We start from the raw sequence: 72,089 nt of genomic DNA on the forward strand, positions 1-72,089 counted from the left end.
TACCTAGCACCCGCAGGGAATTGAAGCCAAGTATTCCTCGGCAACCAAGTAACTATAAGACGGGTGCGGGTACAGTGTAAAGGCAAAATCCTTCACATACCTAGCACCCGCAGGGAATTAACGCCAGGAATACCTTGGAAGTAAAGTAACCGTAAGACGAGCGCAGGTACAGTGTTAAGGCAAAACCCTTCACATACCTAGCGCTCCGCTGGGAATTGAAACCAAGAAGGATCTTCTGGGCAATGCTTGCGGAAACGGAAATAACATCCCCGCATAGCGGGAGCGTCGAGAACTACGTTGTTTGAAGCTCCAAGATGGAATTGGTGGTCTTAACATAATTGATCACTATGTTCGAAACTACCAAAACCTCATGGAAAATACATACAACTGGGACTCAATGCTCCTGACTTGCGAGGAGGTTACAGACCTACCCGCATCATACCCAAAGACCAAGCAGGAAACTCGGGCATTTCTGCAAGTGACAAGGACTTCCCATGGAAAACCTTACAAAACCCTTTTCAAAACCCTTTGCTTAAGTCCAAAAGTTCACCTCACTTTATTAAACACGCATGAGAAGAACATTGGACTGGGGGGACTTGAAGAGGTAGGTCCCAGCAGAGACCAGTTGGTCCCGCAAGACTCACCTTCAACAGGGTTGTCTGCGCAAAGGCCATCTGCTCCCGCAGGACCCACCATGCTCATAGAATCTTACGCGCAGTACGCAAGCTGTACACGCAGGGAAAGCCTCCCAATGGTGAAGTACCCCGCCTGTTCCCGCAGTTGCGGATACAAGCCATCAGGGAAGGCTACCCGCAGACAGCAGGGCTACACGTACAAGACTAGCTACTTCAGCAGTCACATGAAGGCATGAGCAAGGCGGGAACAATCCCGCCCAAATGAGCCAGTCTGATTCTGAAAGATCTTTTGTACCATACCTACCAAGGTATGGATAGGACAGACGATCTGACCAGAACAGCCCATGAGCCAATCACAGGGTGACAGCTCACCGACAACAGTGCGAGGAGGAGCACCCTCTAGTACTGTTTGTCACTATTAGCCGCTGCCTACTCACCAACCCTCACTGTGGAGCAGGCGCAGCCTACAGTTGGTGGAATAGTATTACTGTTGGCCGTAACCTATTCACCAACCAGCATGGCCTGCGTACAATCCACAGTCAGTGGGACGTGCATGGTCTACAGTTGGTGGAATAGTGCAGCCGACTTTATTACTGTTGGCTGTAACCTACCCACCAACCAGTATGGCCTGTGCGTAATCCACTGTTGGTTGAACAGGAATACTATTCAGCCGGCTGTACCTTCTAGAAAACCTACCTTCGGCTATAAATACTCCAATATCTTGGAATGGTAAGATCATCTACTATCTCGTATAACTTACTTGATAATTGCTCTAATAGTATTCATATACTTTTATATTCAAAGAGCAATATAGACTGATTCTCACGCCGGAGGGTGGTCACAAGGAGGAACCCCCCCCTTCTCAGTGACGAGCTTACGGTGTCTGTTTTGCAGGTTCCCTAAAGTACAACTTACTCTGCTGGACCTAACCTTCGTGGGAAACATTATCTAGCCCCCAGATTATCCATAATCTGCCCGGGGTCACTTAGTGTTTCTTCACTAGGTAGGGCATGCAGTTAATAAAAAAATGCTGTTATTATTAGATACACGAGATTGTAGAGAGAAACAAAGATCTATATTGATCATGATATTGTTTATACTATATAGTTACAAGAATATGAAGCTTCAAATCTTATCATCAATGGTAGTTAACATATCGTCAAAGCAATTGATTAGGGATTTGATGAGTTCTTTCATTACACTCTCCCTCAATTGTATTACTATTCATCATACATTTTAACAACATACTTCAATATAATATTAATCACATTTTCTTTACTAGGTTAAATTTTTAATTGTTAAAAACAATGGTTAAATGGTGTTTGGGTTTAATTGTTTAAAATAGTCATGAGAGATTATATATATAACAATTAGCAACTATCTTATGCAATAGGGTTGTGTACATTATACTTTATTGATGTTTTGTCCATTAGGGTCTTGTACATTGTATGAATATGTACAACTATTTACGTTTTTTATCTTTCTAATAATCCTTTGTGTGTTTGTTTTTGTTTTTTAAACATTTTGATTTATTTTATTTATTTTTTAACTAATTTATTAATTAATCTACTCAATTAACCGAACATGTTATATCATTTGGATTTTATCTTTTATTTGATAGCCGTCACAACATGCGTTTTAGTAGTGCAAGTTTGGATGGTAATAAACCATGTAAACGAACGTGTTCTTATACCATATTGGTTATAGTATGACTATATATTTGGATTTCCCCTTGGTTAACTTGAGTTGTCAAAACAGAAAAGTTTTACGCCCGCCGCAACATGCGGGTTCTATATTGCTAGTTTAAACTAAATGGTTAATGAAAATGGGCTATTTGTTTGATTATGTAAAACAAGCTTATGTTTTATATTTTTTAATTAGTTTATATAATATATTTGCATAACTTTAAAACTAAGTATTTTTTTTTCTTTAGAGTTGGTGTCCATATTTTATAGGTCAATTTCAAAATTTATTATAAGTCGGTGTCCAAATTTATTAGAGGTCGCCCAAGATTCAATCGCTTATATACCGAAACAAAAACTTTAAGACACGGTCCCCATCATTAAAACCTGGATATGTCCCGGTACAACTAATAATTATAAAAAAGAAACGGTTTACACCACCCGTAATGGGCGTTTGGATGAGTTTTTGCCCAAAAAGCCGGGGAGCACCGCCCCGATTGTGTTTTGGGGCGTTTTCTGCTTCAGATCATCTCCAAGCGTTGTGTTCAAAACGCTATATGAAAAGGAAAGTAGGGTCAAAGAGGGAAATCAACCAATGGAAAAGGGAGGTGGAGACGTTTTGGCAATTTTCCACTATGCATGGTCTGATGAAGTATACAAGCATTCTCATCCAATGCCCTATATTATGAGAGATGTGTTTTTTATAATTTATAGAGTGATTTAAGGTGTTGTGAGTGAAGAGTTTTTATATTTTAGAAAACATAGTGAGTTTTCTGTTTATTTGAAAAACTATTGTTCACCCATATAATTTTTTAATATATTTTGAACGTGGTTGCGAGTGAAGGAGAGGAAAATGGTAATGATATACTCCGTGTAAAGATACTAAAAAAGTATTAAATTAACTTAAAAAGAAAAAAAAATGTTTTGTGTTTTAGTGTAATTTTGAATTTAGGGATAGAAGGTTGGATGAGAATTCTCTAAGTAAGATTATATTTCATTAAAAGTTAAAATTATTTTTAAAATTTTGTTTTTCTTTCCTTAGTATGTTAAATATTTAATTAACAAAACCATTAAATTTTACTTACTAATAACATATGAATTAATAGTTTAGAAAAATATCATGTTGTGTATCGGCCTCCCTTACATAATATAATATTGATGCAAAATATATTAAGTAAAAAAGAAAACTTTTGGTTGGATAAATACAAATTACAAGTCACGTACAAGACGAGAAGAAATTTGGAAATTAACAAGTCTTCGCACATGTTAACACTTTATTCAACATTCTAAATAGTTGTTTGTGAAAATGACTTCGTCAATATCTAGAAGTCTAGAACCTTCAGGACGCATGCATTCTAGACAATAAGATAGTTATGCATGAAGTTATATTAAACACAGAAAATATACACATTACAAAAATATACACGTTACAAAGAGTAATAAAAGGTTTATTTGATAGGAGTAACATTTATCGTTTAAAAAAAAATAAAAACGAGTTTGCATGTGTAGCTGTATACCCTAAAGGTCCATCCATCTCACGATCCAAAGTATTTGAGAATACACAGTACGTTTCCGTCTTTCCTTAATAAGGATGATATTCTATTTCATCTCTCCTCCGCATTATAACTCACCTGAAATACATCTTCAATAAACTTTTGAAGTGACACAATTTATTAATTGTTTTTGTTATATATAAAAGAGTGATTTTACTAAAAAAATGGAAGATATATATTTGAAATTATGGATAAAGGGGAAGTTTAATATTTATGAAAATAATAAAAAATTGAGCTTGGTAGTGTTTTATACTTTTATATGTAACTGTTTTTATATTTATTAAAGGATAAGAAATAACCATTTTGTGTACTTAAAATTAAAATGTGCTTTCTCTTACACACCATTTCATAGCGGTTAGTATGCATTTTGATATGCGTTTTTGGTAACATGGTTCTTTATTGATAAAAACAAAACCATTAAAACAACAAGGACACAGAAGGTCTAAGGTTTAAGTCCACAAATGTACTCAACCCTACTTATTATATGTCAAAATAAGTTGATTTGAATTGTACGTCTTGATTTAAATCCCTATGAGATGATGAGAATTTTGGGTTATCACAACAACCAAAACATGAAACAAAGACAAAATATAACTTGAATGATATTGTCAACCATGTAGTCACATTCAAGAAAAATGGCAAGGAATATTATTTTGATTTGATTATTGTTTAGATACTGTGTGAAAACAGAAAATGGTATTTTGCAAAAAAGATTAGACCACGTACGGTTAATGTGTTATGGAGGGTTTCAATGCTTCAACACTCAACACCCTTCATTTGGAGGATTTTCACTGGCCTCCATGCTGACACAATCATATGCACTCCCGCGCCCGCCAACACACTCACGGATCCGCCCTTGGTGCCCCCTTGTAACGGTGTTTAGCCTCCTTTGGCGCTCTCATCTGCTTGCGTGGCTGTGGGTGGCGCTGCACTTGGGCAACCATAACATAGCCTTATGATGGGAACCAAATTGTGTGGGAGTGACGGATTTGTGACACTAGTTGCAGTGGCGAAGCTTAAACAAATACACAATGATGGCCGTACTCAATATATATAGAATTTTTCATAAACCTGTAGGGTGACCGGGCTCAAAATTTTGGGGACGAAAACGAGTAAATTTACCTCACATACAAAAGTTTTGGACGAAAACACATAAATTTGCACTGCTGAAAAAAAAAAACGGGGGTGGCCAGATTCACCCCGAGCCACAATACAAGCTTCCCCCTTTGCTGGCATAGACGCCATCTCTGACTAGTTGGAATATACAAGGATGAAGGATACTCTAGTTATATTGATGAATTTAATAGTTTTTATAATAAAACACCTACAAATATAACGAAGAAAGAAAATAAATTTAATTAATTGTTGTAATGATTTGTGGATACTTTACCATAAAATCCGAAAAGACTATGATAAAATGGCAGGCAAACGTTGTAATGTAACTTTTGTTTATATACATTACAACTGTGCGGTAACGATGAGAAATAAACACCTCTTTCCAAAGAATATATATTGAATTTGGGTTTAGTCATTAGTTAAAAGAGGATGCATGTTAATGTACTAAAAATGTGAAATGAATTACATTACTGATTGCTACTTGCTTTGAAGAAATTTATTTATTTAAGAAATCGATATTGACATATTGGATTGTTAGTATGGAAGTGTACTTTGATATACAAAACTACCCTTGTGTGCAAGACACGTTGATTTTGACATATTTCATTGTTAGTATACAAGTGGACTTAATTAACGAAAAAATCCTTTTCCTGTGCGAAGACACATGATCACACTTAATAGAAGAAACTGACGTTAGCATAAATGATGAAACATACAATCTTTTTAAAACATAAAAGACATCCTTTGTAAATACATTAGTTAAAGTCAAGGTTGCAAAAGTCGCTAGACGGACCCTAGGCGGCCGACTAGAGAGTTGGGTGTACTCGGAGTACTCGGGGAGTACTTGGACATGGTAAATATAATAAAAATTAATATTTGAATATTATATATATGTCAAATATCACTAATATTTATAACAATACAGGTGAATATCAATATAAATAAAAGAAAACATTTTTAAATATAAAATATTCTAAAAATTACTAATCATTAATTAAAAAAATGATATTTGTTCTTTAATATTATTAAAATAACAATTATGTTTTTATTTTTTTGAGTCAAAATGGGCCCAAGATCACCAATAAGATGTGATCCTAGCTGATGTTGACCACATTTGACCGATTTATAGTAACTAGGCGGATTTACAGAAACTCGCCTCGACGACATACCTTGTAGCGAGTACTCGAAGAGTACTCGGCCTTGTAATCCTACTTTTACAACATTGGTTAAAGTAAATCATCTTAAATTTGATCAAACGAAGAAATCACATTTATCTAAAAGAGCAAATCATTATCCTTTTCTTTTCTTTTCTTTTTTTTTTCTTTTTTTTTCTTTGTGATATGTTGATATACATAATCAAGGGCGAAGCTTATATATGGCTCAGGCCCCCCACTTCCGGCTTTTTTTCTTAGTAGTGTAAATTTATCTGTTTTTCTTCGGAAATTTGAGCCCCCCGGGCTTTTTTCTTAGTAGTATTTCATTCGAAAATTTGAGTCCCCTCACACAAAATTTTTATACGTATTGAGTCTGTTCATGCTTCACAATTATTATATATAATAAAAGAGAAGTTTGGCGCCGTTGGACTTAGATTGGTCAATTTGACAATGCCTGATTGCACCATGTATTATATATTTTTTTTGTTTTATGTTTTATGTTTGATGATTAAATGGTTATTCGTGTCGACTCACCGCTACGACGCCCATAACAGACAACGTGCGGATTAACCAACGACTGGATTACACAGACATTTTTCTTTTAGTTCCGGAACTGTAAAGAACGTAACCGAAATCAACCTAATTGATGTCGACTAACCACCGTAATGTCGTGACCAACAACGCTTGAGATTTTACTTACGTCCGGGTTTTGTCGACCGAATGAACGCCATTTTAGATATTTTATTTTTTCATATGTTAATTTGACAAATTTTTTCTTTAGGTTTTACAAACATTGTTTGTAATGTACCATAACAAACGTAACAACAATTGACCAAATTCGTGTCAACTCACCGCCACAACGTCGGGTACCGACAATGCTTTGGTTTACCAACGTTCGGTTTTAACGGCCAAATAAACATCGTTTTATATATTTTATTTGTTTTAACGCTTGCGTCTTGGATTTAGAGTAACTTGACGAGTATATAAGTATATCTTGACTAGTCCCGGCGTAACGCGCCGGGTAATTTACTAGTTATACATAATAATAAAGGATTTGTCATATATAATAAACTTGAACTAAAGAAAGTCAAGTTATAATGTTTAATGGCTTAAAAACTTTTGTAAAAAAGATAATTTAAAATATTATGTACTTTTTACATTGTCTTACCCGTTTTAGTATTTAATCGTAAAATGAGAGAGAAAAATTGATCGTTATAAAGGTTTTTTTAGACAAAATGGCAAAACACGTCCTTTATGTTTGAACGATTTTTCAATGGTAGTCCTTTAGCAAACTTAATGTCAGAGAACATACTTGATGTTTCAAATCCCTATCAGGTTACGTCCTTTGGCACTAACCCCGTTAACTTTTTTCGTTAAATCTGGTAATATGCATTAAGAACAAGGCTAATTTTGTAAATTCACACATACATTTAATAAATGAATAAAACAATTAATATATCTCCTTTCTCTCTCTATCTCACAATCTCCTTTTTCTTTATTGAAGTTCACCCACCACCATCACCGTCCCTTTCTTTCTAATGGCAACACCAAAACCTTGTTTCAGATCTGAATTTTGAATCGGGTCTAAACCATCACCGCGTTGTTTGAGATCCGGGCAAAGAGTTTGACAAGCAGAACTAAACCCTGCTTGAGATCTTGTTTCAGATCTGGTAATGGAGGCATCTGAGTTCGACTTCAATCAAATCGAGGTAAAGCCATTTCTGAGTTGAATATTTGCTTGTGGGTTTTGACTATACCACCGAAAAACGGCTGATCTGGTTTTAGGGCAGGTGTATCCGACTCATTTTTCAGTTTTTCGGACCTAATCTGGCGGCAGCCTTGAAAATCAGTTCATTACCCTTGAACTGAAAAACGATGTACTCCTCTCCTCAACTCGATGATGAATTGGGTTATTGGCCGGGTAAGAGAGAGAGAGAGGACTTCTGGGCCAAACAGTTCGTTTCATTAGCCGAAATTGGAAGTTGCAGGCTAGGTTTTGAAGGCAATGAGAGGGTTACGTGGTGGCTGGGGGTTTCAAAGTTAGGACACCCCTCACCGGAAAACCGTTTGTGGTGGTGATGGATAGAAGTTGACGGTGGATGATGGCAAAGAGTAAGAGAGATAGAGAGAGAAAGGAGAGAGAGAGAGATATTATTTATTTATAAATATATTAACTGTTTTATTCAATTATTAAATAAATATGTAAATTTACAAAATTAGCCTCATCCTTAATGCATATTACCAGATTTAACGAGAAAAGTTAACGGGGTTAGTGTCAAAGGACGTAACCTGATAGGGATTTGAAACATCAAGTATGTTCTCTGACATTAAGTTTGCTAAAGGACTACTATTGAAAAAATGTTCAAACATAAAGGACGTGCTTTGCCATTTTGTCTCTTTTACTTTTTTTTTTCTCTTTATCGTTTCTATAGGTTTTCCTTTTGTATATAGATTTAATATGATTAATAAAGGATCCTATTAAAAAAAGAAAGGTATGTAAGCGGACAACAAGTTGCGTCGCAACCCTCTTTTGAATCATTAAACCGATCCCACTGAATACTGAATATAAAGTTATGGTTCTTCGGCATTGATGAGTTACTGTGCATGGCCCGCAGAGCTCTTTTCATAAACACAACAGCTCTGGGTACACGGAACAACTTAATAAAAGTCGGTTAAGAGAAGGGCATCCATAGTGTTTAATGTTTTTGTGGGTTGTTTGTTGAAGAACACATGCACAACAAGTAACACCAAGCCCTTTCTAAAATGTTGTGTTGTTTGATATATACATAGACCATAAGGAGTGCTTGCTCCGCATCCCCTCACATGCGGAGTGCTTGCTTCGCATCCCGTTACATGGCAAGTACTTGCTCCACGACTATAGACCATGCGGGGTGCTTGCTCGATCCGCATCTATCGAAACATTCTGTTACAACCACAATATGTAATGTAAGGTTATGATGGAATAGTTTTAAGGGTTCACAGTTTTTTTTCTTGTGTTTCTAATTTTGTGTAGGGATGAAGAAAGACTAAGGTTAACTTTTGTGATTTTGTGCGACAACTTTTGAAATCATGAAATTGCTATTTAATTTTTTTAAGGTTATTAAAATTCACATAATAGTAAAATAGATGGCTTTGAAATGTTACAATTTAAACCGGATTATTAATTCACAAATAATAAATATTTATTTTTTAAAGTTGAAGTAGTTTATTCAAGAATCAAGATTTAAAACTAATCAATTTTATTTAATTTATATTAAAATCAGGCTAAAAGATGAAAAATAATTGATTGATGGTCTTACACTTTTATATAATTAAGATTATTTATACTTATTTTTAATCGAAATAATTTTATACTTAGATACTTTTTAAACTTTGTATTTTTTAAGATAAAAAGATAAATTTAAATTTAAAAATATATATTATACAAAGTCAGGTTAAAAAAGTAATCGAAACTTATACATAAGCAATGAAAAGAACATTACTGATAACGGGGGTAGCCCAAGTCTGGTAAAATGCCTCTCACACATTAACGTTAAAAATGTTAAAAGGTTCTTTTTCCCGCCCAAATAAGGAGAACAAGTACGTGAACAGTAAAAGCACATAGCAGTAACGTGTCACATCATTGTTTACATTGTCCCTCAGCCGTAAAAGAGGGGATATGCTCAGAAAATATATTATTATATATTGTTAACCACAACTCAATAACCTTCCGCGCATAAAAGGGTCAGCCCTCTACCAAACAAGAGGTTAACTAGTTTACTCATCGGACAAAAGGCTTACATTCCTTTCCCTATCAAAGGAATACAACTCAGTCAGGCAAGACACACCAGATTTGGGAGTTAACACATACTCTCTGATCTTCTCTTCTTCCTTGAGAAGTTTGCACTTTGCATGCTTCTTTCTTACTCCAAAAACTACATAGCTTCACTAAGAACTCGCATCCAAAAACCGGTTCCAACATCTCGGTCTTGGATTCTTAGTGAATCATAACAAATAACAACTAAACTAGTGAACCTCTCTCTACGTTTTGCAAACGTAGAGGGACCCGACGACCTGCGTTAGGTTAACTGGAACCCTTGAAGCCTGTTAGCCTAACCAGTCTATTCACTATCATTGGTCTTATAATTGTTGTAGCAACAAGTTGGTGCCCACCGTGGGGCTACGCCACTTACTTTATCTTAAAGACCAGTAGCGTAGCTCCATTTTCATCAAAATCGTCATGTCGGAAAGTGAGTTTTCCGAAGAAGTTGATCAAGTGTCAAGAACACCGACACCAAATGCTAGCCCACAAATTCCGGCTGCGACCACGCATTTTTCCACTTCGGGAGGTACTTCGACGGGACTTTTGCTCCCCGAGTTTTCACCTTTACGAACTCCAATCCCTTCACGATCTGGAGTTCCTTCTCCTCATATAGGAGTCACAAACATCCCGGAACGTGTCGACTTGATACCGGAAGGGGTAGCACGACATTTCTTACAACTAAAATCTCTTCTTAACCAACACGTGAGCCAAGAAAGAGAAAAAGGGATAAGAATAAGGCTGGATTATGATGACCCGAAACCCTCACTGTCACTCGGACCTCCACCTCCCCTCTTTACCAGCTCACAACCAGCTGCTTCTCATTTGGAAGCTGGTCCAAGCGTGACCTGTCAACCTTTTAACCCAACTCCTTATGCCTACGGGAGGCCAAGCCCAACAACCTTCCCTTTGTTCACTTCATAACCCCTCAGGCATGAAACCACTCTCGAACAAATATGGCAGTCACCAGCTTCAAGTGTTCCTCCTCCTACAACCACCACATGGGAACAGGCCATGGCGGCCTTGCCCTTGGCTCGGAGTGCAGCAATGAGCACCCCAATGGGAACAAACCAAATAGCAGCAACTACTGAAAGCCTTCAAGGCTTTAACCTCATGCCTCAGATGATGGCTCAAATGATGGAACCTTCCCTTGGACCCAGCTCATCAACCAAGCGCTGAGTACTCACCATGGAGCAACAAGTCATAATCTTGCTACAAGGGTAGAAGAAGACCTTGCAAAGCCCTATAAGCCCGATAACCTATCTTGTTTCTCTCAATAAATCGCCGATTATGACTCTCAAACGAAAATCAAAATGCCATCCCATATAAAGACATATGATGGGACCGAGGATCCCGAAGACCACCTCCAGATCTTTATCGGTGCTGCCAGAATCGAAAAGTGGTCCCACGCTGAATATTGTTTAATGTTCATGCAAACACTTGTCAGATCAGCCAGGATATGGTTCAACGACCTTCCTGCCCAAAGTGTTCGAAGCTTCGATGATCTGAGCAAAGGATTCTTGGCCAACTTTTCACAACAAAGGAGGCACGTCAAGGATGCCACAGTAATTTTCCAGATAAAACAAAAAGATGATGAAAACCTTCGAGAATTCATCGAAAGATATAAGAAGGAAGGGTTGTCATATGTAGGGGCCGACGAGAAAATGAGGGTGGAAAGCTTCATGAACGCCATCACCTCCAAATACCTCACAAGGGACTTTAACAAGTGCCTACCTAAAACCCTTGAAGAAGCTCTCGAACGAGCTGAGGCTCATATCCGAGGAGAAGAGGCCGTTGATTTCAAAGAACAAAGAAAAAGAGCTCCTAGTTGGCGAGACAACATCCCCAACCGAAAGAGAGGAAATTTCAGTCCCAATGATAGACATCCACGGAGCTCAGATCAACGAAGGCCTGAAATTCGGAACCTTCCAAGCAGGGAAAAGACTGTGAACTTCACAGCTCTAACCAAAACCCCTCAGGAAATCCTTGTCACTGAAGAAGTGAAACACAACTTCCGACCTCCTCGACCCTTGCCCAAAAGCAAGAAAAACGAAAACTCCACCCAGTTCTGTGAGTTCCACGAAGAAAAAGGTCACCACACCAACGATTGCTTTCAACTCAAGAGAAGAATTGAGGAAGCTGTCAAGTCCGGAGAATTGGCCCATTTGGTAAAGGGGTCAAGGACAAGATGGCCGAAAGAAAAAGCAAAGAAGTGAATATGGTGAATATAAACCAAGGTATTCCCCAAAAACGACAACGCTTGGAGGCTTGGGAGCTTCAATGCGTCTGCTTCCCACCGTCTCAAGGTGACTTACTCTCAAACCCTTTGGTGGTAGAAGCTAACGTGGGAACACTCAAAACAAGCAAAGCCTACATTGACACAGAGGCGGCCACAAAGATCATGTATGAAAGGTTCTTCAACTGTCTAAGTAAAGGAAGAACGTTCAAGGCTTCAACCTTCCGGGTCATCTATAAAAGGTATCGCCGATATACCCTTGAAGCCTCTGGGCCAACTAACCCTTTATGTCTGTTTTAGTAAAGGCTAGATGAAGAAAACGAAACCACTCACTTTTGTGGTTATCAACATACCTTCCAACTATGATGTAATCATAGGAAGGCCAGGACAATGTGCGTTCAACATGGCTGTCTCGGTTGGTCAAGGTGCCGTAAAGTTTCCCACTGATAAGGGAATTGCAACCCTTCAACCCACCCAAGAGGTTTACACGGTCGAAGGGGAAAGTTCAAGAAACGAAGACGACGAACAAGGCTTGATCATAAACCTAAAGTATCCTGAACAAAAGGACGGGTAAACACAAGCCTTTCCAAAGAAACTCTCTCACACATTGAGAAACTGTTGATACACTATAACGATGTCTTTGCTTGGTGCCCAGAAGACATGACGGGCATCCCTCGGAGCATTGCAGAGCATGAGCTAAAAATACCCCCCGATTCAAGCCTGTTATCCAAAAGAAGCGGAGCCTAGCTCCTGAACGAAGCTTGGCAGCATGCCAAGAGGTTGAAAAGCTTGTCCTAGCTGGAATCTTACGTGAGGTCAAATATCAGTCTTCGGTTGCTAATCCAGTTATGGTTCGAAATCCCGGAAAGTCTTGGAGAATATGCATCGACTTCAAAGACTTGAACAAAGCATGCCCGAAAGATTGCTATCCCTTACCCGAGATAGACCTCAAGGTTGACTCTTTAACCAGCCATCCCTTCAAGTTTTTTCTTGACGCTTACAGGGGTTATCATCAAATTCTCATGAAAGTGGAAGACGAAAAAAAAACCGCATTCCACACGGACAAGGGTTTTTTTTGTTATCAAAAGATGCTTTTTGCCCTATGAAATGTCGGAGCAACCTATCAACGTTTGATTGACAAAGCATTTTCCAGCCAAATTAGCAAAAACCTGGATGTAAAAGCATAAAATCCAATCCCAACGAAGTCAGGGCTGTTCTTGAAACTAAATCTCCACAAAGTAAAAAAGAAGTGGAAAGTCTGAATGGAAGGCTTGCAGCCTTGAAACGTTTCACCTCCAAGCTCGCTGAGAAATCCCTACCTTTCTTCAAAACACTAAAGGGTTGCACCAATAAAAAAGACTTAAGGTGGACGGAAGAAGCGGAAGAAGCCTTCAATCAAATGAAGCAACACCTGGCTTCACATCCAGCTATTGCATCCCCAGAAACAGGAGAATTAATCTCTGTCTATCTCTCAGTAGCTGAAGAAGCATTAAGCGCGGTCCTAACCATCGAACGAAACAAAGTTCAGGTACCCGTTTATTTCTTTAGTAAAACGTTAAAACTGGCAGATATCAAATATCCTCCTTTGGAAAAACTTGCTATGGCTTTGATTCTAACTGCCAGAAGGCTTCGAAGGTACTTTCAAGCACACCCTATACACGTGGTCACTGACCAAACCATCAAGAGTGTGCTTGAAAAACCAGAAAATTCAGGCCGATTGGCCAAATGGGCTGTGGAGCTAGGTGAACATAACATCACCTATGTCCCAAGAAAAGCTGTCAAAGCCCAAGTCTTGGCAGATTTCATAGTAGAAATCCCGAAGCAAGTCATTCCTGAAATACATACAACTGCCACTGAACCTTCTGACCTTGAAGAATGGAAGATTTTTACCGATGGAGATTCCAGCATTGAAGGGTCAAGGGCTGGGCTCATTTTAATCAACCCCGAAGGGTTAGAATTCACATATGCTCTCTGACTTGAATTTCAGACCACCACCAACGAATCTGAATATGAAGCATTGATCGATGGTCTAAAAATTGCCAAAGAGATGAAGATCCAAAAACTACAAGTCTTCACAGACTCGTTGCTTGTTTCAAGTCAAGTCAATGATAACTATGTAGCAAAAGAGCCCAACATGAAGAAGTACCGTGAAAAGGCAAAAGAATTGATGAACACGTTTCAATATTGCACTATCAAGCAAGTCCCAAGATCACAAAACAAAAGAGCCAATGCCCTGAGCAAACTTTCATCCCTCACATTTGCACACCTCACCAAGAAAGTATTGGTAGAAGTGTTAAAAACTCCCTCAATTCAAGAATTGGAGGTTCAAAATGTAATCAATGAAGAAGGTCCCAATTGGATGACTCCCGTAGAAAAGTTCCTCAAAAATGGTGAGTTACCTCTAGACCAGACAGAGGCTGAAAGGGTTCGAATCAAGTCCCGACAGTATGTGTTGCAAGGAGAAACCCTTTATAAAAAAGCTTACCTTGCACCACTACTAAGATGTGTGAGCCCTAAACAAAGTCAATATCTGATCAAAGAGGTTCACGAGGGGATATGTGGAGCTCATTTTGGGCCAATAATGGTGGTTGCAAAACTGATGAACCTCGGATACTTCTAACCCACAATGCACTGAGATGCAACAGAACAACTTAAGAAATGTGAAACTTGTCAAATTCATGCACCGGTTCCCAAAATCCCTAAACACGATCTAGTTCCCATCTCCTTGGCTTGGCCATTCCACAAGTGGGGAATGGATATCGTTGGTCCATTCCCACCAGCCAAGGGTGGGGTAAAATTTTTGTTAGTAGCCGTTGACTACTTCACCAAGTGGCCTGAAGTCAAACCACTTGAAAAAATAACGGGCAAACAAGTCATCGACTTTGTATGGGAAAGCATCATTTGTCGCTATGGGCTGCCAGGAGTGTTGGTCACGGATAATGGGAAGCAATTTGCCGAGAAGCCTTTTAGCACATGGTGCAAGGAATTCAGAATCACCCAAGTGTTCAGCTCAGTTGCATACCCACAATCCAATGGCCAAGTTGAAAGAATAAACAGAACCATTGTGGAAGGAATCAAAGCAAGGCTGAGAAAAAATAACAACAACCGGCTTGAAGAACTCCCAAATGTTCTATGGGCAATAAGAATGGCCGAAAAAACAAGTCACAAACGAACACCTTACAGCTTAGTGTTCGGGTCGGAAGCTGTAATCCCAGCAGAAGTCGGAGTTGTGACTCAAAGAACACTCAAAAGTCAGAGTTGTGACCATGTTGAATTTGCAACTCCTTGAAGAAATTCGAGACCAAGCGGCAGTACAAGAGGCTAAGTACAAGCAAAAAATGGAAGCTTATTACAATGCAAGAGTGAAACATGAACGTTTCAGGCCAGGAGATCTTGTACTCCAAAACAATGAGGCCAGGAAAAAAGAAAACCAAGGAAAACTCGGCCCAAAGTGGGAAGGACCATATACAATCCTTAAAGTTCACAAAGGTGGATCCTACAAACTGGCCGACGCAGAAGGCAAAAAGCTTCCCAGACACTGGAACGGCAAAACCCTTAAAAGGTCCCATGCCTAGTCAAGAACTTAAAATGTATTTTAAGAGATGTATAACTCTCCTTTTTGTAAACAAAAAGCTCTTGAATGAATTATGAAGTTTTTATCATAACTTGTCTTTACTATCATATAATCAGGTTGAGAACCTAGCAAGAAACTCCATGGCAAGGGCCATGTAAGGGGATGAGCTCCCAGGACACATCGCTCAATAGGTTCAAGGGTTTAATGAACCTATATAAGGGGTGATTTCCTATATCAATCCAACTCTATGAAACTTAGAATTTTTTTTTTCAAACAAAACTTGTCTCATAGACGGGTTTGAACAGCCTACATCAATTCGTTCCTTAAACTTTGAAAAAGTTTATGAAACAAATACACTAAGTTATGATATAAAGGATAGACAACATGTTCTTTTTACCTAATGAAGCCTTGAAGCCAAAGTGACTGCAGCACTAAAGCTTCTTAAGGAAAATTAGCTAAAAAACACAACAAACAAACAAGACAAGCAATAAAAATACAAAACATCAAACACTAGGATTCATAAAGAAGCCTCTAACGGCCATAACTAGCATCATCTATAATAGCCATCTAAGCTAAACAAGGAAATCACAAGGATTCCCATAAAAGTGTTCAAACGGCCAAACAAGGCCAACAACAACTATAAAGCAGAAACCTTAAGGGTTACATGCAAATCCTAAATTATTTAAAGTACATGTGACATTCGTCAATTTCGGGTCTCGGTTATATTCATTTGGTAATCATTTTGTAACATGTCGATTTCTTTTGAGTTTTATTTTAATAAGTTATACTTCGTAATGGTGGTTAAGCTTGTAAATCCGAACCGTCAAATTATCAAACCATTGTTAATATAACTCTAGCGTGTGCGAGGTTTGTCAAATACAGTTATTTATAATTTATAAGCTCGGTTAAGTAAACGTTAGGGACTAAAGTGGATTTCTTTAAAGTTATACAAGTTTTAAACAAATTATAACTAAATACCAAACTTGAGGGGCCAAAAACATAACATTTATAACCTACCTATAAAAGAAACAAACCCTAACTCATAATATAAACTCTTCCAGCCGCCACCCCCCCCATGGCCGATTTCCAGCGACCCTTTTTTTCGGCTACGGCGACTTCGACCTCCGGCTACTCACCAAACCCTAGCCTTAACATCATCTCCATCCTCACCCAGCCGCACCCCTATCTTCTTCTCCAAATTCCGGCCAACACCACCACACCCGCACCACCACCTCCGGCCGTCCCTTCCTTCCCGGTCCGCAAACCACCACCCGCAGCCACCACCACCACTCCCTTCCCCTCCACGATTTTCCGGTGACTGGAAAACCGGCCACCGGTGTACCACCACGCACTGCCTCAGCTCTCTCCGTCTCTACTCTCTCTCTCGGCTCAGTCTAACTCTCTTCTCTCTTTCTCTATCTCGCTATCTCTCTTCGGCTCTCTCTCTCTCTCCCAGCCGCCTCTCTCCCTCTCTCCGGCAGTTTCGACTCGTGAACATATAATAGGTAAATTTAATTCGAGTTTTGGTATTGTTATTTTTGTATAGAGATTGTCAGATTTAAACCGTTAAAAATCGGTTATATTGTGGGTTATATTATTTGAAACAGGTTGATTTGGGTATTGAGTTGTTTTGAATCGGGTAAAAGATGAATGATCGGGTAATAGATATATCAAGTTTTCTTATGGGTTTTATTAACAATTGTTTACCTTGGTTTCGGTTGAGTTTGTACATAAATTGTTAAACTAGAGGTCTAGGGTTCGGGTCTCATCTTAGACCGGTTTTAATGTTATTTTTACACTTATCAAATCTCGGTTATTATTAGTATTATTATGTTAAACTTACTAATATATGTATCCATCATTAATGTTATTATTATTATCATTATTATAAATATTAAAGTGGTTATTAATATTATTAAAAGTCATATTATTATTAACTATTTAAATATCATATTTTATCATTTACTACTAGCAATAATATTAATATAGTTATTTTGAGAACTCGTTTAAAAATCGAACCAACATCGGGTATGGTATCATTATTTACTATAAAGATTACTTATTATTATTACTATTTTTATCAACAACACCTTAAAATTTAATACCAAGATTTTATTCTATAACTATTAATATTAGTATTATTAATAATAATTATTGTTATAATTATTATACTATATTAGTATTATTAAAAATAATTATTGTTATTATTATTAACATCATTATCTTATATATATATATATATATATATATATATATATATATATATATATATATATCCAACATATCTTTTAGCATTATTATTATCATTACTATCTTATCATTAATGATATTATTATAAACGTATTATCAATTCATTTTATGAAAACCGAACTCTTGATTTAAAACCCGTCTTGTTTCTATTTTGATATTGGTTTAGTTATTTAAAGGGCCAATAAAATAATAGTATTTTATTTTAAATTATCAATTAAGTACGAGTCCCTAATCATTAACAAATTAACCGGTAATCCGATTTACAACCGAACCCCATCGTTCATTGTTTCCAATATAATTTCTTTATGGTTTCAAGTTCATTAATATATATTACATTATTTATTTTAGCTAAGGTGTTTATCGTTTCAAGTCGGATCTGTTCGTTTACCGTTCGAGCTTCATTTATTTATCTATTTATTTATCGATTCATCAATCGAGGTGAGTACTTTCATACCCCTTTTTTCATCTTCCGTTTTGGGGTGACATTTCATACTTATCAAACTAAATGCTTTATTTACTTGAATCTTAAACCCAAAAACGTGATTGTATACATTACTTAAATACTTGCTTGATTTGGTGTTCTATGTTATATGTCTATGTGTTTATCGTTTTCAGTCATGGGGGAAGTCTATAAATCCGTGATCTATCTGGTATTCTCTTATAGCACAGTGTCGTTAACGTAATGCAATTAACGATATTCTATTAAATCATAGACTACTTGGTAACTCCTTGTAGCTAGGTGGCGCTAACGTACTTCTATTAGCGATTGTCAATTTATCCAAATTGTTGCTTTTATTTATTGTTTTTGTATATAAGTTTTGTGGCTTTTATTACTATATATTTATATGCTCAAACTTATGAATTGCTCACCAACCTTTGTGTTGACAAACTTTATTTTATGAAATGTTACAGGTTTGACTATTGTTGACTCGAGTGCTTGACGGAAAACGTTACCAAGACTATTAGGGTATTAGTAAAACGAACAATATGATTGCTATTTGTTTTATATGAACGAGATGTGTTGTTATTGATTTGTTGGAATAAAATGAGTTTAATAAATATTGTCACTTTAATTAGTGTCTTGTGTATTTGTCCAATCACGTTGCACCCCGGCATGTTCCGCCTTTGGTCTGGGTGTGACAGATTGGTATCAAAGTCACAAGACTATAAGATATGTGGTTAGACGTAACGACCTAGTATAGTCTTTACTTTAGGGTCCTTATACGTGTTGCCTATATGTGTTTACCCTACTTGATTGTTCAATGCACTTGTTTATTTATATACTTATTTATTTTATCAAATCATAAATATACATATACACACACTTTCATAGTATTCCAAGGTATCCTTACCTTAAGACGCAAAAACATTAGTTTTTATTGTGTTTTATGGATCACGAGCTTAACTTGGATCCCGTTGTTTCAAATCTCCTTAAAGATTGTCTTATATGAGATAACCACTTTAAGTATTCGAATGCGAGCGTTCCGCCAACCATCCTAATTTTCGGTGTTAAAACAATAGAACTACGGTGATTTCGTGGACTAGTGTTTTGACATGACGTTGTATTCTGATTTATTATTTTTGCTACAATCGTTATTTGAGTCGAAGACATGAAAAAGACGCGGTTGTACGTGCACACGTTTAGATTCCAATATGGTATTTTTTGTAATAAAGGTTTTTAGTGTCGGAATATCAGGTCATGGTGGTTCATGCACGATTTTTCCACCTTTAAATCTTGAAACATTATTATTACATTTCGAGAATTTAAACCATTTTCCCTTTATTTTGTTATAAATCCTTATCACAAGCCTTCATTTATAAATGTTATAATTTTTTTATTTATTGTTAATAATTCTTTTATATCTCGATTTTATATGGTAAAGTTTTACACCAATTTTCTCATTTTGATTTCACAATGATTTTATTATAAGTTTCGTTCATTATGATCTCTTTGATATAAGTTAAAAATATATGTATCTATATATATAGCTGGTTCGATCTGTTCGTAATGATTTTAATATGCCATTTATTTTTATTAAGTCTATTTACATACAAAGATCTTATTATATAAATTTTATCATATTGAGAAGGTTTTATGATAAATTCTACATCAACTTTTCAAGTAAATTTTCCTATTGTATAAACTATAAATTGTCTTTAAAGTCCTCGTACAAAATTTTATAAAAATTTTATTTTTATAACTGTTCCGTTTATTTTGGACGATCACTTCAAAAATTTTAATTATTTAAACATTGCACGACATTTTTTTAATTATACTATATTATATAATACACATGGTAAAATTTTCACTACCCAATTTTATTTTCATAACAACTTTCATCAGGCTATCTTTAGTTAATTATAAAATTTCGCAAATAAAAAAATTTAAATCATACGATTTTCCGCGTTTTAAAATTCTTATGATAGTTTTGCCATGATCTTCCAAGAAAGTCACAAACTTATAGCTTGTAATTTTCTTGAAACTCTCATGCAAAACTTCATAGAAATTTTACTTTATAGACCAAAAATCGTTTACTCGTGATTTCTCGATTTACAATGCCGGTCATTTTAACTTACCATGATATTCTTCATCACACGATATTAAATAACGAACTTGGTAAAAAAAATCATTACGCAACTTTGTATTCCCAAAAACGAAATGCAACATTTAATATTGAGACCTCATAACAAATTTTAACATTCAATTTACGTATTTTAAAGTTCCTAATAAGCAAAATAATAAAAATAATAATAATAATAATAATAAATGTTATTTTAATCTTTTAAAAAAAAAAATTTGTGTGATTCACACGCTCGGATCTCAAAAATTCTGGTTATATAATATATATATTAACTTGTAATTTTAAATTATCAAGATTTTCATGAAAGTTTCAAACATTAATTAAAAATTATGATATTTTCAAAATTAATACTTATTACTCGTAAAAAAAATCTCCCTATACGCAACCACGAGCTTCCAAACACCCGTATCCCATCTCATACTACCATATTAAATCAAACCACCCTCCCACTTCAAAAGTTTCTTGAGCACTCAAATCTTTCCTCAATATGAACGAAATCCTAAACATCCAAAAGTATACCCTCACCAACTCAAACCCCATTCAAAATCCAAGATGTACAACATTAACCCAACAAAAAGCCTTAAATACCGACACTCCCACGCCACAAAAACCTATCAAACTTACTATCCTAATACTTTAAATACACCGACAAACACTCCCACAAAATGCCTTTAACATATAATAACCAAAGCTTACCCAACTATGACTCAAATCCTTCGACCCATGCTAGGTAAATTCACCAAACCTTATCACCACACCGTTCCCATCCAACCATGGAGTTTGATATCAAAAGTAACAACCCCAAACACTCCTTACAAAATACATGAATAAACCGAATCTCAACCCAAGCTAGCCAAGATCGAATTATCCAACCCATCAACTTAACCCTAGCTCAAATAAGCAAAACCTCACCTAAATAGCCCAACCATTACTCATACAAATCATCCAAGCCTAAACCACTCAAACGACCTAAACTCAACAAACCTCATAAATCCAACTTAAGAAAAGCCCAACTACGCAAGCCAACCGAAACACACTCACTCTTCACCAAATTCCCAAACCATTCACTATTCAAAGCCTAAAACTTATCTATACACACGCAAGCTTCGTTTTACCCTTAAATTTATATATATATATATATATATATATATATATATATATATATATATATGTATACCTACATACAACTAGTGTACTTATAACAACCTTAGGTGTTCAAATAATCACTTTTAAATTATAAACTCTAAATATATATATGTATATATATATATGGTATTGTCATGACAACAAATTTTATAATGAGGATTTGTATTCAAAGGTTATTAAACAAATATAGAGATGTTTTCAAGGGTATAAATGTCGTCACCTAAGGTGATAAACCCCATAAAGACCTTATAAATTCGAGGTCTCATTTTGAATATTGAATGCGGGATTTATTTAGTAACAAATTTTAACTTTCACCATCTTGCATAAACTCAATGACCATGGCTTTACAAATCTTCTGAGATGCGTTTATAAATACTTTATGCTTCATATTATGACCTGAATTTTGTTCAATAATGATTTACGCAAACTATTACCTCTTATTATCGCAAGCATCATCACTTTATATAATTTATTTTTATCACAATAACTTTATGTAAACAAACTCCTTTAACAAATTTGGTTACAAGATTTACATTCAATAATGATTTAAATATTTTCCCTAGCAATGCGTTACCGCGGTGCTTGTTATTATGTACATTTCTTGGAAACAATAAAACGACTTTACTTGAGATTTCACCGTCGATGTTATTTTTATATTTTCGATGACCATATAACACGCGATTTACATATTATGTCATTTATTAGAGTCTCACAATTATTGCGGTTTTATTTTCATTTGATAAGATGTTTCGATGGTAACTTTATGCACATGAGATTTCATTTTGATGTTATGATTATTCAAGAACGAATTCAAACTATTCAATAACAATTTGTGTAATATTTTCATAACCTCAATTTCGCTACAAATTTTGTTTATCTTTTAAACGATATTTCCATGACTATGTTATTCATATTTGAGCTTTATGGAAACACAATTCTATACATTATTCTATATCATTTTATCTAATCTATTAACGGCCTATGTGTGGCTGTCTACAAGTTTTGGCGCTATTAGAACCCGTTATTATAATGACGATTATATAAATGGTTTTACAATAGTGGCCGTATTCACGTTTTATCACATTTCATCGATTGTTTTGGTTAACTAAATACTATTTTATTTATATTGATGCACGTATGCGTCACCCCAAAGAAAACTCACCTCATTTCTCATGTTGTTACATTTCAAGTAATCATATCTTCAAATACTTATAACCTCAAGTTTGTTCACGTATGAAACTCATTGTACGGCATTATTGTTAATTGTAACGTTGTTTATCCCTACCTCATGTACTCACCATCGGGTTTCTCATTTTCACTCGTTGGATTCTCGTTTCACTTATCGGATTTCATTTAGCGGTATTATTTAATGCCTCGATTTATAGACTTGACAATTATCTTGATGACTTTTGACTTCAAAAACTCATTTCACATTGTTACCCTTAAATAATTTTTTTTAGTTATTTAATCGATCGTCTGTACTTATTTCAACTGAACTGTTGTTATCACCTCGATTTATACCGTCGAATTTTGTTGCTTCGATTATGTACCCCATTTTCCTACTTATTAAAAAGTCAATCCCGAAATTTTCAACCGCTAGTACTGTTTTGCCAATATTGGTAAAATTCAACAAATTTACTTACACATCTATGTTAAATATTTCAAAATAGATATGTTTCCTTAAACCACACAATGGACGAACCGTGTGGACCATACGACGATCTAAATAATTTTGGGTGCACACTTAGTTATCGAAATCCCCGTATGGAAGTCATAGTAAGTACATTTGTGTGTGATAACTCAGTTCCGAGGATGATAGCGGAAAGACGATAGAAACACGAGTTATGATAAGGGAATGGTGGATACGACGCTGGTACTTCCTATATATAAGTGCCTTTATCATGTTTCTCATTTGTAGCGTTTTTCGAGTCATGCTAAGATTTGACATTATTCTTTTGCTTAAAATTTTGGTTATGCAAGTATCTTACTAAAGACAATATTCATTAATAATTACTTTTTCTTTGAGTTTATTTTAATTTCGGGACGAAATTTCCAAAAAAGTTGGGGATACTGTGACATTCGTCAATTTCGGGTCTCGGTTATATTCATTTGGTAATCATTTTGTAACATGTCGATTTCTTTAGAGTTTTATTTTAATAAGTTATACTTCGTAATGGTGGTTAAGCTTGTAAATCCGAACCGTCAAATTATCAAACCATTGTTAATATAACTCTAGCGTGTGCGAGGTTTGTCAAATACAGTTATTTATAATTTATAAGCTCGGTTAAGTAAACGTTAGGGACTAAAGTGGATTTCTTTAAAGTTATACAAGTTTTAAACAAATTATAACTAAATACCAAACTTGAGGGGCCAAAAACATAACATTTATAACCTACCTATAAAAGAAACAAACCCTAACTCATAATATAAACTCTTCCAGCCGCCACCCCCCCATGGCCGATTTCCAGCGACCCTTTTTTTCGGCTACGGCGACTTCGACCTCCGGCTACTCACCAAACCCTAGCCTTAACATCATCTCCATCCTCACCCAGCCGCACCCCTATCTTCTTCTCCAAATTCCGGCCAACACCACCACACCCGCACCACCACCTCCGGCCGTCCCTTCCTTCCCGGTCCGCAAACCACCACCCGCAGCCACCACCACCACTCCCTTCCCCTCCACGATTTTCCGGTGACTGGAAAACCGGCCACCGGTGTACCACCACGCACTGCCTCAGCTCTCTCCGTCTCTACTCTCTCTCTCGGCTCAGTCTAACTCTCTTCTCTCTTTCTCTATCTCGCTATCTCTCTTCGGCTCTCTCTCTCTCTCCCAGCCGCCTCTCTCCCTCTCTCCGGCAGTTTCGACTCGTGAACATATAATAGGTAAATTTAATTCGAGTTTTGGTATTGTTATTTTTGTATAGAGATTGTCAGATTTAAACCGTTAAAAATCGGTTATATTGTGGGTTATATTATTTGAAACAGGTTGATTTGGGTATTGAGTTGTTTTGAATCGGGTAAAAGATGAATGATCGGGTAATAGATATATCAAGTTTTCTTATGGGTTTTATTAACAATTGTTTACCTTGGTTTCGGTTGAGTTTGTACATAAATTGTTAAACTAGAGGTCTAGGGTTCGGGTCTCATCTTAGACCGGTTTTAATGTTATTTTTACACTTATCAAATCTCGGTTATTATTAGTATTATTATGTTAAACTTACTAATATATGTATCCATCATTAATGTTATTATTATTATCATTATTATAAATATTAAAGTGGTTATTAATATTATTAAAAGTCATATTATTATTAACTATTTAAATATCATATTTTATCATTTACTACTAGCAATAATATTAATATAGTTATTTTGAGAACTCGTTTAAAAATCGAACCAACATCGGGTATGGTATCATTATTTACTATAAAGATTACTTATTATTATTACTATTTTTATCAACAACACCTTAAAATTTAATACCAAGATTTTATTCTATAACTATTAATATTAGTATTATTAATAATAATTATTGTTATAATTATTATACTATATTAGTATTATTAAAAATAATTATTGTTATTATTATTAACATCATTATCTTATATATATATATATATATATATATATATATATCCAACATATCTTTTAGCATTATTATTATCATTACTATCTTATCATTAATGATATTATTCTAAACGTTATTATCAATTCATTTTATGAAAACCGAACTCTTGATTTAAAACCCGTCTTGTTTCTATTTTGATATTGTTTTAGTTATTTAAAGGGCCAATAAAATAATAGTATTTTATTTTAATCTATCAATTAAGTACGAGTCCCTAATCATTAACAAATTAACCGGTAATCCGATTTACAACCGAACCCCATCGTTCATTGTTTCCAATATAATTTCTTTATGGTTTCAAGTTCATTAATATATATTACATTATTTATTTTAGCTAAGGTGTTTATCGTTTCAAGTCGGATCTTTTCGTTTACCATTCGAGCTTCATTTATTTATCTATTTATTCATCGATTCATCAATCGAGGTGAGTACTTTCATACCCCTTTTTCCATCTTCCGTTTTGGGGTGACATTTCATACTTATCAAACTAAATGCTTTATTTACTTGAATCTTAAACCCAAAAATGTGATTGTATTCATTACTTAAATACTTGCTTGATTTGGTGTTCTATGCTATATGTCTATGTGTTTATCGCTTTCAGTCATGGGGGAAGTCTATAAATCCGTGATCTATCTGGTATTCTCTTATAGCACGGTGTCGTTAACGTAATGCAATTAACGATATTCTATTAAATCCTAGACTACTTGGTAACCCCTTGTAGCTAGGTGGCGTCAACGTACTTCTATTAGCGATTGTCAATTTATCCAAATTGTTGCTTTTATTTATTGTTTTTGTATACAAGTTTTGTGGCTTTTATTACTATATATTTATATGCTCAAACTTATGAATTGCTCACCAACCTTTGTGTTGACAAACTTTATTTTATGAAATGTTACAGGTTTGACTATTGTTGACTCGAGTGCTTGACGGAAAACGTTACAAAGACTATTAGGGTATTAGTAAAACAAACAATATGATTGCTATTTGTTTTATATGAACGAGATGTGTTGTTATTGATTTGTTGGAATAAAATGAGTTTAATAAATATTGTCACTTTAATTAGTGTCTTGTGTATTTGTCCAATCACGTTGCACCCCGGCATGTTCCGCCTTTGGTCGGGGTGTGACAGTACATCACATTGTTTAAAAGTGCTAAGATAGCTACGAATTAATTATTCAAACATTAGAAACAGGTTTTGAATTACTAGCACCACCACTCTTGCCTTTCTTGGATTTCCTCGCCTTCAAGTCACCACCAACCGTTGAACTTTCGAGGCTGCCAGCATGAGACCAACCAGTATCTCTGGATATAGTCTCTTTGCTATCACCCGAGCGAGCACGTTTCTTGGATAAAGACTCAAGCACCTCGGAACAAACCTTCTCATCAAGCCCAGCTGGTTTTATACCCTGCAAAACGGAAATGGGTTTCCCAAAGCAAGAAGAAACGTCACCCACGTAGGGGTATGTAAACCTCTCCATAGCATGAACAAAATTTGAAAAAATCTTGGAAGCTTCAGGGTTGAACATAGGCAACTACTCCAAGGTTTGACCAGATTTAATACCAGCAACTAAACACAAGTGTTTGCCATAATGCAGCAACTTTGTGTAAACACCATCGAAAACGAAGTTAAATTCGGATGAGTGAATTAGGTAAGTCACAACCTGATGAAACCCATGCTCGATCAGCCATCGGTTATAATTGGCAGCTTGGGTGATCGAAGCCTTCAAACCATCTTTCTCCATAGCAAAGGCTTTCTTCTGAACCTCCAAAGCTTCCCTGTCGGCTTCCAGCTGAACTCTATCAGCTTCCATCTTTTTTCTTAAACCATGCAGTCTCAATCTCATGATTATGGAAAAGTTCATCAATCTTCTTCACCCAATCCTCCTCCTTTTTAGAAAAACCATCGACATCCTTCTTCATCGCAGCCTTGGAAGCCTTCATCCTTTCCTTTTTCTTGGAGAATTCCTCATACTCTTGCATCCCTTTCCGAAAGTGAGTGACGCCCTAAGCTAAAAGGGCAGAAAGGTTGCAAGAGCTAAGAATCAACCTTGAAAGCATGGCATCACCGTCCATCTCAGATATGGTATTACGAACTCCAGGGGGAGCAAAGTTAGCCAACACTTCAGAACAAACCTCTGGATCCTTAAAGCTATCATTAACCTTAACGTTCCAGTCAGGAACATAAATCTCGCCTCCACCCAACCCTTGAACAGTGGATGCCGCAACCTTTTTACCAACAGACTTCCTCTTCTTAGCCACAACCAAACTTTGCTCTTTCTCCGCCTCAACACTCGGACCCTGATCCACAGCAACCTCAACATCATCACTAACATCTACAGGCTCATGTGGAGACGATGGACCATAGGACTTCAACAAACGTCGATTAGAACGGTGGGTAGAGACCTTGGGAGCACTAGACTTGGTGAAGCCCTGAACGTTTGGAACACCCACATAGCCAGAACCTTCGAACCTATGCTCCGCTCCTCGAACAACAGCACTCTCACCAACGGTAGCCGCAACATCTCCAAACACAACATTAGAAGTATCATCACTCTTCACAAAATCTAAGGCATACATGGCTACAAAAACAAAGGAAAATTGTCAATAAACATATGATGGAAACAAAACAATGCAAAATAAGCAAATGCATACCCTTATCATTTCTTATAAGCACAGGATCACGATTAAGCTTATCCCACAACTTGCTAAGTCCTAACAAAATGAGAAGATGTTCAGGAAAGGGACGAAGCCGTGGCGGAAACTTCCTAACAGACTTCAAAAACAGCTCGCCCAACTCCGAATCAGAGGGCTCCGGCTCATTCAAAACGGCCTCGGGCTGTCTCCAAACAAGTTTAAAAGGAACAATAGAATCGGAAACGAAGAAAAGACGATCCTTCCAGGTACCAAGGGCCGTAACCGTGGAAGAGATTAGACAAGTGTCAACTTGAGTATGCTCAAAGGTATACAAATCACCGTTCTTCGCTAGACGGAAGAAACGGCGAAAACCCAACAGCTGTAACATCCCCAAAATTTCGATCCAAAGTTGACAACTAAGTAAAGTTGAAGGATCAAAATTATTACCTAAAATAAGTGTTGGGAAAATTTAAACAAGATCATTCTATAAAGAAATAAAATATCTAATGTTAAAGATATGGAATAAGGAAATTCCATCCCACATTGAAAGATGTAAGAAAGTTTAAGCATTCCACATGGGCATAAATAAGAAAGTTAAAACTCATCCCACATGGAAAGTGGTAAACAAATGGAAGCTCTTTATAAGGAAGAGATTTTCCATATTAATATTCTTATATGCCTAGTAAGCACCCAGTGGTCCTAGCAGAGGGTGCGAAGCACCCGACGCGCACGCGCTCGGGCGAAGGGCGTTGGGCGATGGGCGCAATGTGGCGCTTTGATGGCGCACTTTGCACTTCACACGCTCGCATCGCCGCGAGCCGCCTTAGTATTTTTGGACAACGAGAATCAGACTAGAAATGACAAGCTATCAAAGGCAAGGGACTAAAAGTGAAAAATAATATACGATGACCCATCGCGCTACGCGATGAGTCCAAGAAGACGGCCATCGCGTATCGCGATGGACCGTGATGACCCAGGGACACGTGTCACACTCAGGTGACACGTGGCAGTAGGGTAGGACACGTGGCAGTCATGCATAAGTGGTGGCATCGCGCTACGCGATGGCCACATGGAAGACTCCATCGCGTATCGCGATGGAGTCCAAAATTCGCTATAAAAGGGGAGGCCACGAGCTCATTCCCCACACACCTCTCCACTCTCTCTCTAGATTCTCTCTCTAGAATTACTCTCTCACTACCTCGGTTTCCGTGCCGACCCGACAATCATTACCTCGTAATCCGTGCAAATACTCGACGTGTTTCTTGAAGTGTGTGCCACCCGAAAATAACCCGACAATCTATCTCGAAGTACGTGCACATCACGATGGCCACCATATGTTGCCTCATTTTGCGTGCCAACCTCGAAGTTCGTGCTTAGCCCCGAAGTTCTGACAATCTAAGCACCAGTACACGACATAGAGTAGAAGTGTTGCTCGTACGAACTTAGGTATCTAACTTCGAATACCCGTGTAAGGTAAGGGTTCTGACCTAAGTCATTATGGTATTATTATTTTTATTATTATTATTATTATTATTATTATTATTATTATTATTATTATTATTATTATTATTATTATTATATGGCTTAGACCATAGTCAGGGGTATAGCCCAAACCTTGATCATAATTATGTTTACATAAGCTTTAAACATACAAAGGATTATAATAGTGTTTCTTTACAATAAAGAAACATGAGTTTTACATTCATAAGGAAATATAGTTTCTTCACGATTAAGAAACATAGTATTCGTATACAAAGAATATAGTTAAAACATTGTTTCTTCATGTGTAAGACACATAAGATTTTACATGCATAGCAGTCAATGAATGTTTCTTCTTGAAGAAGAAACAGATTATAGATGTTTCTTCATAAAGAAGAAACTCATCATATGATTTGATAAATAAACAGAAAGACTACGGGTCTAAATATTTTATTCAAACAAATGATCAATCAAGGTTTAAAGATATTTAAACCAGACTAAAGGTCTATAGTCGGATCAAGAGACGATCCGGATATTTATATACCTACTTTATTATAGGTCAATCAATCAATCAGTCAGTCAATCAATCATTCATTCACAGTCAAGGTTTCAAACGAAATCACCATATCATTCAGAACAGACAATCACAGGTGAATACGTTCAAACCTTTTATAACGTGAATACGTCAACCTTTTTAATCATTCAAAACATATTTATACTCAATGAGACGAACGGGTGTTTGTCTTAACGAGTCAATCAATGTCTATATGAGATAATGAAATCTCTAAAACGTTATAATACAAAGTAGAGAATAATATCAACTCAGACCGAATACGCATGTGTCTGGATCCAAACATAACTGTTAAAGCCCAATCAATCAATCAATCAAAGGCAATGAAGTCACGGGCTGCAACGGTCATGACCAGTTCTCTAGTCAGGGCAGTGGTACATATACTGGAAGTAGAAATGCTTCCGCTGAGATTGTCAAGAAAACTACGTTTGTATTATAATCGTCATTCAAATGTTTTATAGAGTCATACGTGTTCACCAGCATATAGCTGACGTATTTTTCCCCACATTTTAGGGAATACAGATTAGTACAGGTAGCAAGACATTCATGGAGTTAGATGCTCGCAAGGTAATGATGGCTCAGTTTTTAATATATTACAAACGGTATTTCCACAAGCTTTATAAATCAAACACCGGGTATTTATTATCCGAGAAGTTTTCAAATAAATTAATATTCTATTCAACCAAAGTCTTCCGCTAAAATAACCCGCAACTCTGATGTATTTACAAAACAGGTACCGATTATTGGTCATACGCCTAGGCCCTAAGTCGGGGTGTGACAACAACGACGGATCAAACCCTAAAGCCCTACATAAAACATCAAAATGCAAAACCCTAGCAAGCCTAACGGGTGAATCTGACCAAAGGATACACGATAATATTCTAACACATTCAAAACAAAGATCGAAAAAGGATGACGGGGAGTAGAGAACTCGAAGTGGCGACAATAAAGAGCAATCGACCCGGCCGGACAACGATCGATCGAAGCGTCTTCCGCCGGAGCCACTGGTTTAAACTCTAAACCTATACCCCAATCGAGGAAAAACGATTCGACTTCCTCTTGGGTTAATCGGGAATAAATCACCGATAAATCCTTACGGGCACCCATAATTTCGAAAGAAAATGGACAGATTTGAACTAACCTGGTGAAAGATCGAAGGGAACTTGATAAAAATGGAGAATAATGAGGAAGTTTAAAAGAAAAACTAAAGAAAATAAGTAGTTGTAATTAATAAGCAGTTATTGGGAACTGCTATTTGCAGAAACCACCCAATCAATCACATCAACTGTCTTGTCAATAATTCAAAAAAACAACCAAACCGTTCAAAGCCTCGAAGCCTTTAAGCAATAAAAAAATGTGTGCAAAAGTCAGACGCCTTTGAGCATACTTCCCAAAAACCTCTGACTTGGGGAGGCTTATGACGCGGGTAGCCCAAAGTCTGGTAAAATGATTCTCACACATTAACGCTAAAAGGGTTAAAAGGTTCTTTTTCCCGCCCAAATAAGGAGAACAAGTACGTAAACAGTAAAAGCACGTAACAGTAACGTGTCACATCACTGTTTACATTATCCCTCAGCCGTAAAAGAGGGGATATGCTCAGAAAATATATTATTATATATTGTTAACCACAACTCAATAACCTCCCGCGCATAAAAGGGTCAGCCCTCTACCAAACAAGAGGTTAACTAGTTTACCCATCGGACAAAAGGCTTACATTCCTTTCCTTATAAAAGGAATACAACTCAGTCAGGCAAGACACACCAGATCTGGAAGTTAACACATACTCTCTAATCTTCTCTTCTTCCTTGAAAAGTTTGCACTTTGCATGCTTCTTTCTTACTCCAAAAACTACATAGCTTCCCTAAACCAAAAACCGGTTCCAACATCTCGGTCTTGGATCCTTAGTGAATCATAACAAATAACAACTAAACTAGTGAACCTCTCTCTACGTTTTTCAAACGTAGAGGGACCCAACGACATGCGTTCGGTTAACCGGAACCCTTGAAGCCTGTTAGCCTAACCAGTCTATTCACTATCATTGGTCTTATAATTGTTGTAGCAACAATTACATAAACTATAGAACTAAACAACTTCGATGAGTTTGATCAACTTCCCAATTAGACCATGTAGTATACTCGCATGGAATGCAAGAGGGTGGTGACACAATAGAGTAGAAAAGAAATGGCTTAGGCTTCGAAAAGCGCCGTCTACCTTCTTACTGACACCACATCTACATTGGTGAGCGAAAAAATCACATCCCTCCATTCTTCCCTTCAACTTTGCGTGGTGAGAATGGCCCTAACCACGTACAATCGTACATCACTCTCTTCCATTAGTTGATGTAACAAATTGCGGTTGGTTTAGGCTTTTTTATTCTTATTGTTTAGTATTAAAGTATACTAAAAAGATATGAATGGAGAATAATGGGTATAATATAGGTAAAGTGGTGGGGATGATTGGTGAAGGAGGTGGTGAGATGTCGCTGATGTGACATAAAAATGAAGTATGGAGAATGGTATATATGTGTAAGGCCATGTGTTATACTCACGATTCTTCATTCTTTGTGCTTTGCCACCTTAGCGTCACCACATCACCATCACCGCTGTTCAACTCCACGACTCAACCTATGTTATAAACATGAGCGTTCATGGCCGAATTTTGATAGTTTTTAGGTTAAATTGTGGACCAAAATGTTAGCAACGTTTTTGAGTATCGAAAACCGAAACCAAACCATTTAAATTTATAACCAAACCAAACCAAACCAAACCAAACCATCACTAACGGTTTGGTTCCTGCTTGATTTCACAAATTAGACTTCAGGGGTTGGTTTGTTTCATAAGAAAAAGATAGTATCCTAGACCAATTTTTTTGCATAGTAGCATAGTAACTATATTTATTTTACCTAATAAAAACAAGCATAACATGTATCTAACAAACACACTTGGTTCAAAACTAAATTTGATTTATACACTCATAGAGGCCCCTATCTAGGTCGTCTAAACCGCTCGTCGCTCATTAGGAAATTACTTGGAAAATGCTTGCTTGTTTTTTCGCTGGATTGTAAACGAGCCACTCTGCTCAGTTCGATTTGTAAACAAGCCAAGCAACGAGCAAAGGTCTGCTCAGTTCAGTTCGAATTGAATATCTTTAATTTATTTTTTATATAATTATATAGGAACAAATATACAAATATATATACAGAATACATAAATACAAGTATACAATTTTTTAACCATTTTAAAATTTTCATATTCCATCAATTTAATAGTTTCATTTGTTCACTTCAAGTTTTCGGAATATTAAAAGTTTGTTTACATATTCATTATATCTCACTTAAACTTCTTCCTCGTAAAAATTACAACATATTACACGTTTGCTAAAAACTACTAATTTGTTTACAAAATTTATCATTTACAATCTTCAAACTTGTTTCTTACTAAAAATTTTAAAGTGAAAAAGAGATAAAATAATGCTCGAAAATCGCTCGATGTTCGATCAAAAAATGCTCGTTTTAATTTTGTCTCGTTTCGATTTTTGCTCGGTTGAAATTTCATTTGTTCGGTTTAGTTGTAAACGAGCCAAGCAACGAGCCCTACCCCTATCAAACATACCCAATAATTTCATTGGATTAAAGAGAATAAGAGAACACATCCCCACCTCACCCTCACCGTCCAGAGATGGGCCTCCAACTCGATCCCGCCATTGGCTTTCGTTGATGATAGGGATGGCAGTTAAACCCGGGCCCGATGGGAATACCCGAAACCCGACATAATTGACCTGTCCCATTAGGGGTTGAGACGGGTTTGGAATTAGTTTTGAAATTTTTCGCGGGTCTGGGACGGGTTTGGGATTTATAAAATACCTGGTTACCCGACCCGATTACCCGATAACATTGACCCATTTACCCGATTATATACCCGATATACCCGGCATAATTTTTTATATATTTGTTATATATATCATATATGTTTAGTATATAATAATATTAAAAATTATTATATATATGTTTGCTTTTGTTAGTTCCGATAACTGGTCATAGTAACATTTGAAAAGTTTAATAATGTTATCTTATATATATATATATATATATATATATATATATATATATATTGTCAGAATCCGATAGAAACCCTATAGATTTAATTTGGGTGTGTCTGACGGGTATGCCCGAAACCCGCGGGTTTACCCGATACCCGATGGGTAATTACCCTATAAAAACCCAACGGGTCTGGGACGGGTTTTTATAATCAGGTTCGGGTCTGGAAATACCTAGACCTGTCCCAGACCCGACCCGACCCGACCCATTGCCATCCCTCGTTTACCCGATCCGACCCATTGCCATCCCTCGTTGATGAACAAACAAAACTACAAAAGGGTATAATTTACTTGATCCACACGGTTTGGCTTCTACTTCTAGATTTCATATTCTCTTTTGCCGATTTAAATCCACTCTTTCTTAAAATGGTCTACACATCCTCTATAGGATAATTCAAATATTATCAACCATAAATATCATCGATCAATAATTCAATATTGTTTATCCTAATTCTTATCTGGCCACATGATTTAATATACCAAAAGTTTGTTGTCATCTTTTGCATTTCTTAAAAGAATAAATATTTCAACCACTTCATTACTTTTTTTAGTAAAGTGGCAATTCTTTAATTCTCGAAGATTTTTTTGTACATTTTTTTATGTAATAAAGGTTTTAAATTTGACCAATAACCATATGGTTCTAGATCAGGGGTGACAAGTCAGAAAGAACAAAAAGTTAAAAAAAATGAAAATAAGGTGTACAAAAAAGACTATAAAAATGTACAACTTTTCATGCAGTGTGTGCAAATACCTATAAGAAAAGTCAACCATACAAGTAAGCAAATTAAAGTCAGAAAACACGCACATACACACGGATTCACACAAATAAGTATTTATGCACTTGAATAGTTATGTAACTTATAACTTATATCATTCACCATACAACTCCTAAACAAACTCATGCCATCAGAACAAACATAACCATGCCCATCACTAGCCTTTGCTTCGTCTTACCGACCGACAATGTTGATGATAAACCGGTTGACCATGGCCATGATCGTGACCGCGATCTTAAACAACTAGATACCCGCTCACACATACACAAACACCGGTCATGTAATATTCACATCCCTGATGTCATCAGGCGGGCTCTGGCCCGCATGTACCACATGAGGATTAATATCCGTTCTTGTGGTTTCTGCCACCATGGTGCATGGCGCAGAAACCCGTCTATTGTATTCCATGACACCGAAGGGGTTCATTTACCAAACGAGAAGGCGTTTGCAGGCCATAGCCCGAAAACATTTAGCTACTCCGAGCTTTACATAGGCACTAAAGGGTTTAGTAAAGATGAAATACTTGGAAGTGGCGGGTTTGGGAGAGTTTATAGAGCGGTTTTGCCACGGGACGGGACCGTGGTGGCGGTGAAGTGTTTGATGGAGACCGGTGAGCGGTTCGAGAAGACTTTCGTGGCGGAGCTGTCGGCTGTGGCTAATCTTCGTCATAGGAATCTAGTCCCGTTACGTGGATGGTGCGTTCATGATGATCAGCTTCTGCTTGTTTATGAGTACATGCCGTACCGCAGCCTTGACCGGGTGCTTTTCGGGCTAGCCGGGGCGAGACTCCAGTGGGACCGGAGGCTGAAAATAGTGATCGGTCTTGGTGCGGCTTTGTTTTACATCCACGAACAGCTCGAGGGTCAAATTATACACCGCGATGTGAAAACGAGTAACGTGATGCTGGATTCAAGCTACAATGCAAGACTTGGTGACTTCGGGTTGGCTCAGTGGCTAGAACATGAACTCAAGTACCATATTAGTACACCATCAGCAAACCATCGTCGGTTTAGGGCCGCAGAAACCACGAGGATTGGCGGCACGATTGGTTACTTGTCACCCGAGAGCTTCCACACCGGTACTGCCACTGCCAAGTCAGATGTTTTCAGCTTCGGGATTGTGCTGCTCGAGATTGTTTCGGGACGAAAAGCAATCGATCTTACATTCCCGGATGACAAGATTATTCTACTTGACTGGGTTAGAGAACTATCTGATGAAAACATGACTTCAAAAGCAGTTGATCGACGGTTAAAAGACGGGTCATACAAAGTTCATGATGTCGAGCGTTTGATTAAACTCGGGTTGTTATGCACGCTCCACGACCCGAAATCCCGACCTGACATGAAATGGATCCTCGAAAGCATCATTGAATCGCTTTCGGGCACATAACTTGACCTCCCTGATCTTCCATCTTTCAAAACTTACCCTCGGTACATCTCGGTATATCCACCAGTTAGCAGTAGCAATGTTACTGACACCACTACAACACCATCATCAATCACCAATGCAGCTATTAGTGCCATTTCAGCAAGCACAATCACCTTCGTCACCGCCAAGGGAGACAGCTTGTATGTGACCACCAGTGTCGGATACACTGGCGGCAATGACATGATCCCGAGCATGATCTCGGGGTCCAATATTACAGAAACCGGATACAGTCTCGATGATAGCATGATCTCGAGCACGATCAATTCGAACCGCAGCCCATCGAAAATATTCCCAATGGTTAGACCGCCACGCGAGATCACCTACAACAAGATCATCTCTGCCACGGACAATTTCTCGGACTCTAACCGGCTAGCTGAGCTCGACTTCGGGACTGAGTACTATGGTGTCATTGACAACCAAGACATAATAGTGAAACGGCTCGGTTTGAAGACATGCCCAGCTTTACGGGTCAGATTTTCAAACGAGCTTTCGAATTTGGGCCGACTTTGTCACAGGAACCTAGTTCAGCTCCACGGTTGGTGCACCGAGCAAGGCGAGATGCTCGTGGTCTACAACTATTCGGCTAGCCGTATGCTAAGTCAACTCCTCTCTCATCATAACCACCAACGGTCACAACCGGTCTTAAAATGGACACACCGATACAACATTTTGAAATCACTTGCAAACGCGGTTCATTACCTCCACGATGAATGGGAACAGCAAGTTATTCACAGAAACATAACCTCATCCGCCATAGGAATCGAGCTCGATATGAACCCGAGGCTCGGGTCATTTGCATTAGCCGAGTTTCTAAAAAGAAACGAACAAGATCATCATGTGGAAGTCAACACTTCAGTCAACGGGATTTTCGGGTATATGGCACCTGAATACATGGAGTCAGGGGTAGCCACCACAATGGTGGATGTTTACAGCTTCGGTGTAGTGGTGCTTGAGGTGGTTAGTGGACAGATGGCTGTCGATTTCCGAACGCCTGATGTGTTATTGGTGAAACGGGTGCATGAGTTCGAGACCCGAAAGAGGGATTATAAAGAATTGGTGGATTCTAGATTAAATGGGGAGTATGATCATGAAGAGTTGACCAGGTTGGTTAAGTTAGGTATGGCTTGCACGCGGTCAAACCCGGAGTCGAGACCAACCATGAGTCATGTTGTTAGCATACTAGACAACCGTGCCAGCCTCAAGGAGAGAATGATAAGGAAGGAGAAAAGTGAAGAATGGAAAGAAAGAAATATGTTATCTTTGTCTATAGTCAGGAGAGTTCAAGCGTTAGGAATACAATAATTTTAATTACACATTTTTCAGCCATATATAAAACATAATAAGAGTGTCACAAAGTTGTATGCTGCAAGTATGTAAATATTTAAGTATACATTACATTGTTAGTTGTTACCATTTATGATTTTAGATTGTTGTGATGTTGACATCGTCATTCAAGTCAATCCCGACCCAGTTCACCAGAGAGAAGAGGAATTCCCTGAACCCGACTTTGCCATCCTTGTCCTGTCCATTTCTTCTGCATTAATGAAAAATTAATATGGTCAAAATGGCATTTAGCAGTTAGCACAACATATGTTTAGCATAAAGGTAGTAAAACGGGCGAGTTGGCAACGTTAAAAACAAGTTCAGGTCAAATGGGTATGTTTTAGTGGAGTCAAAACAGGTCGGTTTAACTTTTGCTTTTCATTAATAATGTAGATGGTTAATGTATCAAATAGGATTAAAGAAACTATAGGAGATTTTATGCATTTTGCATACGACTTTAGACCGTTAAACCGTTCATGTTAGCAGTTAAAGTTAGGAGATTACTGAATCGACTCATGGTAATGTGAGTAGGAGATTTCTCCTTAGGGAAATCATCATTCATAGATTTGATTACGTCCTTCTTGTCCAGCTTCCCATCACCATTTTTATCAAGAAACAAGAACGCGTCAATAATGGAATCAAATGTTGCTTTAAGTTCTGGAGATCCCATTGTTGTTGCCTAAAACAAAAATTTCTTTTATTAAATTTTACCAAGAAAACAGTTAAAAGATTGAAGAATGTTGTGGTTACCGTGTGGTTTGATGCTAAAGTACCACCAAGGAGGTAAATAAGGCACAATACAACTACAAACTCATTAAATTTCATGCCTTTGTTCTTGCCCAAGTCACAAGACTCAAAAAGGTCATTAATTTCCTGTTCTGTGCAGTCAAATTGCAGTTTTTGTAAGCATTTTGTTAGCTCCTCGCGGTCAATAATTCCATTTGAATCAACATCTGAATGAGAAAGGAAATATATGTGAGGGGAATTAAAAATAAGCCAGTTTTTACACCACAATAATAACCAAGAATAAACTCGGGCGTAGTATTTACATGGTCCAACAATTTGCTAATATCCAAGAGCATTGATATGGTTTTATTAGATATCAGCAAGTATATATTAGCACTAATATACTAAAGGCAATAACTACATAGAAGGGGAACCAACAACAAAGTTTGTATACTTGTGAGAATCCATTACCGAAAAACTAACTGGACCCCACCAATACCTTGCTACCTAAAGAAATTTTGGTTTTTGAGATTTTAAAATTTGTTCATTTCAGTTTTACCGCTTTTCTCAGTTTCGGTTTTCGGCTTTTTTGAGTATGCCATTTGGGCATTAAGTTTTTGGGCCAGAAAAAATTGGCTCAAAATAATGAATTTGGGCCAAAGTGTTTTTGTTAATTAATAAATAATTAATTATTATACATTTGGGTTAACCTATTCACTAAATTCTTATGAATTACTTAAAGTTGAATGTAAAAATTTGAAAATCCATAAGTTAGGTTCCGATTTTACAAAAACATTATATCAAACAGTTGGTTTTTGTTTGGGGTTCAGTTATTTCGGTATCGGTTCGGTTATGTTGGTTTCATGCAGTATGCACACCCCTACAGAAAACCAGTGGAAACTAGACTTGAACCTGAGACCTCTATGTGCTTTTTTTTAACAAACATGTTTAATCTGATCTTTTGCTAGCTAGGGTCAATATAGTCATACATTGAGAAACAAGCAAGGAGTTGTCTTAAGAAAACAAACCATTATCTGGTTCATAAGTCTATAAACAACCTATTAAACACCCATTACACATTTAATTCTTTGCACACCATATAAAGAGGATCCACAAAATGAAAAGCACTAACAAATAAACAAGCATAAGAAGGTCGAAACTAAAATCCTGTTAAACTAACCGAACTGTCGAAAAACGCCTCTAATTTCTTCCAAACCCTCTCGGTACTGAGGAAACCGCAGAATTATGCTATTGATGGATTTAATTTTGTTCTCTCTTTGAGCACTTCTTTGTTTAGCCTCCATCATTTTCCTCTCAAGCTCACTGTCCAACCTCTCATACTTGTCTGTCGAATTGCAGCAATGCAGAATGCCTCCAAATCTGTTGGATAATGACTTAAGAGACGGGCACGGTCGAGACGTACCTTCAAAAGATATTAAACATGTAATTTACTTGTTTTGGTGATAATATTGGAAGTTGGGGTGCAAACGAGCCAAGCTACTCGGGATCGGCTCGTTAAAAAGCTCGAACGAGCCGAGCTTAATCGAGCCTGAGCTCAAGCCTAAAAGTAAGCTCGTTTAATAAACGAGCCCGAGCCCGAGCTTCACCTATCGAGCTCGAGCCGGCTCGCGAGCCCAAACGAGCCTGCCATTTATATAATTTTTTAAAATATTTATTTAATAATTATTAATTAATATATATATTGTTATTAAAAATAAATAAAAATAACTAAATAATATATATATATTATTTTATGCAGAAAATTATAATAGAAAATAATATATAAAAATAATTATATTATTTAAAAAATAACTAATAAATGGTAAACGAGCCGAGCCCGAGCTTGACAATCTACTCACGAGCAGAGCTCGAGCTTTGGAAATAGAGCTCGAAACGAGTCGAGCTCGATCTCGAGCTCTGTGTAAATTAAACGAGCCGAGCTCGAGCCTGGTCGAGCTCGGGCTCGGGCTCGGCTCGGCTCGTTTGCACCCCTATTTGGAAGTAACTGAATTCTCTGGTACGTATCAGATTAGTGCACAAATGTAAACCAATAATTGCAAAATTTGATTATTTTAGCATTCTATCTCCAACATAATCATAATCTACAATCAAAATTCAAAGCACTAGCAATAAGTACAAGATGAATTAAACATGTAATTTCTGTGTTGATTTATGCAGTTTGATGAAACTCTCTGTAATGAAGCAAAGTTGTATACAAATAACTGAATTCTAATCAAGGGTGCAGACGAGCCGAGCTGAGCCGCTAGCGAGCTACTCAAGATCAGATCGATAAAAAGCTTGAATCAACCCTAGCCAAGCCTGAACCTCAGATAAAGCTCATTTACTTATCAAGCTCGAGTCTTGTATGGGAAGCTCGTTTAGGCTAGTAGAGCCGTACCGAGCCTATATATTTTTAAGTTTTAAGTTTAACCTCTTTCAGACTTCTAAGCATTAATTTCACACTGCACAACCGAGATCGAGCCGAGTTTTAGGTCGTTTAAAGTACTACACGAGCTCGAGCCAAGCTTAGGCTCGTTTAAGGTTTTCTCAAAATATATAAAATGTATAAAATGTAATTAATAAATAATAAATGAGCCGAGCTCCGGCACCGTTGCGAACCAATAACTTAAAAATTCAAAAATTTTATCGTTCTAATTCTAGCAAATTAGCAATAATATTAGGCATACTAGTTCTCTACTATCAAAATTCAAATCACTAGCAAATAGCAATAAGTACAAGATGAATTAAACATGTATTATCTGTGTTGATTTATGCAGATTAGGGCAAAGTTCTAAACCAATAATTGCATTCTAATCAAGGGAGCCGAGCCGCTCGCGAGGTACTCAGATTGAATGATAAAAAGCTTGAATTGAGCCTAGCCTTTTCGAGCCTGAGCTCGAGCCTTGTACAGGAAGCTCGTTTAGGCTCGTCAAGCCTTAACGAGTCTTTTGTATTCTAAGTTTAACCTCTTTTGGACTTCTATGTATTAATTCCACACCGCACAACCAAGCTCGAGCCGATTTTAGCTCGTTTAAAGTACTGCACAATCTCAAGCCAAAACTAGGCTCATTTACAATAAAATAACCAAGTTTCAAATGTGTTTCAATTATTTTTTCTCAAATCGGGTCACTAAATATTCAAATCGAGTCTCACCGATTTTTTTGTGCGTTAAGAAAGAAATGGAGGATAAGATGTGGGGGTCGGAATTTGCAATATAAAAGTTAATTAATAAATAATAAACGAGCCGAGCTACCATTCGGAACTTATAACTTAAAAATTCAAATATGTTAACGTTCTAAACTTGTAATTATTCTAGCATGATCGTAAACTTAAGTCACGTAACGATCGAAGTAAATAACAAAACGATAACGATCAAAATCAAATTATGCAAAGTAGCTGTTAGAATATTGAAAACATTAGCAGCATCAAGTAACTGAAATTGGCAAAGTATAGTATACTTACTCATTGATGATATTATTATTATTATTATTGTTTGAATGGAGGAAGAATGAGAATGAGAGTATTAGTAGAAATGAAGAAATTATTGGAAGCATTTTGGTAAGGAATCGGGTTCTTGTAAAAGTCATGAAATGAAACAGTTTCTCGCTTTTTATATATCAACTTGGGTGTTGGTAAAACCCGAGTGGGTCGACGTGAATTCGGTTGGTGTTGATTATGTTTATTAAGGTATAGATATTGTTGGTAAAGTTTGAGCGTTAAAATCCAAAAAATTAATTCGTCATACACGTGTTGTCGGTCTCGGTCATTGTGGCAGTAATTCGACACGAAATCGGTCAGTTTTGAATCTTTTGATTTCGCTCGCTACGACACTAGAGTTAAAAAATGAAAAAGAAAATTATAAATTTATATGAAGGTGAAACAATGGCCAATGGGAGGGGTGTCAGACGGTAAACTTGCGCGTTGGTAAAACCCGAGCGTTGTCAATCACATGCGTTGAAGAGGCGGGTCTACTCGAATTTGTCGGTTTCGGTCAGCTTCGTTATGGTACAGGAATAAAAAAAATGACATTTGGTCGGTTTCCCTTACATTCGTTTGAACTACAAAAAACAAAACAAAATACACGGGATTGATACGGTGCTGCCAAGTGGCCTAATAGAGTACTTGCGACACCAAAGTTCTAGTTTATATATAGTAGTAATCGCAAAGTTGTTTTAAAGGGATGTATACGAACTAAACGTTCGATGAAATGTTTTCAAACGGTTTGACAGGAGGTTCTTTTATGTTCTTTCGTTTAATAAATGAGCAAACATGAACAAAGAGTTTTGTTTAATTAACTAGATAAATAAACATGAACATAGACCATGATCATATTCGTTCAACTGTGGTCATGAACATCTAATGTGTTCAATATTTATATTTCTTATTTTTTGTTTATGTTTATTTCAGCCAAAGAGTGGTTTATTAGTCGTTATCATTGGCGGGTTTTGTTGAATTTTTTATTAGATAAATATGGTCTAAAATTCCGACCGGTTATTGTGAAATTTTGAGACTATCCCTATGAAAGTTTGAGAATAACCTAATAAAAAAGTAAAATGAAAAATTTTACAAATATAATTATGTAAATGTAATATAAAATATAAATAATTTTTTCAATTAAATTTGAATTTAATACCAGTTTTTAAGTAAAACAGTCCAATATCCAACCCAATTCTTTAACCACATCGTAAGCCCAAAACTCAATTCATTCGAATTATACTCATTTATTAGCCTGCTACCCAACCCAAGTCTAATTTTTGAGAGTTTTTGTTTGATCACTTGATAGTTTGATTGTATTTATGTTTGATAATAGTTTGTAGGAAGAAAGAATAATGAATCTCTTAATGGAAGGATTTCTCAATAAAAAAACAAAGTAGAAGATAAGCAAGGATCATCTTCTAAGACTCCCGAATTTATCGAATTGGATGATCTTTGTTCAGATGCCGTCAAATGTTAATAGAAAACCATTTTCTACTTATGACGTAAATAAAAGATTATATGACCAGATCCGATTCAATCAGATTGGAACGGCCAAACTAGACCAGTGAAATATTTCATACCGATTTGACCCGACCCAAAAGATTTCCGACCTCTGTGAAAAAAGTTTCTGGATTCGCCACTGTTAATCCTTTTGATGAGAAATTAGGGATGAGCTTGACATCGGTACTGAAACGAGCCAAGCCGCTCGCGAGGTGAGTTACTTGGGATGCCATGTGGTTCATTTTGTGCCTAATGGTGCCTAAGCGGCTTATATATATGTCAAAGCGTGATTGGTCAAAGCCTATTTGGAGTTATTTTGGTCAATTTGGCTACTTAGATTTTTTTTTTTTTAAATTAATAATATTAGTACTTCATCTACTCATTTTACTATCTGTTTGTTTAGGTAATCACAACATGCATCATGCATGTGTGTATAGACGTATACACCAATGCTATATGTAATCATGCATTGGTGATGATGGGAAAATGTGCATATAAATTCAATTAGCTCTCCATTATGATAAACAAACTATCTTCATTCTACTTCATATTTATAATGAGTAATAATAATACTATCTCAAATTCTCAATGACATGTGACACAATAGTGAGTCTAGTAGAATCACATTCTGATGGATCTTCTGTTGCCGTTTGATCATCGGTGTAAGTTCTTGTTACATGACCATTTTATCGTGCCGTACTTCTTAGATAAACATCCTTATCAACATCGTCATTTCTGAGATATAGTTGGAATAAGGAGAAAATATGGCATCACAGATTCACAGGCTCACAACATTTACGGTTGCACCGCCAAAAGCGTATATGCAATGCTTTATGTACTTGTTAAGATGCTAGAACGACGAAATCACATACCTATTAATACTACTTCTAAATTTACAGTTTGTCCACCGTGGGACACAAACCCTCACACTTAAGTGAGAACATCACTTTGTACACTCTTGATGTTATTAAGGAATTTTTATATAATTAAGAAATAAATATCTTTGGTCTGTGTAACTATTTGACTTGGTTGTCATTATCATCGTATTCATTATACCCCACCAATAGCAAAACTATGGTAGGCTCTGAGGAGGGTAGGATGTAGTACCTCTACCCCGCATGAATAGAGAGACTGCTTCCAGTGAGACCCCCGGCTCAGTAGTAGTTTTGCATCAAACCTTGGACATGAGGCACATAACACTCAACCATCGGAACACCGGCGGATTGGTGCATGTACCCTTGTCTTTTGGCTATCAACACCACCACATGACGCCTGATTAACATTCCTACACTTTTAACGCTATTTTCACGATATTAGTAAAAGAGCGTCAAAATTAGTGCAATTTCACTTATGCCCACCCGAGGGTTAACACATATACATTATATGCACGCACCGCAAACAAGGCTTACCATTTGACTTGGTAAATTATGATATTAAAAGCTCATATTGTCTAAACCCTTAACCACTTAAGAAGGAACACAATTGCTACACACATTAATACCGCTAGACTATAAGCTACTTGGTATTTCATTTAAATACGCGTGTTTGTTAAGCATAATTTTTTAAAGCTGTGACGATGATGGTGCTGTTGGTTTAGTTAGTGGCGGTTGAGTTGAGGAGATGGAGGTGGCTGGTGATCGGGTTTGTGTGTGCACATGGGTAACATCGACTACACAACATCGCTGGAAACACGTTAAATAAATAAAATCCCTACTTAATAATATCCATCTACTTTACCCTAAAGTTACCGAAAATCCAACAAAATGTCAACGGACAAACAAGAACATGTTCCCAACAACCTATCCTATATTAGCCGCTTTCCACTCGGCTGCATAAGCATGGCCCGTTGCCTCTTGTTCAGGGCTGCAGCCTGAGAGCTTAAACTGTTGTCATTCGTGGGCCCATGATCAACTTGAGTGAGTGAAGTGGTCGGGTTGAGAGGTGGCAGACAGTCGTTGGTTACCTTGATTGCCAGATCAGATAGTTCCTCCCTAGCTGCATCCAGTCCAGCAGTTGCGATTGCTTGATCGTTTAATGCTTTACACGCTTTTTCCAATATCGATTGAAGATATTTTCCTTGCGCTTCGATCCTCAGCTGGAGACGCTGTTGAACCTGAAATAATCAGATAATCAGAACCAGACTAGCAAACTGGAAACCTGAGACATTTTCAGGTATTGGACCGGGCATGCGAGTGTCGTTTTTAAAAGTTTTCCAGATCACCTGATCTTGTTTACCAATGTAGAAACTGAATATATTAATATTTTATATAACTTTGAAAATATAATAAACAATATGTTGAAGTTGTTAGAAACTTCTCATAAAATTATTAAATTATAAAATTCATCATCATCATCATCATCATCATCGTACTCAGTATATCCCACCAATAGCAAAGCTATGGTAGGGTCTGAGGAGGGTAAGATGTAGACAGCCTTACCTCTACCCCATGGGGATAGAGAGGCTGCTTCCGGTGAGACCCCCGGCTCTATACTAGTTTTGCATCAAGCCTTGGACATAAGGCACATAGCACTCAATCATCGGGACGCTGGCTGATTGGTGCATGTACCCTTGTCTTTCGGCTATCAACGCCACCACATGATGCCTGTTTAACCTTCCATCACTTTTAACGTTATTTTCACGAGATTAGTAAAATAACGTCAAAATTAGTGCAATTTTACTTTTGCCCACCCGAGGGTTCACACATATATACATTATATGCGCGCACCGCAAGCAAGGCACATATATACATTATAAAATTGCTAGAAATATAGTTGAATATTGTATATTTCAAGTTGATTTCTGACATGAATTTAACATAGGTTTCGGCCTAGTAGGGGTTAAACGAGTCAAGCCACTAGTGAGGTGACCTACTTGATATTGGCCCGCTGAAAGCTTGAATTGAGCCAAGCTTAACAAGCTTGAGCCCAAAACTAAGCTTGTTTAATAAACGACCCTGAGACCGGGCTTCACTTATTGAGCTCCAGAGCCTAAATGAGCCTATTATTTATATAAATGTTAAATAATATATTAAATATGCATATTTTTATGATATTAATTATTATATATAAGATTATGATAAAAAAAACAAAATAATATATATCATGTTATATATACATATTATAGTTAAAATATATGGAAAAAAATTACAAATGTATATACATCGATCAATAAATAATAAACAAGCCGACTTGTTTACACCCCTAATCCAACAAGTATTCTCACCACACAACACCATAAGGGGGTTATATCTCACACTAACGTATGCCCGACGTGTATGAGACACGGCTTTATAATTGGGTATGTTACTGGGATCACCAAAACTCATCCCAATGAAGTGGTTGGGTTGAGAGGTGGCACCCGGCCGATTACCATCCGTAAATTAAACTGGTTGGTAAATTGCTTGTAACAAAGGGTAAACCAAAATTACCTGATTACCCTTTCTTTTAACCAAAATTACAAAAGACACCCACCAACCTCTAGCTGTTCGTGTAGTCTTCTTTGGACTTCCATCTGCACTCTCAAAGCTTCTGTAACCTCAAATCCACTGTTCCAAACACCCAAAAAAAAAGCATGTAACAAATGGTATACTTCTATATATGTTTAATCTTAAACGGGTCAAATGAGTAGAACAGATCAAAGTGTCAAACGAGTCAAAGTCACCAAAGTATACTTTCAGCATACTAAACCTCCTAAGATGATTTACACAAAATTATAGTTTACGGGCCAACCCAACCCGTACCAAATAAATACCCAAATTTTGACTGAATTCGGTATGAAGAGGGGTAGGTTCATTTTGGTACGAGCCATCACGGTGTACTATAGAGTCCGGTTCAGTTTAACCAACTCAAAATAGAAAATTACCAAATGACCTCCCTTCTATTTCATTTCATTTAGCCTAAATTTGAACGCAACGTACCACTTAATCGAATTGCTCGACCTAATTCGCAAAACCAACATCGATCGGAACGATTTGTAATCAGATTTGGAACACCGAATTTGTTCGATTGGAACGGCGTACTGGAGTGATTTGGAACGTAGCGAATTTCGATTGGGTACATCACGCTCCAATACGGGGATCGAGCGTCCCTGAGCGAATTTGGTAACTATGATAAAAATTTAAGAAATGGAACTTACTCGTTTAAGTCTTGTGGCATCATTCTTGCAGAAGATGACGTCGATGAAGTCATTTCTTGGCTCTCAGCGATGCAAGACACTGTAGATCAAACCGTAGGCACAATCAGTTACAATTTATATAATAATTAGAAATCCTAATAAAATATCATATAATCAGATTTTGTTTAACATGAAGTGAAAATAATAAATTTAATGCTTGATTTTCAAATTTATTGTCTAAATCATATTCCCCAATTTATTTCTCGAATTTTTATGATTTTCCGTCACACGTGACACGTCTTTCATCTAATATCAAAGACCATAATTGGTATTGTTAATTTACTATGATAAGAAGTCAGTACCTTCTTTAGAGTTCTCTGAAAACTCTTTGCATGATTGTTTCCCCATTCGGAATTTCTGCAAATACACGTGCGGCGTAAATTAAATCTAGAAAACTCACAAAAAAAGATCTAAAATAAAGAACATCTCAAAAGTAAGGGTGTTTGGATGTGCGTTTTGGAACTGGTTATGCGATATTAAATGATCATAACCGAAAATCAGATGTATAAAACATGTCTAATAATTAGTTGTATTAAAATGCCATTGTTAAAATGTATGTAAACTAAAACACCAACAATTTTTTATCAATTATAAAAACAGTCTTCTATAAATTAGTGTTTACCGATTCTTTTATTTTACCATCACGCATAATGAGAGTTGAATTTACCGTTTTTAGTAGATAATAAACAACAAACCTGCAGATGCGACTTGAGGTGATAGAGAGTGAGCCCTTTTACCCCCATTGTTCTCATTATCATTTTTGGCGTTGCTTCTGCAACCATTATACATGAAATTAAACTAAAATTTTTAACAAATTATCCAAGAAAGTAAGTCAAAGAGGTGCATAATATGATAAAAGGCGACTCTAGCTAGCAACAAATTAACGCCTATCCATGCGGGTTTTAACAAAATTAAAATCCACAATTCTAGCATGACAAATAACTAAAAGATTCAACTTAACGAAGAACATAAGATGCAAAATAAACATAGTATTCACAATTAAATAGCTAAAAAACTAAATCACTATAAAATAGTATAACAAAATTAAAGCCCACCATTCTAGCATGCTAAATAACCAAAAGAATGAGTGTATTATTTGTGATACTCAAATGCCAACTGCCATAACCTAATTAACAAACTTTAATAAACTAATTTCAACACAAATTATGTTACATATCCAACAAACTGTGATTAAAATTCTTTAATAACATTTATCACTCTTAAGTTAACTTGCTAATTCTCAAGCAAAACCCTAACTATGGAAACAAATCCCCAATTGCTTCTGTAACCATTATATATCATATAGACAAAAATTATGTTAAGAAATTATCCAATAATATTATTAATTCACAATTCTAAAAGATCCACAACTTTTTGAAAAGATGATACTCAAACGTCAACCACCATAACTTAATTAACAAACTGTAATCAGTGTTGCAAAAATCAGTATTCGTTGCTGATTAATTGGTAATCAGCGAGTGGCCGTTTCGATTTCACCTAATTGGATCCAATAATCAGTAGTCAGTCAAAGCCGGTCCAAATCAATTAACAAGTTTGAAAAATTATACTTATTAATCCAATCCTATTAATAAGTTTGAAAAATTATATATAAATTCGAAAAACGTCATACGCATATATATAATTTTTTTAAAAAAATTACATATAAAATTACAACAACCGACTAGCGTCTAGCAAGTTCTACATAACTGACTAACTTCAAGTTTTCAACTCAAATCATGATCCATATCAAACAAACTCTACTTGAAAAATTCTTTAATAACATTTATCTTTCTACCCAAGTCAACTTTATAACACTTTAGTCAACGATTTGACTTTAATAGTCAACCCACCATTTCCCAACATAAACCACCACAAATTAGCTCCCAATTTAGAGTTTAAAACCATAACAATGTTAAAACCCTAATCATAAAACAACATTGCGAATGAAAAAACATTCAGCACCACCGAGCCGTGTAACAGAACCAATCAGGCCCTATAATCAGTAATCGGTCCAAATCGTTCAAAAATCAGTCAAAAACTAAAGTATTTGAAAATGTATTTTATAAATATTAATCCAATCTCATTAATGTATAAAATTTTAAAAAATTACAACAACCGACTAGCGCCTAGCGAGTTCTACAAATTATGTTCCATAATTAGCTACCAAAAAAACAAATCTTTATACTCAAGAAGTCAACTTTACAACACTTAAGTCAACAATTTGACTATAATAGTCAACCCCACCATTTTCCAACATAAACCCACCACAAATTAGCTACCAATTTAGAGTTTAAACCCATAACAATGTGAAACCCCAAATTACCCCCAACAAAACCCTAACCATAAAACAATTAACAATGTGAGTGGAAATGAAAATGAACACTAACTATCGGCGCCACCGAGCTGAGTGACGGCGTCAACAAATCTCTCGTGCAGGTCAGCCGTCCACCGGAGGCGTGGCTTGGGATCTGTGGTGAGCACCAGACATGGGTCTCCGACCAGATTGGTGGCAGTGGCGGTGGTTAACGGCCGTGAGTAGTCGTCTAACGGAATGGAGTGATGATGATGATGAAACATTTGTGGGTTAATGTTTAAGGGTTAAGAGGCAGACAGTGTTGTGTTGTGTTGTGTTGTGTCATGTGTTGTACTTCTGGTCCTAGACATATAACATTATTGTTTTTTACTGTTTTTTGATGGTTTATTTGGAATTGTGGAGTTATGAGATTTATTTTTTATTTTATGTAAATATGGAAGCGTATTGTTTATATAAGGGCGAAAAGGGGCAATAAATTGGTGGAACACCGCCCCCCGGGGATAATTGGGCGAAAAGGGGCGTGGGCGGGGTAATATTGTCGCCCGTTGAAGAAGATAAATAATAATATTTTAATAAAATGACCGTTGTCAAACGGTCAACTTTAAAAAAAATTAAACAATATATATATATATAAACATATACCATTCTTCTCCATTTTATATCCATTTTATACACAAATCAATGAATCATACCCAATTTCTTACAAAAAATAAACAAAATGAATCCTAGAAACAACCCGAACCAACCGAACTACCAACTCCCTGGTTTCGGTCAAGCGTATGGTTCGCAATCGAGCCAACCGAACTACCAATTCCCTGGTTTTGGTCAAACGTATGGTTCGCAATCGAGCCAACCGAACTTACAATGGAACCCGAGGAACCTGAACCAACCGAGCTATCCGTATCAATTTTCCGACCCGAACCTAAACATGTACGCCAACTTTCTCAGCCCCCAAAACACATTGCCGGCGTTCGGTTCTACACCACTGGAGTCGGAGCCGGTGACGGTACCGGATACGCAAACGTCACGGGCATCCGGTTCAAGCAAAAAGTCGACCCGTAAACACAAAAAAAAACAACCGGGGGAGTCGATGGCGCAACGTGATCCATACAAGCATTGAAGCGAGGAGGAGGAGGAGGTGGCCCTTGCAAGGGCTTGGATCGTCATTTCGGAGGATCCCGACGTCGGTAAGTTTTTTAATATTAAGTATTTATTAAAAATGTATTTAGTGTTTATTAAAATGTATACTAATTGTGACAAATAATTTTAATTTGTAGCTAACTTTCAAGCCACCGGGGTGTTTTGGAAGAAAGTATTTGAAGCTTGGCTCGATATAACCAAAAAACTCGAAGACTACCGGGGAAAAGAAGCGGTTCAAGCCCACTGGAAGGGGCTTAACGCCGATTGTCAAAAATTTGCCGGCATATTTAATCGGTTGCAGGGGCCCGGCTGGCGTAGCGGGCATAACGACGGCGACATTATAACTCAAGCCTTGAGCGACTTTCGAGCTCAGGGCCAAACTTTTGAGCGGCCCGGGAAACCGTTCAAGTATTTGAATTGTTTGAAAAAACTACGCGTTTGCGCGAAATAGGCCGGGGCACCAACCGTTCCCGTCGCCCAACGAGCCGGCTCATCCCGGCAATCAAAACGGTCAAAGATATCGTCGTCGACAAATCCGAGCACACCAAACACACCCTCCGATGCTCGTAGCTTCTTCCTGGACGACACGGTTAATTTAGCCGATGATTTGAATATACCCGACGAAGATGAGGTAGAGGAGTTGCCTCGACCACGCGGGAGATCGAGGGAAATAAGGGGGAAGGTTTGTCGTCAACACGATTCAATACGGAGCCCGTTGAAATAAACGAGTTGGTTGGTCGTTTGGAAACAAATGCCACCGTAATTGGAGCCGACCTTCGAGCATCCAACAAACAACAAGAAAAGCTGAACCAGACGTTCGAATTAAAACAAATGAAAGACGACTACGAATCCCTCAAAGCGGAGGGGTTTCACGAGGATGCCGCATTATTGTTTCAACGCCAACGTGAAAAAATGTGCGAATATTACGGATATTAGTTTTTTTTTAGTTATGTTTTTTTTTTATTTTTTTTCTTTAGTTATGTTTTTTAATATTTTTAATTATGTATTTTTTTAGTTATGTTTTCTTTATTTCTTTTTAATTTTAATGCATTTTTATTTGATTATTTAAATAAATTGGTTTTTATTTAATTAGTTTAATTATAAAAAGAAAATAATAAAAAAACACACTGTGGGCCCAACTTGTAGCCCCTACACCATTACACCCCAAAAACAAATTTTCATTCCATGCTGACTGGGCGTCACGTGTTATAATTCGCCCCCAATTATAGCCCCTCCACTACACATAGCCTAACATGGAAAGATAATTTAAGTAGTGGAAAAGAGAGCAAGGCGATTACGTAGCAGACGTCTTGTGTATCACATTTAAAACATTACGTGTGACTGTATCGTTTGATTGTTAGAGTTCTTAGCATGCGATTGGTTTTGAAATAATTGTTATGCAATATAATAATTTAAGAGGGGTGTTCATATTGGTATTGATAATATGTTGAGAAATGTAATATGTGTAAAATTTATTTGTATAGAGTGTAGGAATGTGATACACAAGATGGTTATGTAGCACAGTTCCATGAACCCGTATAGATAGATTGTTTGTTAAAGTCTTAAAGAATAGTAGCAACGAAGATTAGTCAGAGTAAAACAATATAAATGAAAAACGGAAGAAAAAAAAAGATTCGTTGGAATGTTATCATGACATGTGCGGAGTTGGATTAGATATGGAAAAGGATGGGACGAAGACGATGGGCAATATATTAAATACAGGTTGATGATGAGTAATTTTGTAATTTGATTGGGTATGTTGTTAATTTGTTATACAAGAACACATTTTCATAGAAGCTCCCACTTATAATCCACTCAAGATTTATCTTTCTATCAATATGGGACAAACTCTATCTTCACGGTTTACAAGCTTTAACAAGTTAGAGCATCAATATCTCATTTATCTTAGCTTAGTATGTGTCCAAAATAAGTGAAAAATTTCTTAACAATATATGTTCCTAGAACTTTTCCCACTTCTGGTAACTATCCTCACAAAATAGATATAATAACCTTTTGTTCTAGTAAGTTGATTCTTAGAACTCTTTGTAGCCAAGGATACACTTCAAAGAATGAATGAACCAACAGGTTGTGAGTTCAAGTCCAACATAAACAAATACACACGAGTGAACATTTGTCTTTAAATAAAAACACCCAAAACCATCAAAAACCCGCATTCATACAATACTGTCTTTAGAGCACAAACTCATCTCATGTAAACAAAACGATCAATCCTCCGGTTCTAAATATTCAACGAATTGTAGTAAACAAATGCATGAACATTTCAAGATTCCAGATCAGCTCGAAACAATGTTACAATGTCGGTCCAAGGCCGTCATTACCACCCGATGCATCATTAGCATGACCGTGGCCTGCCACGTCACCTTCCGAATCTTGCTGAGCGTGGAGGCACAACTCAACAGATGTGATATCATCGGTTTGGTTTTCAGAATGTTCAGGACCCGCCACATCACCTTCCGGGTCTTGCTGAGTGTCGAGAGACAAGTCGGGAGCTGTGGAATCATCAGTTTGGTTTTCGAGGTGATCCGGATCATAATCTTCGGGAAAATCACCAGACAGGATTATTATAGGATTAGGTTCTATAACCTCAAACTTATGATCTGGTTTGTGCTGTTGGTTAAATCTTCCGGGAAGAGTGGATGAACTGTTGTGGCAATTTTCACATAAGTCGAAGCCGACTTCCTCTGTGCAGTCGTTGCATTTGTACCGGTTGCCCATGAGCGGATACATCTGTTTTACATAACCATTATTATTATTATTATTATTATTATTAATTAAAAAGTAACCTTTAAAGTCCAACTCTGGATTTAGTCAAACTGTTACTGAAAAATTAAGTACTTGAATAAATTTCAGACGGCTCCGTTACAAGTGTTTTCAAATGCTACGGCCTCGTAAATAATGTTATTCACTATTAATTTAATAATGTTAGTCACTATAAATATGCAACCTATAAATTTAAGTTTAGCAAAAGAGAAAAGATTACCCCACAGCAGTCACAACCAACTCCAAAGTGAACCTTGTGGCCTGAACTGCACAAGTGTTCATCCATAGGTACAGATGAACATTTAGAACCTTGTGAAAATGACATTGAATCCGCTAAAACAAAATTAGTAAGATTTTTAGATCATATAAAACAATAATATGATACAACGATTTAAAAATTGTAAAAAACAGTAACCGCTAGAATTCAACGAGGCATACAAGGATCACATTTGTCATCATAGTGACTTAGAAGGCTGTATGCATCAACAATACAATTTGGGCAACTTGTGAACAGTTTAACCCGTTTGACTCATCTAACCTGTTTGCTTTTTAGCTAATAACTTAGCCCAAAGTGACCTATTAAATTAATTATACTTGTGAACTATGAGCAATGAAATATCTTTTTAATAAATTGCAGTCACACAATATTGCAGCTCACATTAAATAAACCTCATAGCATTAGCATAGATTATTAATGAAAAAAAATGGCGATACCTGTTGATGAATTTCCTGGCTCACAAGTTCTGAATTTGTCTATTCTTGCAGTGTATTCTTCAGAAAAATGTTGCTTCAAGAGGCCTTCTAGAACCAAACAAACTTTTGGAAACCCGTTTGGATGCATGCTTTGACACACTGGGCATCGACATGACTCGTTTGAAACGGCAATACATGCTTCACAAAATACTGCAAGAGAAAAAAGCATCATTTTGTCATTTCTTTAAACTTGGGTCAAAACGGTTATTTGTTAATACGGTTTGGGTTGACCTGTTTTATAACTTCATTGTCCATTTTTTTCAGTTTACATATACTTAATGTATTAAATACTTATACAACCTGCTTGACCCATTTCATTTAAATGTAAGGTTTTACATTTGACCGTGGCCCATTCGGGTTAAAAGATAACCAACTAAATCAAACCATTAAACTATGTAACTTTCTTGAATGAATAAATTAATGAGGTTGATTACATTCAAATAACATGTTGGACAGCTTTCAACCCAGTTTACCCGTTTCATTCTGAAACTAAGTTTTTACATCTGGCCCATTTGACCCGTAAAACATGACCCAAATCGACCCAACTATTTGAACCTTACCATGACCACAATTAAGCACCACAGGTCGACATAGAAGTTCTTTACATATTGAACAGAGTAAATCATTGATCGAAATCTGCTTGTTACATCTTTCAACATGATCACTTCCAGATGTACAGGTTCCTGCTACATCCACATCTTTAGTGCCATTATTTTCAGAATGAACAGGTTCCATGGTATGACACTGTGACGCCGCCAAATAATTTTCAAACTGCGGTGACGATGTTCCATGTGTCTTTTCCACCTCTGTCACAAGAAAGTGATAATATTATAAAGTTTACAAAATTATCTAATTATGCATTAAAAATTTATCATACTTGTTACTTGAGTTTCCCTTATTTTATAAGCTGTCGGGTACAGCTTCAGCAAGACAGAGTGAAGAAGCCAACATATACTAGGAAAATGATAGTACGAGTGCCGACAAACAGGGCAGCGAGATTCCTGCCAAATGTCCATAGCTTCGAAGACACACCAAAAACATGATATATGGCCACAAGCTGCACACAAAGAGATGATAACTTAAATGTCGGTATACAAGTAACGTTTAACTTGTGAAGTTTGCATTCCCTTCTTACCTAGTACAACTGGCTTGTAGATGAGATCCCTGCAGATTGCAGAACAAAAATATTATTCACATATAGAGATTCAAAGCTAAGTTATATAATAGCATAATTTGGCCTTCCTTGCCACCTCTTAAATATCACATAGCTAATACATGTATAGTGGCGGGTACAAATGAAAACCTTAAGTATTTGAGAACCATTTTAAGAAATTAGAACCACTTTTATCAATATCTGTTGACACCTCTGTAGTTAACATAAAAACATGTTGTGTTCCGTGCGAGTGAAAATACTATATGTAACAAACATATACTACATTCACCAGTGTATACAAACAACGATGAATACACTACATGAACGGACGGCATTTTCGTATATATGTAAACAGTAAAAGCATGTTGTATTCAGCCGTCAACGAACACATTATCATACAACTATAGTGTATTCACCGGTGAATATACTATATTATATGTATACATATAGTGTAACCACCAGTGAATCAAGTTCTAGACTTCTAGGTGTTTTTACCTTTATTACAACAATGGCAACCTAAAAAATCTTCATCAAGCAGGCCCGACAGCAATAAAACAGTTCTTAATTTTTATCGAACGGTTCTCAATTACTTTGCAGTTCTGAATTGAACCTACCCATATATACACCCATACATACATATACATAATATATACATATATGTGTGTAAGAGAGAAAGACTTTAGATACAATACCAATTTGAAGTAAAGAACTGCGAGAACCACATAAAAGTTCTTACATAAACACGGGTGCATATTACACACGTGTGTCCCAATCTATCTATATATATTCAAACCTTATTGGCCAACCCCTAAGACCGTGTGTGGTGGATGGAGCCCCTACGAAGGCGTTTTGGCTAAAAGGGATGTAGTGGATGGAGCCCCTTCAAATCATAACCTTATTATTATTATTTTATTATTATTCTTATATTAAAAAAAACAAATAAAACCAACCAGCCAACCAATCAACAAACACCTTCTTCCCCCCATCTGGCGCTTTGTGGGGGCGGTGTTCCCGGCGCCATGGGGGCTTTTTGGGTGGGGAAAGCGCCCCACTACGCATGGTCTAAGATCACATAGATAAACACATATAAAAACAACATAAAATCTTCTGATAAAAGTAAAACTCTACTCAACTTTAACAATTTTCACCTTCTGTAATCCCTACTATGCTACATAGTTGTTCAAAGCGATCGCCAACTGCGCTATTTTTAGGCGAGGCGATGATTTAGCGCTTCTAAATGGGAAAGGCGCAATTCTAGGAGCAAATTCTGTTTTTTTTTAAATTGTTTCGAAAATGCAATCCTAGAGAAGTGAAGTTGATATGATATTAATTTACATGGCGAAATCTTTTGAAAGATGTAATTCAAGTCCCAATCGACAATCAAACAAGTTGAATTGAATAACTCTCAACCTTATTAACCAGAAAAATAAAACTCTCAGAATGATTACAAACTCATAACCATAATCACAAGTTCACAACTTTGATTACGTTATATAGACCGTGACTCAGTACAATTAGAAACGTACTCATTTATCTAGCTATCATAAAAATTAAACACAACCCATTTACTTTATCCATAACTTGATTTAATTAATCGACCCAATTCCATAACCCGACACCCGAATCACGTCCAACAACAACAACAACAACAATAATAACAAATAATAATAATAATAATAATAATAATAATAAGTTAAATTCAACAAATTGAGAGTTGTGATGCATGTAAACAAGTTGATTCAAATGAAATTAAACTAAAACAATCAAAACCCAAAAATAATTCAATTCCAAAAAACCCAAATCAAATAACAACATGTTTCAATTAAAACACGATCAGAATAAACAGATCAAATCTAATCAATGTTAATAATAATAATAATAATTATTATAAATGGATACTTACAAGCAGACGCAGCATTTAAAGTCATCCGAATATTCCACAATTTCATCATCGATACCAACGGCGGCGGCGGGATTATGTTCCGGCTTACTCATTGTAGCGTAAGAAGGAACTAGAAGTAGTATCACGTGCGATGAGACGAGTGTACGAATATTATTATTATTCTTATTACTATTTTATGCTGCGTTTGGGAAGAATACGGATTTGGAATGAAAATTATAATATTTTAAAAAGGAATTGAATGTAATTAGGTGAGTTGTATAACATAAAGTTGGTGACTCAAGTATCATCAAATCTATGATCTATCTATAATATAAAATATTAGATTTACGAAACATATATAAAGTTAGTTAAAAAGAGAGGTTTTAAACTTATAAAATCCATTTCTTTGGTAACAATTTATCTTTAGACGGAAGGATTTTAATAACATTCTTTTCTTTCTATTACAAGTGTTTATGTTTGAAAAAATATAAAATTTAAGGTGGATTAAATGATTATTTTTTTTTCTTACCAAATGATAATAATGCCCTTGAAAAGTGGGTCAATCAATATTGTTTATTAATGTTAGTTGTGTGTGTTTAAGGGTAAATTTGAAAATTGACTAATAAATTTTGAAAGTTAACACTTGTAATGAGACAAATAAAAAAAATATATGAACACTTATAATGGGACAGAGAGAGTACAAACTATAACATACTTATTATTAAACCTGGCGTTATGAACATAGAATGGGCGCTAACCATATTCACATCATAAGGCTGAGGGGTGTGGGGCTTCAACGGGGGCGCTAGAGCCCCTCCGCTCGCGCCCCCAGGCGCGACCACCACACCACCAGGTGCTAGCGGGGGCGCTAGCGGGGCGCGAGCACGAAAAACAAAGCAGGCGTGATGGGGTTAGCGGCAGAGGAGAGCGTAAAGTAGCCTTGGGAAGGGACAAAGAGCCGTTGGTAGTGTTTCAAAGAGCCGTTGGCTCTTATTTAATTAAAAAATAAAAACGTTTTTTCCCTATATAATGCCCCATTTCATCCCATTTTTATACCACAACTTCAAACCTTCACCCAAAATCAATTCATCTTCTCAACTTTTTTTAAAAAAAATGTCGTGGTACTCGTCTGATTCCGACTCATCCGAAGAGGATGATTTGCTTCTTCATGTAGGGGGAGTTTTGACCGCAACCGTGGTCGATCTCTTGCAAAATCAAGCCCATCAACCTTGAGTCCCGAGGGTTAGAGCACCACCTCGTGATCGTGATCGATCGGGTGCTAACGATACTTTGATTAGGCATTATTTTAGCCCTCAACCGGTATACGAGGAGTCGGATTTTCGAACTCGTTTCCGAATGAGCAGACAATTGTTCATGCGTATAGCAAGTGATTTAGAGGCACGGTATCCCTTTTTTCAACAAAGGGAGGATGCTAGGGGTCTCCCCGGTTTTACCCCTCTTCAAAAATGCACGGCTGCTATCCGTCAATTAGCGTACGGCATCTCGTCGGACGCTTTGGATGAGTATTTACAGATGTCGAAAAGGGTTGCACGTGAATCCCTTCATTTTTTCTGCCAAGGTAAAAAACATTAATTTTAGTTTTTATTAAATATTTATTACATTTTGTAATATATATTATATGTTTATAGATTATTTTATATACGTAGGAGTCATATCAATTTACGCTCGGAGATATCTGCGTAAACCTACAATGTATGACATCCAACGCATATATGAGGTGCACGCAGAAAAACATGGTTTTCCTGGGATGCTAGGTAGCATCGATTGTACGCATGTTGGATGGGCTATGTGTCCAACGGCCTGGCGAGGTCAGTTCCACCGTGGTGATCATGAAGGGCCGACCCTTATACTTGAGGCGGCGGTGTCACAGGATCTTTGGTTTTGGCATGCTTTTTTTGGTGTTGCTGGGTCAAATAACGACCTTAATGTTATCGATCAGTCACATTTGATCAACGACCTTATCGACGGGGTTGAACCACCTCAATCTTTTGTTGCAAATGGAGAACTCTTCAAGTACGGGTACTATCTGGTCGATGGTATTTACAACGAATGGGCTTTGTTAGTTCAAGCTTTTACAGAACCAATCGCCGACAAACGGAAGTATTTTACGAGGAAGCAAGAGTCTGCTAGAAAAGATATTGAAAGTGCTTTTGGAGCTTTGAAAAAACAATATTATGTACTAGCGAACCCGATACGTTATTGGACTCGGGAGAGGATAACGGACGTCGTCTACACGTGTCTGATCCTACACAACATGACGTTAGAAGACGAGGGCAAAGCTATCTGCCAAAACTACCAAGGTGACATTTCGCCACAACCGTCCACAATCAGTGATCAACAAAGACTTCATAACATAGCAAATATCAAGAGCCGTGAGATACACGGGGATCTTCGACATGAGTTGGTTGAACATTTGTGGGCGAGGCGACCCGATAATCTTGTATTAGATTAGTGTTATTATTAAGTATTATTGTTTGTTTAATTTTTATTATGTTTTTTTTTGTAATTTGAATTTTAGATATTAATGTGTTTTTTTTTATTAATGTGTGTTTTTTTAATAATTTATAAGTTTTTTTAATAATACGTTGTTTGAATATATTTATAAAAAAATAAAAAAAAAAATTTTCGCTGGAGCCCCTGTTGCAGCCCCTCCACACCAGGGGTCAGGGCTCCAACCGGGGCTCCAACAACCCCCTTATCCAGTTTCTCTCTCTGCCACACGTCATAATATTATTGGCTGGAGCCCCCACTAAAGCCCCCATTAGAGCCTCCCACACCCCTCAGCCTAAGGTGCTTTTGTTGTAGTTGATTCTTTTAAGTGAAACACCATAAAAAAACCATCTCAAAATATGAGTGATGTGACGGAAGTTTGTGATTGACCATTTACCAAGAAAAATGATGTCATCAACATAATACCTTAAACTATTTAAGGTTATAAATATAAGGTTAACTATTTAGTGTATATAACATATTATATAATTATATATGTTTATGTTTATTCATAAAAAATCTAATCAGGTACTAACGAGTACTTAACAAGTAAACGAATATTTTATCTATTTAGACACGAAAATTAAAATGTCGTTTTGTGTTTACCTGTTTAGTACACTGTACACGAAACCTGTAAAGACCATACCTGATACATGTTAAAGTCATGTAAGTTCGTATCATGTATTTGTGTATTGTGTCTAAATTGTCAGCTCTAGTTGAAACATCAAAAAAAATTGTTGACATTTTTTTTGTTTGGAACTATAAACGAGTTGAAAGACTATTGACTATGTGATTGAAACTAGGGATGGGCAAATTCGATACTGGTGCCGAAATTGGTACCAACGGTACCAAAGTTTTGAGTTTTCGGTACCGGTACCGATATTTCCCGAATTTTACCTTAAATATCGATACCTTATACCAAAAAATTATGATTTTCGGGATTGAGATTTTTGATGACGATACCAAACTCATCCCTAGTTGAAACTCGGTCTTGAGTTAAAACTCATGTTACCCTTATTATTTATTTATTTTATTTTTACAAATTTTCCACCAGGTAATAAGCTTACATTCAAATTGAAATTGACATTTCATAATTCAAACAAAGAATGAATCAACAATGTCTAGAACTCTCCGAACAAAATTAAAAGAATGTTTTTTGATTTCGTTCTTTGCATACTAACAAACGAATCAAACTTCAATAAAGGCTTACTAAAAACAAAATAATTCTCTATCCTTGTTTTAAAACATTGAACATATATCTAAACACCAATAATTGATTGATGCATTTTTGTCTGGGTCAAAACAACAAATAATGCAACAAAAGCAAGCTTTTAATGACCGAAAGTAACATGACAACTAATTTCTTTTTCTTTTATTACACAGTATATAATTATTTTTTCCCTACCAATTTAACCCCGTGTTTCAACTTTCAAGTCCTTTCTTTCGTTCTTAAATAATACGATAATAATATATATGATATTTAACTTTTAATATTATCATTTAAATACACCAAGTAATATATTTTCTGGAAAATTAATTCACCAAATAAAACATTACAAATGATATTTTTAACACTAGGAATTTGTTACCAGAAGTTTTCTCTGGAGACTACTGATGGGATCTGATAAAATGTAGCTCAAGTTGGACGGTCAAGCATGGTTAAAAGATAGAAAATAACTGAACGCTGAATTTGGATATAAAAACTTTACAAGTAATTAAATCATCTTCACAAGTGTACCACCTCTCGAAGGCTACAAATTATATTGTGTGAAATATATGAATTTGTTATCATTTAATTCTGAAAAACTGTTTGAAATCGACTATAATTAATTATAATTAATTTTCATATAATTTGATTATCATACTATTCGTATAGCCAATGATCTGATTAAGGCGAGAATCCCAAATACTATATGTAAAAAAATGAGATGTAATGAGAAACCCAAAGATAGAGGGTTTCAGGTTGGGCCGGTGGATTTTTAATGTCAATGTGGGTGAAATAAAGATGATCGGGTGAGTCCGCGGCTTGTCAGTGATGACCGTTAAGAAATTTTATTTATTGAACGACAAATTTATGTCATATTGGATACTTGAACTAGAAAAATAAATAAAAGTAACCATTGCATACTTCATTTTTTATACAGAGCATAATTTTTCTGTATAGTAAGATGTTTATTGAAAAAATCGCTTGTATATAATTTTATACTCGATGATATATTTTTTAACCAATAAGTATATATTAAAAGACTTAAAACATATGATGAGAGGATTAGGCATGATTTGTTAGACCTAAATCTCTCCGAGGACATGGTTGAGGATAAGAATTCATGGAGAAGTAGAATTAAAGTTAAGGATTTTTAGGGAGAATTGAATACCTTAGGGCTTAGACTTAACTTATTTAGGTCACATACCATAATGGTATTTCTCTTACATATATTATTATTTTTATAATTATTATTAGTTTTTATATAGCTGTTAAACTGTGATCTTATTATTAATATTATTATTATTAGTAGTAGTTTTTATATAACTGTTAAACTTTGATTTCCTTTATTTTGCTTCATACACATGTACTTAGAGCTGAGGGTCTCTCTGGAAGCCACCTCTTTATTCCTTTGGATAGAGGTACGGTGTGCCTACATCCCACCCTCCCCAGACCCTACTTATAGCTTTGCTGTCGGTGGGACTTTACTGGGTATGATTGATTGATTGATTGATAAAACATATGATGTCTCACATTTTTTCTAGCAAAACTTGTTTACATATGATAAGCATATTGTTATCTATCATGAAGTTTAAAGATGTGCTGACTACTGCTGAGTTCACATAACATAGGTTAGTTACACAAAAAACACTAGACATGTCATATATATGTGAAGACAATTTCTTTGGTGTTTGCATGACTCACCTTTTATTTGCTAGTGAAGTGATCATGAATCATGATTTCCATGTCAGCTAGCCACATGTTTCCTTCTCATAGGATACGCCTAACAACCTATGTTGTACGGTCATGTGCCATAGTGCTTGAGCAAAGGCTTTGCTCGGAGACCAGAGTTTGTGCTTTATAAATGGAATTATTTCCCATTAGTTTTAAGGCAGTTGGTTATGGACTTGTGAGTTGCTCCGGTACTTGTATCTCGGATTATGGATGATCTATAGGGTAATCCCTTCACTTTATCGTAGCAATATGTTTTTATATTTTTGGGTGAGTACAAACATATGTTACATTAAGTGGTTTAATTTGATAGTATTAGGGGAGGCGGGCTGGTGCGTGAGGGGCTCCCATCACGCGTGATGGCCTCACGCACACCGCCGGCGGTCCCCCATCACGCGTGATGGGGGGAGTGTGCGTGATGGCTATCACGCAAGTGAGAGGGTGGAAATCGAGGAAAATGGAACGTTGGAGGGGAGGAGCCGTTGGAGGGGAGGGTGATGGAGCTCCGGTCCGGTGATTCTTTCACTTAAAGGGTAAAATGGAACGTTTTCCGGTGATTTTTTCTTGCCGGAGCTCTGGTCCGGTGAGGGTTTGGCACGTGAGGAGGATGGAGATGGTGACGGTGGACGGCGTTGCGCCGGTGATGAACGGATCTGGTGGTTGGTGGTGGTGGTGGTGGTGTCGTCGGGTACGGATCTGGTGGTTGGTTGGTATTTGGCCGGAAAAAGGTTCGACGATATGGGGTGAAGGTGGATTTGGGGTTTTGAGTGTGTTTAGAAAGTGGGTTTTGGTTGGATTTGACTGAAACCCAGTATTGATGAAGTTGTTCTTCAGGATGAGTGAAAAAGGTCCGGTGAAGGTGGGATGAAGGTGGCCGGAAAATTGAAAATCCATCACATCGCACCACCACCCCTACCAAAATTCATCACATGTGATGGATTTAGGGTTGGTGATGTGGCACACCACCATTGGATATGGTGTGTGAGGAAAATGGAACCACCCCTCCCCCCCTTAGAGTGGTAATTTCATGCACGACCATAGATGTGATATGAAAATAATTACTTAATTAGGTTTTGTATGTAATTTCTAACCCAGTTAATTAATAAACATGTTTATGTTAATGTTAACATGTTTAACTATTTTAATTAAACATGTGTTTGGATTTACATGTTATACTTAATTGAACATGTTGAAACCATCAACCAGTTTAAAAAATATAAACAAATCAATTTATAATTTGTATAATCAACCAACCCACCAATGGTTCACTGGTAGAAAAAATGGCTTTAATGACATGCGCACTATGACACGTGACGATTTATGACGGGACTTTCAACGACACGCATTTGCTTGTCATCTGTACCCTTTAATGACACGCAATGCATGTCATTAAAGACATTTTTCTAGTAGTGGTTTATAACCTATTTAACTAGTTTACAACTTCTTTTTTACATACATGACTTGTTTAGAAAAACGAGTTATACAAATCGGGTTCAGATTACATGATTTAAAGTGCTTTGGTTAGGATTGGTATATCTGGTGAGAAAAATGCATAGGTCATATTTGGTTTTCAAAAGTTATTGCTAAAAAATTGTAAACTTGTGATATTGATGTAGATTACATAAAAATCTTCGAAGCATCTCCACGATCCGTGGAGGTTAGAAAAATGGGTTAAAACCCTAAATCATTTAATGTCATTTTAATACTATATTTTTTTGGTATGTGTATTGTTATAACTTAAGCCTATGTCTTATAAGTATAAATACAAGTTTGGTTCACAATATGTTTGTTTTTTTATAAATATTATACATAAGGAAACACCCCCCCCCCCCTTTTGAACTCGTATGGGTATGGGGCATCCGAAATCTCGAAGACGACTCTATAGGAGACAGGGACAACATGAAAAGTTTGTACTCCCTACTCAGAAATCGGGACTTGTATTTTAATATAATATTTAATTATACCGAGAACGAAGATTTAATGAAATAAGATTCCAAGTTTGTTTTCGATGAGATGATGAGCAACTTGAAGGGAAAGAAGAAAGAGATGTTTCTTATGTATCCTCGGTTCTTACAGATGATCTCTGATTCGCACTACACAGATCTCGCTAAATCTGTTGAGACGCTGGATATGAAGTCGATGGGATCCAATACGTTTGGGTTAATGAAACAATCAAGGTGTAACAATTCGGGGTTTCCACTTTTATTTTGTAACCGCTACCCGACCCATTTATGGGTCTGGGCTCTATAATTAATAAAATTCCCGCACTTATCGAGTTATAATTACTATATTATTTATTTATCGCTACATCTTTATAACTTTGATGTTTTTAGCCTAAAATGTAAAGTTCCAACTATTCTATATCCATCTCCAAACTTGAAGGGCCTGTTTGTAAATTATGTTATAATCCATAATATGAACTGGATACCCATCACCAAACCCGACCCATATTCTAGATTTCGTGAACCCGTGATCAAACAAGCAAGCAATTAGTTGTCCAAGATCGTTTATAACCAACTTTTGATTTTGGAAATCGTTTATTTATGTTAGGCGCGGCTCACCGACAGCCTATATATGTTAATCGCATCATATTGACTCGTTTTTCCTTTATTAAACCTAGCCGACACTAATCGTCAACCATTGACCGCGTAAACGTTGTTATTATTCCAATTAATCGTGAGGATACATTCCTTATATCGTGACCGACAAAACCCCTATAAATAATTGAATTCTCTTGACCTGTAATTGCTCGTTCAAATCGTTTTCTGGCCGGCCCTGTTCACGCTCATCGTTCCTCTGTTGTTCATCAATCTAGGTAATTAATTGCATGGTTTGGGTCGCGTTTACTTGGGGAACAAAACCCCTAAACTTGTTTTGATCAATTGTAACGTATTGGGATCAAATCGAGATTAGGGTTTGTATATTCAATTTGGGGATAAACGGTTTCTGTTTATTAATGTTTGAACCAGAATCTCTTTGCACGTCGGCTGGGCTAGCCTGCTGGTTAACTCTAGTGAGGTTGAGGGTGGAGGTCGAGGGTTCAACTCTCCCTCACCCCTTATTTTTGGAAAATGATCTTTTAATTCCTTTTTAATCAATAAATTCATTTTAATAGTAATAATAATGATTAAACAAAGTTGTTTAACTAAAAACCGACCTATTAATATTCGTTTTCGTTCAAATATACTTATTACTAATGCACGTTTTTCGTATAGATATAAAGATTTATATATAAATAAAGGAGATTATAACTTAACAACTAACGTTTTGACAAATATATAAATCAAGTAATTTAAGTTATAAAACTAAAAACAATATTTTATTATGTATTCTTTAATCAAAAATATAGTTTAATAATAAATCCTTATAAATAAAATATTAAAATAATATTTCTCTGTTATTAATTATCTAGTTAGATCTCGTACTTAGCATGTCCGATTATTCTTTATTCTCTTAGGCTTTAACGTTCGCGTGTGATTCATTTCCTCATTCTCATCATCTTAACCATCCTCGTTCATCTTTGAGGTGAGTACCACATTCCCCCTTTTTACTCGTTTTCATCATGTTTTGGGGACATACGCGTAACTTAGTATATTTTCGCACTTTATCTATACACAAAACTGCAATTGTTGTCTTATGTGTTAACTAATCTCATGCCATACTTGCTATATGTTTATGTGCTCAATGTGAACCGCGTTCGGAGAGGCCCGACATAATCTCAGAAAATAGTATGATAATACACTAGTCGATTTAGCCTTGTGCTTTTCGACATCTCATTTTATTTGCTCATTGGTTGATTTGTTAATCTCATTTGACGCGTTGCAGCTACGTATTTTATTATATATGTATAACTGAACTGGTGTGTTGCTCACTCAACCTCGTGTTGACAAACTATATTATTTTCAACGCATATGCAGGTCATCGTTTAATGTGAAGTGTATGGACTTAGAAGACTTGTTTAAGGACTATGCTAGAAGATTTTGTTTTGAGACTTTAAATGTTCATTTGAATTATTTGATGATTTGTTTATTTTGAATTTCTTTTTGTAATGAATAATGGTGTTATTTAAATTAAATAAATAGATATTTAAATTTATAATTGTGCGTGATAGTAACCTTGCGAGCTGTGACAATCAGTCCACGCCCCGGCATTTCCGCCGTAGGTTGGGGTGTGACAGATTGGTATCAGAGCCGAAGGTTTAAGATAGGTCGTTAGAGATTGCCTTAGACACATGTTTAGGAGCCCTATACGTGCTTATCTGCTTACCTTACGTGTTCTATTTGATTGTTACTGCTTTCCCTTAGTTAATAATTTTAAATTGTTATATTATTGTCATGCACACACGCACTGCTCCGAGGCTATGCCTCAAAACCAAAAATTTTATTTAAATTAAAATCAATATTAGATTGCTTTTTAATTGCGGAAAATTTCTTAAGAATTCCCACCTGTTGTTTTCACTCGTTCTCCTTAGGTCTAGGTTATATGGCATGTCCCTATCATAAGAAAAAGGGGAGAGAAACTGTGAGTTGGGCATTGGCAAAACGGTTCCGAGAACCAAAGGTAAGACGCTAATCCTTACCTGGGTGATAACCTGACCACAATACTCAACCCTATGGACCCGAGCGAGACCCATGAATGCCATATGACCGACACCCTAAGCTGTCAACCATGACCACATTAGTGGTTGCATTCCTTATAATACTTTTAAAACCGAATTCACGGTGGATCGTGGCTTAAATTCGGTAACCTTTCGATTATGGTTTTTACGTTATTTCAAGTGGTTAGTCGGGAATCCCGACTATCCATCTGTTAACTTGTTTCGTATTTTTGACGGATACTCCGACTACCCATGTCTTGTTTCGATAGTTCGTTATTTAGTTTGGTCGGATAAAGACGCTTATCTGGCCGAAAAACTATATTGCATTGATAATTCGTTAATTAGTTGGGACAATCAAATTGCCATGTAACGCTCATGGGCTGTCCAACTCTACTGTTTATTCGTTATTTATTGTTGGGCCATTCAAATTGCCATGGAAAGCTCACGGGAGGCCAACGTGTCACTCCCCACTTTAGGGCCTAGGCGTGTGACCACAAGTTGGTACCTATTTTGTAAATAAATCAGAGTTGCGGTTTTATAGCGGAAGTCTTTAATATATTTATATTGAAAACTTATTAAAATATCGGGTTTGAATACCCGCTTGATACTTCAAATACATTTCTTTATAAAACATAACTCTTTTATAATATTTTTTTGAATAAAATATTTGAGCCATCAGATAGCATCTAATGACTATAACTCCAATCTTCTATTCCTTCTTGCTTGTCTGTTCTAACCTTTCTTGTTTCCCTGTAACATGGGTGGGAAAATACGTCAGCGCAAAGCTGGTGAATAACGCTGACTCTAAAATCTCGTTTTCAATACCTTTGTGAAACCAACAATAATACCTTTGTGACCACTCATTAGGCACCCAACTAAATTGGGATCAAATTACCCTAAGTACCTTGTACAATTAATTATATATACAATATCATTTCTCTGAACAGTCCCGTAGACCTTCAGAGGCATGTTGATGATATGCATGGCTTCGGGGAAATGCCGAGTCACCATGTATGTATGGATCCAGACACATGTATACTCTTAATCAGAGTGTCCGTTTCTTATTATTGTACACAAAGTTTTTAAGGATTCGTAAATCCTATGCAAACATTCAGACTCAGTATAAAAGGTTTGGGGCGTATTCACCTTATCTGTTTATAATCAGTTTCTGATACTGATTCCTGTTTTCTGTTCTCTTCTTCTTGTTTTGTTACCTCGGATTTATAGTACGAGAATAACCTTTGTATAAATAACTAGATCAGCGATCTAGCTTTAGACCTTTAGCCTATTTTGTATAGCGTTATCCTTGATAAAAACATTTGTTTATTCAAAACATCTGGACCTTTAGTCCCTTTGTTTGTTTTGCCAATCATATGCTACGTTTCTTCTTCAAGAAGAAACGTCTATATTGAGTTCCTTCTTCAAGAAGAAACATTAATCAAACTATATTCTTTGAATATCATATTTCTTAATAATAAAGAAATACTATTTATTATACCCTTGGTATATAATTGCTTATGTTTCTTAGTCAAGAAGAAACTATATTTTTACTATAACCTTTGCTTAAGAAAAGTTATATAACTATTAATCATTATCAAGGTTCGGCTATACTTCCGACTATGGTCTAAGCCATTTATAATAAAATAATGACTTAGGCAGAACCCCTTACCTTGCACGGGTATTCAGAGTTAAATATTCCTAAGTTTATACGGGCATCACTTCTACTCTATATGCACGTTTATCGAGGCGTTCTTGGTCAACCTTCCTTGGCACGCAAATCAAGGCAATGTTCGGTCGCTGGTCGTGCACGTACTTCGAGACAGAATGTCGGGTTACTTTTTGGGTGGAACGCACTTCGAGGAAACGCCGGGTACTTGCACGGATTAGGAGGTTCGGCACGCCAAACGATACTCGGCACGCAAAACGATGTAGAGAGAGAGTAATTCTAGAGAGAGTGGGTGTGGTGTGCATGCAAATGAGCCGACCCCCTTCTATTTATAGCCAAATTTGTGTCTCATCGCGTACCGCGATGGGCACCTTTTCAACTCCGTTGCGTACAGCGACGGGTCCCATTCTGACGCGTGTCGCCACGTGGCCTGACACATTCTGCCACGTGTCCTGGTATGCTGCCACGTGTCACCAGAGTGTGACACGTGTCTCTTAGTCATCATGGTCCATCGCGTACCGCGATGTCCATCTTCTTGGACTCATCGCGTAACACAATGGTTTCTAAGATATTGTTTTTCGTTTTCAGTCCTTTATCTTTTGTAGCTTGTCACTTCTGGTCTAGTTCTCGTTGTCCAAAAGTAAAAAGACGGCTCTTAAAGCGGCTCACGGCGATGCGAGCGTGCGAAGTGCAAAGTAGGCCATCAAAGCGCCACATTGCGCCCAACGCCCTTCGCCGTCGCCGTCGTCTTTGCCATCGCCCTCGCCCTCGCCCGAGAGCGTGCGCTTGCGCGACTTGGTGCATGATATTCATAAAAGAATATAACTATGGAAAATCTCTTTCTTATAAAGAGCTTCCATTTCTTTACCAATTTCCATGTGGGATGGATTCCATCTTCCTTATTTATACCTTAGTGGAATGCTTCCACTTTCTTACATCTTCCAATGTGGGATGGAATTTCTTTCATGTAAGTAAACTTAACTTAGGAAATATTTTTATTTCCTTATTTTTCTTATATTTCCTTATTTAATATTTTCTCATTACTTATATTGAGATTATTTTTGATCCCTCAACTTTCCTAAGTTGTCATATTTGGATCGAAATTTTGGGAATGTTACATCCTCCCCACCTTGAAATGAATCTCGTCCTCGAGATTCGTTGGTAAAAGAGTGAATGGTTCATGCTTTTTTATTGTTGATTAGATTCTATCTAATCGGGTTCTTGTTGTTATAATCTGTATGTAGAATGACTAAGGTCTTTATTTTGTTGCTAACTTACATCTTTGAATGATGTAATCAGTCAATAATTCAGAATATCATTAGTAAATATAAATTGATAAACACATTGATCAGTTGTGTTTAACTATTTACCTTACCGTTTGTATTCTAAACATTTTGTAGGTTCCCTGGACGGATCGCACGAGATATCTCGATCTACTCAGGTGCGGAATCCCTGCGTAGGTCGTTACGAGCGTAGAAAACGAATCAAACAAACACACGAATAAACGAACACACGTTATGTATTATAACTCAAACACGTGATGTAATATCACTGTTACAGACTCTCGTCCTCACGTTACAATGAACTCGATGAACAACGAACACTTAAACGATTCTTTACAAACAGCCGTAACCTAGGACTATTTATACACGACAACTTCGCCTGGCATGTTCAGGCGAAGTTGTCCATAACTTCGCTTGACTAACAAGTTCGCCTAGGCGAACTTGTTAACAACTTCGCTTAAGACATATATAAAACATAATTAACATTACAGACTCGATTACAGACACTAGACTATGAACTACTGACATTATGCACCAACAGACTCCCCCTTGGCAGTAGCTTCATGTCTTGATCTTCAAGCCCGTGTCTTGTAACCTTCAATCTCTTTGTCTTCATGCATGTACTCCTTCTCTCACACATACCGTGACTACTCGCTGATATTTCCTCGCTTCGTCTTTCCAAGCAGGAATATAAAATATCTTCTTTTCATTTAACACCTGCAGATCAGTTTTCGATAAATTAACAAGATGCATCGGATCATACACTCTTAGTACTTCTTGTTCGTCTTCGTCTTCCATCACGGCTTCAGCAGTCTGGCAATCAACATACCACCATTTAAGGTTCTTCAACACATCCTTGGGCATTGTCTTCATCGGCACATCTTTAAGACACCGAATCGGTTTGTACTTCATTACCATCCAAGGCTTGCCATCTGCTCTCATTCCCCTTTCTTTATCTTCCACTAGCTTTCCCTTCTGTGGCTTTAATAACTCAAACTTCTTTTCTTTAATACTTTCTTTCCACACGATCTTCCCAATAACTCTGGCCATGTTGTCGTCACTTCTATTAATCAACCCCAATCTAGCCAAATCCTTCACCTCACATTCAGGCAATGTATTGAAAGATCTCAACGTCCTCTTAAAGTATTGGATCCCATCATATCTTTTCACCACGAACACTTTTAACTGTTCATCATATAGCCAACAGATAATTCCTTTCTTTGATTCAGCATAGCCTTTGATATTATAACTTTTCTTGAACATGGTTGGAACAGCAGGCTTCTTAGTTTTGATAAACCAATGAGCATAGCCTTCCTTCCATCTAGGCTGCTCCTCCCATTCTGTATCATCACTTGCTGTGTCTTGACATACATCTGACTTTTCAACTTCAGGGATCTCGTGTTCAACATTCTCCTCAACTATTTCACCCTCTTCAACATCATCTTCAATCACTATTTCAGCACCAATCTTTTCAATCTCCTCAATTGGTAGAACATCATCTTCACACATAAACTCATCATCCAACGTATCATCATCTAA

The 72,089-nt window shown here is 36.7% G+C and overlaps 1 protein-coding gene and 4 pseudogenes across 2 annotated transcripts; 2 read left to right on the plus strand and 3 right to left on the minus strand.

The window, feature by feature from the left end:
- Window positions 1-34,998: 34,998 nt before the first annotated feature.
- LOC143579682 (receptor like protein kinase S.2 pseudogene) lies at window positions 34,999-37,748 on the plus strand (annotated as a pseudogene).
- LOC143579686 (receptor like protein kinase S.2 pseudogene) lies at window positions 36,630-37,637 on the plus strand (annotated as a pseudogene).
- Window positions 37,677-41,863, minus strand: LOC143579683 (putative calcium-binding protein CML22; annotated as a pseudogene).
- Window positions 41,864-45,050: 3,187 nt separating this feature from the next.
- On the minus strand, window positions 45,051-50,122 carry LOC143579695 (protein PHR1-LIKE 3-like; annotated as a pseudogene). The gene is made up of 6 exons (XR_013143509.1): window positions 49,923-50,122; window positions 48,231-48,307; window positions 47,838-47,892; window positions 47,497-47,575; window positions 46,837-46,906; window positions 45,051-45,474 (listed from the first exon to the last, which is right to left on the minus strand). The product of XR_013143509.1 is annotated as a protein PHR1-LIKE 3-like (transcript).
- A 3,007-nt stretch (window positions 50,123-53,129) lies between these two features.
- Window positions 53,130-57,740, minus strand: LOC143579696 (E3 ubiquitin-protein ligase PRT1-like). Its single transcript, XM_077062929.1, has 7 exons — window positions 57,580-57,740; window positions 55,659-55,687; window positions 55,401-55,580; window positions 55,084-55,329; window positions 54,485-54,673; window positions 53,991-54,103; window positions 53,130-53,737 (listed from the first exon to the last, which is right to left on the minus strand). The coding sequence occupies exons 1-7, from the start codon at window positions 57,669-57,671 to the stop codon at window positions 53,300-53,302; spliced, it is 1,287 nt and encodes a 428-aa protein (XP_076919044.1). The 5' UTR covers window positions 57,672-57,740; the 3' UTR covers window positions 53,130-53,299.
- Window positions 57,741-72,089: the final 14,349 nt, after the last annotated feature.

The sequence above is a fragment of the Bidens hawaiensis genome, unplaced genomic scaffold, assembly GCF_021521415.1.
Source record: "Bidens hawaiensis isolate Kalapana, Puna unplaced genomic scaffold, B.hawaiensis_p1.1 tig00029912_1, whole genome shotgun sequence".
Lineage (NCBI taxonomy): Eukaryota > Viridiplantae > Streptophyta > Magnoliopsida > Asterales > Asteraceae > Bidens > Bidens hawaiensis.

Excerpts from the sequence above, each read along its gene's own strand:
- LOC143579696 (XM_077062929.1), bottom strand. The coding sequence starts at position 57,671 with ATGAGTAAGCCGGAACATAATCCCGCCGCCGCCGTTGGTATCGATGAT. Across the intron at positions 55,581-55,658 it reads CTACAAGCCAGTTGTACTAG|CTTGTGGCCATATATCATGT; the intron begins GTAAGAAGGGAA and ends CTTTGTGTGCAG. Across the intron at positions 54,674-55,083 it reads GGTGCTTAATTGTGGTCATG|TATTTTGTGAAGCATGTATT; the intron begins GTAAGGTTCAAA and ends TTTCTCTTGCAG.